This window comes from Bacillus rossius, chromosome 5 (assembly GCF_032445375.1).
Source record: "Bacillus rossius redtenbacheri isolate Brsri chromosome 5, Brsri_v3, whole genome shotgun sequence".
In the NCBI taxonomy this organism is placed as follows: Eukaryota; Metazoa; Arthropoda; class Insecta; order Phasmatodea; family Bacillidae; genus Bacillus; species Bacillus rossius.
Window position 1 is genome coordinate 53,947,649 of NC_086333.1, and position 72,089 is coordinate 54,019,737.

The following is a 72,089-nucleotide window of genomic DNA, read 5'->3' on the forward strand; positions in this document are numbered from 1 at the left end:
CAACGTATTTAATTCGTCGAACATTGTCGTACATTGACTTGTGTTTTAATTTTAAATGGAGAATGATTTATAAACTCCGCGAAAGGTAATGGAAAAACAGAATATTAAATTTATTTAATATTTAGTTACAGTTGTCACTGTTTAAGTATCGAACTGAGGGCAAGAATCCAGCGATTCAATGTGTAAATTAATGAGTGATTTTTTTGATGAATTTTGGATTTTTTCCCGAATTTCTAGCTAAATAATGACACGATTCCAAGATGGCAACCGTAACGAAACAAGCAACATTAATAGGATACAATATGTCAGTCGTAATGTAAAGTGTAACGATGACATCTTACTCAACCAAGATGGTGGGCGTAACGAAACATGCAACATTTATATAATCCAATATGGCGACCATAACGATATGTGCAACAGTGGTTTTTAAGATTTTTATTATTTAATTCGAAATATTAATTTTTTAATGATTTTTAAACATTTTCCCGAATTTCCTCCACAGAAGCCACCTACAGACCGATCTACCGCCACCAATACCAAGGTATATATATCGTCATGTCCACCATCTTATCTTCATCCGCTGGAGACCACCATCTTGTTTTCGTCTGCTAGAGTGTGCTGATACCATGTTAGTATAATTTTCTAGTCACCATACCTTTGTCCTCAACAGTTGGCAGTGAACTTTAACGGGTATCCTATACTACTTGCGTTTTAGCCATTTTAACTCTTCTATAAAATATATGGTTTAAAAACTTAATCCGAAATCAAAATTACTCTTCGGCCCACGAGGAGGGAATCCAAATCAGAGTTTCCAGTCCTCAGTTCGAGACCAGCAACTCCCATCGGGGAAGATGGCAGCCGCCATCGACCGGGAAACGAGAACCATGTGATGTTTGGAAGTTTCGTCAAGAATTATTGCCAAAAGTACTTGGTTATGATATTCCAGGTATTGTAAAAACTGTGAAAAGTTTTTTCGAGTGTGTCTATGTTTATAGTGGGTTTTGAAAGTGTCTTTTTACAATTGGTAAATTCCACACAAATCCAAATTAATTATTCTCTCTGTATATTAATTGATAATACACCTATTTTGATTATATTACACTGCTAAACTAAAAATCTGGAGGTTGTCCCTGTAGTAAGAGAGTCCTAAGTAAATTTGAAAAAGATTTCCATGATAATAGTGTCAATATTAACTTAATTGTATTTTCTGTTGCATTGAATACGTATGACTTTTGAACCTTGGGTATTTCATAGGAAACTTAATAAAATGGTCCAATCCATTTGAAGTTTTATCTAATAGCTTAAATTAGATTGTTCTTATTGAAACAAACCCAACAGGACTAAGACTGATACCAGGGTGAAAATGCTAATTTGTACTTCGAACAGGGATTTTGCAACGTATTGTTTAAAATAAGAGTTCTGTTCTTGGATTAATAATGTTATGTGTTAAATAGCTAATTATGCAAGGTCATTTAACATATTAAAATAACTTGAATTTTGTTAATACATTTATTTTAGCACCTTGTAAAACCCAGTTCATGTATGAGTTATTTTTAACAATTATAAAAAATTAATGTAAAGTTAATCATATTTTTTTAATTCTATGTTAGTAATCATACACCAATATTGAGATACATGTGTTAACAAAGTAATTAGTGTTTTATGTCTAATGAACACATTATTGAAAAAATAACAAAACAATTTGAACAATAAATTGTCACAACAATTAAAGAACCATAGGACAGCCCATCTATTGTTAATATGGTTTAAACTTTCTATATATTTAAAAAATAAACTCGTGAAACAATTTTAGTTTACTACATATTTACTTAATATTCCAAACAATCGCCACTCAGTTATAAGCACATTTAGTAACGCTGCATTAATTTTTTAAACCCCTGCATAGAAGTTCACCAGCTGTATATTATACCAGTAGGCAACGGAAGTTCTGTGTTCCTCGTCGGAAGCTTGATGACAAACTGTTCGCAGTTACCCAAAAAGCGGCCGCAGCAACATCTTCAGAGACAGTCCAGCAAGCAGCAGTCAGCAGCAACAGCAGTCAGTCTCTCGGATGGCCGAAGCGAGCAGGCGAGTCACGCGCCAGGAAGCGCGGCTACTAGCAGTGCAGACGAGTTAAGCGGGAAGCCCGCCCACAGGGGCAGTTATCGGAGTATCCCAGGGACCGCGAAGATCAAGCTGATGGCATCTTCGCGAGTCACACGCCCGGAAGGCGTGGCTACTCGCCGGATACTCCACGTGACAAGAAGAGCCAGGTCAGACGCGCGAGGACGCGCGATGTGATTATTTTCTTTTGTGTGCAAAAGGATCTCTACCTGCCAATGTGTAATGCCCCTGTAAGCGGGATTCCCGATTCGCTCATCTGCACTGCGAGTAGTCGCTCTTACAGACGCGTTAAATTCTATTTCTTTCAAAATTCCAAACAAAATAAATTCTAGTATGCGCTACTGGCTGATTATATTGTATATAAAAATATAATGTATTTAAATTGTATCTTATCCAAAGTATAAAAATTTGCATTTTTCACAATTATAATTAACATTAGATTTCAAGAAATATTTCGCTATTCCTAAAGAAATATAGTTGAGAATATACTTTTTTTACTTGTGACACAAAACCGAAACATTTTCACTAAAATATCCTAAAATGATCCTTGTAAAAAGTAAAATAAACACTTATTTATATTCTTAATCCATTTACGCGCATAATTTTAGTTTCTGAACTCATCCCATTTTTACTTATAAGTTTCACGAGCTTAACACTTCTCAGGATATCAGTACTTTTTTTTTTTGAAATTTTTAAAACACTCAGGAATATGAAAATAAAATTAATCTTGCTCAGTAGAAGTTATTAACGTTTGGTGGTTTCTCCTGAACAGGAAGAGAAGAGTTTATATGGCACTGGAACTGTTCTGGTAACACGGTTTCTGCACTTCAGTCTGAAACAATGCAAGGAAAACTAAGTTAAAGTAATTACGAGAAAGCAAGATGTGGTAAATTCCGTACTTTACAATTTTATATCTGTTCACTTTCCAGATAACCTAAGTTTTGTTTATTTACAATCATAATACGATGAACGAATATGTGCAACAAATTAGTTCGCATATTGTTGTCACAATATTGTAGCTATAAAGCATAACTAATAGTCATTAAAAGTTTGAAAATTGCAATAACATCATTTACTGTTAAAATTATATTAAAGAATGCTATTGACAGTTATATATACAATTATTTTATAAGATTACATACTTAAATGAAAACTTTACAGAGTAAAAAATTAAAATTTCATGTCTGTATTTGTCATGCTTTAAAGCAAAGGAATTGCTAGAACAACCTTTTTTATGTTCTTGGGTTTGTTGCAAGAATATGGGTTAAATTCGTTAATTTGTTTAATTACTTAACACAACATTCAAATTACTTAAACATAATATTCAGTTGTGAGTCATATCAAGACATATTGACTAAAATTAATACATATACTATATCTTCTAGATAATGAGTTTTTTTTATACGCTGATGAACAACAAAGTAGCAACTGTGAGCCAGTTGTAAATTATGTATGCATAAAAATATACAGATCCCATGAAGCTACTGATAGTTTTGACCATCCTCCAATCAAAACCGACTTCAGGGACCAATCACAGCTCGGATGCGATAGGCCCCTGTATATCTATAAATACCGCGTCAGAACACCAGGCCACACTGACTGACCCCTATAGTTATGGAGGTGTTTGTTGGGGCAGAAACACATGAAATAAAATTAAGCAGGGCAAAAGCCACATTCAGTATAGGTGCAAAATCTATCCCCTAGGCAGGAGGTAAAGGTCCAGTAGACCAGGTACTCCAAAACAAACTGCAAATGGTCTCTGGAAGGCACACAACAGAGTGTACTTTTGGAGACTCAAGCAAACAAGTAAAAAAAAGCCTCAGTTGAGAAAGGATTCTGCTGAGTCAGCACCGTGAAAGGGAGCTCCACATCGAAGTACAGCCTGTGTGCTCGCACACCCAGGTGCCACTAATACTCGATGACGTGAACACTGTCACTAATCCACCCATAAAAGTCAAAGACTATAAAATATCTGACTGGCGAGGCTTTCAGACGCACCTAATTGATCATTAGCCAGCAGTCGATGCTGCCAAACTTTCAAAAAATCAGAATCAGCAGTTACCGAACTCACAGTTAATATATAAACTGCAATAAACTCATGCATTCCAGGAAAGCAGTTTAAGTTTAAGCAGCACGACCTGCCGGCGTACATAAGGTATTTCATTACTCAGAAAAATATATTGAGGCGCGAATGCTCTAGATGTAGGCAGTGCGATATTAAAGCACGTATTAATGAGTTACAAATCATTAACTCAGAGTCATCGACATAAGGTGTGTGTAGCTGTTCTAGCCATAACTATTTTAATTGTTGTATATCACGAAATTATTTCCGTTAAATCTCTCTGCCTGTATGTGTTGATATAAATAATTCAAGAAGAACCATTCAATCTAAAAAATCTTTTATTCTTTTACATTGATAGTTAATGGAAACCCTTTTATCAACGATATCACTTGTATCACTATAAGGCAGACATTGTAAAAATGCATACTTATAGTACAAAGCCTTGCCTTGTAGTTTTACAAGTGATATCGTTGGCAACAGGGTTTCCAACAGGTTTTCACGCTGTAAAAAATAACTATTTACAGTGTATTTTGTCTTAATGTAAACCTTTCTTATTAAAGTTTTTTCTAAATAGATGAGATTTTTTTTAATTTACTACGAGTTGTTATTCATTCCCTCCCGTCCATACAAAAAAATTCAATTTGAACTAAGTTTTATTTATATTGCATCATCATTTGCTATTATTACTGCAATTGCTTTTATATCTGTATAAACCAATGTAAAGTACATTAGATGAATATGTTTTTTAAAATTTAACATATTATGTGGAAAGGTTTAAAAATCGTATAAATATAAAATATTTTTTACAATTTTAATTTTTGAAATATTCAATGTTTTAACTCAATAAGGCCAGATTTTAAAGTAATTAAAAGTTTCAAACAAGATTTTCTGACAGATATTCAAATGGTACAATCGTATTTGTCGTGGCTTAAGTATTTTTAAAGTAATTAGATTTAGATGCGGTAAGTTACTGATAAGTTATAAATAAACAAATTTATAAATATTGAGGTTTCTATGCGGGTGGTGGACACAAAATTTAGAGTCAGAGGCAAGCGTGAGTTACCCTGAATTAAACATCTAATTCATTACTATGACTTGACACAAACACAATATAAGGCTTAAAATGTTGTGAACTGTTCTCTTTCTTTACGAAAATTGAAAAAGAGTGATATTAAAATATCCAAATAAATTATTATGGCCTGAGTGAATACATAATGCTAATGGGATGCACCTCCAAATTACGCAATTTAGATAAAACATTAAGAATGAAAATACAATAATACTGAAAACGATATTTAACATACTGTTTTGATTTAATTTACAGTTGATAACCACTCACCATAATGCACTAACCCATGCTTCTAGCTCATGGCAAATAGAGTCTTTCAACCTTGGCGTAAGCGTTAACGTGAATACATAACCGTGATATAATTCTCATGCTAAAAGAAAACAAGAAAGACCAACTTAATTTTACAAAGTTTCGCAAAAATGTTTTGGAGAAAATTTGGATGATACTACCCGCGATGACAAACTGCCTTATGGTTTGTAACGGTAAATTAAATATGCAAAATCCTGTGTAAAAAGCGCACAAGTCTTTTCTTCTCACCGCTCTGGGGTTTTCAACAAGCCCGCGCGGAAACTTCGAACAACCAGCCTGCTCGCACATGCTCGCGTCGCAAGCTACTTATAGTCTGACCCAAACATAAGGGCCGCGCCCACTTCTCTTTAGAACTGCGTGTAATTGTCTGAACAAACAAATAACTTCCCAGAAATGCACGAGAAGTAGAGAAGGATTTGGTTCATCTATCGGCATGGCATTCTTGAATTATACCGCAATTATTTCTCAAAAAAATAATAATCCTATTAGTCGTGACGAGGTTGAGCTATAACTGATAGATAAAGATCGTAAACGCTAAATTTGGTATCCGCTTAAAAATGCCAAAATCTTCTGTCTCGATACCAGAAAAAGTTTCCACAGCAGCTTTTCTACTTCAATTGCGTAATGCAACAGCCCAGCCCAAATTGCGTTGATAAGAAATGTCTGGGGAAATGAATAATTATCCGAGAAATTACGCTTACGGGCCACTCAGTCCAACAACAGTCCAAACACCGCTAGTATTAACGTGACAAGCGCTTACGGGAACTACGAGCCCGATGTCTGGCTCAGTGTACCCAGGCACCTCTCTTACTCGTGCTATCGGCGCTGTAGTCTCTGCCAAACAGCCCGCTGCCACGGGTGGTTCACACAGTCCGGGTAGGCATATACAGTCCGGTGCACGAGAGCGGTCAGCACGACCTCCTCCGACCCAGCAGGCCGCAGCGATGCCGCGCGGTGGTCAGATCGTGTACCAACACAATCGACGAAAGATGCGGTACGACCCGTCACACAAACATAGTGCGCAAAACGCGTACCAGAAAAGTGTCTTTAGTCGTGTCCTTGTGTCCTGCTAAAAGTCTTAATAGAGGGTAACAAACAAATTGAGCAACTGATGTCCTTTATTACTTATAATTAACATAAAATTTGAAAAACATACAGCCGCGGGGCGTCTTACTATTACCTGAACAAAGGAATTTATGAAATTTTAATAAAAGCATTTTTCTGTTTGATTTTAAGCAGTAAATTGATTTCCAGAGTTGGTCTAATAGGAACTGAGACTATCTAAATACAACATTTAAAGTATCTTAAAATGTTTACAAAAGATTTCAGCCACTTTTGTCTAGTTACTTACATTTTTTTAAGTGACCGATGATTAAGCATACAAATCATTGAACGGGATGAGGTTGAAAAGTTGGTTTTGAACATCCTCCATAATGTTAACAATTTTGAGTCCAATGGGAGCAGACATTTGCTGGAAAACTGCTAAGAAGTGATCGTTTAAAAATTTGTTTACACTTTCACCTGAAATCAAAGAAATTTTATCGTTACAGGTTATTTTTTGGCCGTAGTAAAATATTTACCCACAAGTATTTATGGAGCTGAATAATAACTTACCCAGTTCCTTGTTTCCGTCGAACAAATCACTCAAATACATTTTACCGCCTGTGATGTCAAAAAACGTTTCACTATCATTATTTATAACGTAGACCTTCCCATCTGCCTTCTGAATCAAATCGTAATCCATTACATATTTAATTTTCAGGTCATCTGTAAAATAAAGTAAGATTTAGTGATAATCACAAATTGCAACTCATAGAATAACATTGCATGCGCTTTAAAAGTTTTAAATGTGCACTTAATTAATTATAAAATTTTCTTTGTTGTCATTTCTATAAATTATGACACTCAATTATTTTTCTTTCAGAATTTTACTTCCGTTTGTGTATGTTTGCAATAGCTACAATTAGCTTGAAAGAATCCGCAAACAGACAACTAGGATTGAAGAGGAAGGTTCGATTAATTAATTAATCGAAAATCATCCGTGCATATATACATACATACCAATGCAAAAAATTTCGTGTTTGCACATGTATACTTAAGTATTATTTTTGTGTTTGTTTGGGCTTAATGACTCGTCGAAACTAGGTCATAAGAGATGGGAAATCATAACACTGACCAAATATATTGGAAAGGAATTGGGCTGGCCTATAGAAGACGTGAGCAACCTGTAATAGTGTAGGGCTAGTTACAAAATTTAAGATTTTAAATAGGAAAATATGTACGTAGAATGTTATTTTGCTGTGTCATAGAAACACAAGTAGCCTTCAAGCCACTGAGTTATACAACATGAAACATTCATGCTTTCATTTTTATATACTAGAAAGGTATAGTTTACAAATAAATATTTTGCACAATTTAATTGCTAGTACAAAGTTTTGATGGTCTTATGTTCAAACCGAGATCTTTGTGAAAAATGGAATATTTAGTTTCTATATTTTTTATATTTATTTCAGTTTGTTCAAACATTCACTAAATATACAAGATAAACTCGTCCACACTTCCCTGTGGCTCAGTCTTAAATGAAATGAATAGGAAAGTAAACAAAAGCATTCTAGTGAATCTGGATTCACTGAGAAAACACATCATTTAATTTAATATCCGGCTTTGCATTGTGTGGCTATGCTGTGGAATGAAAGGAAAGGAAGAAAAATTTTTTAGAAATAATAATTTCCTTATTTTAAAACTAGTGGATGGACTATATTTCTTGTTTGTCCGTTTTCTACATAAATATAATGATCAGACTGTTTACCGACTCTTGAGTATGCGACGTATAATTATTGTCTGTGAGAGAAGAATTCGTTTTCTAAATTAAACCGCACACTTGCAAAGATTGTCTTTGCGGTTTATTGTTAGTCATAGCGAACGCAAGGCGTATTGGAAATTGAAGACGTTCAAACTCAAATGCCATGTCAGTCGGAATGAGTGGTATTCGTGGAAGTAGTACGTCGTCACCTTCATGAGGTCCAATCAGAAATGTTACTTTAATTAGATTGTTCATAATTTTTTTCCAACTACCAATTCCATGGCATTGCATAAGTTTGGCTGATTGATTTTTCGGAGTAATATAATTGGCAATAAAATTTTCAATTTCAGAATGTGTGAAGTTAATACAGAAACATCGAGTTAATTCAGAAATTCCGCTGGAAAATTCATTACTTCACTTTGGTTTATCACGGAGTCAATGGATTTGTATGTCACTGTTTCACCTGCGGTTCTGTTTCGAATGATATTGTTCGTATCGTACGCATCGATATTTTTAGCCGCTAGAATAGCCCTTCCACTGAACCATGCGTGATTTCGATAATTTGTTTCGATGCTTTGAAAAACCTAGTCTAATAATTCGTATTTTGAATACACGACATTTAAAAATAAGATAAGAGATTTTTCCTGTTTCCGGATTTGTATGTACAGTGCCGTTACAGACCTCGAGGGGGGAACGAAGGTCTCACCTCCAAAAATTATTATTTTTTAAATGATTCTTAAAACCTCATTTTGTACTTAAAACCAACTTTTTTATTTAAATCCTTAGAAAAAATTGCAAACTATGAAAGGTAACCACTAATTATTGTTGTATCCTAATTTATAATTTGATAGAGATGGCTACTCTTCAATATTGCATATTCAGTGGCCATAAATTGGGCCATATATTAGTAATTTTAAACTGGGTAATGACTTTGCTCTTGAACATGTAACCTCAATGTTTTGCAATTTATGTATAATACACATGTAAAGATTCAACATGGCTATCAGAAATAGTTCCTATAGGCCAAAATATTTTTAATGGTGGTATTATCAGTGAAAAGTTTTTGAATTTCACCATTTCTTCGCCATTGTTATTATAGGTACTTAAGTCCAATAAATCTAATGTTACACATTTACTTTTTAAGGAAATATGACCTAGTACCATGTCACGTTTACGACCTAAACTAAATTTAAATTACCGATGGTTGTGTTGCTGTATCCACGACCGACTATTAGGTGATTCAGCAAACTGCCGCTTATTTCGTATTCAGAATCGACGACCAACTGTGGGACAGAGAGATCTGCGTACATTCGCTTAAGTAGGATGTCGTGCCTGAAACCAGAACAACATAATTATCAGATATGTACAAAACTATCAGTAGTAGAATCTTAGTACACATTGGTTATACTTTCACTAGAAAGAAACATGGATTTTGTAAAATATTATCCGTATCCATTATCCTGTGCTTGAATAAGACCGAATGTAAGGCTTCTCGACTCAATGCAAATAATAATGAGCATATTTTAAGACTTAATGTCTGTAAATATATTAAAAAGGAAAAGTAGAGAGCAGAAATAAAGCATATAGTACGGTAAGGTAGTTATCTGACTAAGAAAATATAAAGAATGTCAAAAAGTAAGAGTATATGGCGAGATCAATCAAAAAAATCTGGTGACTGATGACTCAAAACAACCACATCCCAGTGAATTTAGGGATACTTAGAATTTTATTTTAGTCTGTATTTTAAGTTGACTTGTTTTTTTATCAAAACAGGGTACAGTTGATAAACTCAAAATGTTTTCCTTAGTTCGTAATACTTAACAAGAACCAACTTCAAACGAAATTAACACTCGTGAATGAAAATAAAGCTTTTTTATTAATACTTCTTACGTCAAGATATCAGTACAATAGTGACTATTTCATAACTAGACATACATACAATTGAATTTTTACCATTTTTAAATAAAATATTTGTTTTTGAAAAAAGAATTTTATTAATAATCTAAATAACATATTGGTGATTGTGTGCAATAATAACACACACATACGTTAATTCAAACTATTGCAGCCACTTTATGTCACTATGCTCTCTTAGAGGAGCAGAAAAAATAGTTTGAAAGGTTTATCGATAACCCCAACTGTAACGACAACGGGTGAAAAACAATTAGGTTGGAATGAAAAAAAAATAATACAATGATCAAAGACAGTACTAAACACGTTTAAAAGATTATAAACTTAAATACTATGTAAAAACGCTTGTTTCACGCTAATTTGATAGATAAAAACTAGAAAGTGGTCGTGGTAGCAATAGAATCACCGTTTAAAATTGTTGTAAGACTCAAAAATATTATCTTTATCCTATTTAGACTACAAAAATTAGGTCGCAGAACCAAAATGTTTTTTTACCTTCCTCGTAGACCAGAATTATGGGCTACATTTTTACATGTTAGAACTTCCTAAATAATTTAAAGTTGTTTGTATGAAACTTTTTTTTGCGTATGGGTAGAATAATTTGTTTAGTTTTACTCTTATAGGAGTTATTATGTATGTTATTGATTAGCTAACATCTTAGCTCTCAGTATACGGCATTTGGTAAGATTAATATCGTGAAAATGGAACCAAAGTGATGAACGGAAATGTCGAACAAAAGTGGTGGACCCACATGCAGTAACATAAGCCCGTGTATAGTCACTTTCTTAAACATTAGGGTACATACTAAACGTATTGGTGTGCAAAATGAAACTTTCTGATGGAGAAAATACCCTGGAAAATATTAAGTAAACTAAAATAGTCATAGTAAAAAGTAATCACAAGTTTAAAATACCTAAGAATAATTGCATTACAAACATTATAATATTATATTCTCGTCCTAATTGGTTTAATAGCACATCGGTAGAGCACACTCTTGTTAACTTTAAGGTGCAAGGTTAGAATGTAGTCTCTAGAATTTATTTAATAAAATTACAATATAATAATAAGGTATATCTAATAATAAAGTTGAATCAGCACAATACGGTTAAAGTTTGTTTGTAGGAAGTATTTACAGACTCATTTCAGACCTTCAAGCAAATACAAATGTATTTTAAAATGTTTTATTTAAGTATTTCAGTAATGCTATAGAAGTATAAATTCTAATATATGTAAAACTTTATAGTATTTAATGTTTAGTGAATTTTAAAAGATGGTCAGTATATAAATAATAGTATATGGCGTCTGCACGTCAAATTTAAGCGTAATATGAGCTAAATTATTTAAAAATGTGTCATTAATTCAGTCAGTTAAATTTCTTCATAATTATGCAAATAAATAAGGTGTTTAGATCAAATTGTACATTATAACCTCTGCAAACTCGTAAATTATTATTCTTTATTGAAAAATAAAGGTTAAAGGCAAAGTACTAAATCATGTTATAATTTTGATGGCGGTAACAGATTTTCGTCACTCTACTCAATTGTAATATTCAGTGATTGAAAACAGACATTAATACCCAATAACTGATACCGTTAACAATCTAAATAACCAGTTATTCAATCAAACCAAAAGCTGTATTGGAAAACAACTATTTCGTTCATCCCTAGCTGCTATCTGCGATTAATGGTGGCAAGCAACAATTAAGATTCAGGTAGCGTTCTCTAGCGGCGAGCGCAGAAAGTGTGTCTGTGATTCGCTTCCAGAAATAATAGTATCTGAAAAGCGAATATTATATTTATCAATTTATTATTCACGCTCGTCATTATTTTAACCAATTCTACGTTAATTTTTTTTTTTTTTTTTTTTTTTAGTTTTGTGTCATAGGTTTATTTGCAACATTAACAACATGAGGAGACATGAATTCGCTCGTTACCGAGGTTAGATGTTCACACATCACTAGCGAGCTCAGAAACACTCGCTCAAAATATTTTGTGGGAATTTTTACTAGTGTTAATAGCTCATTGGCCAATGCTTTTATTATCAATAATATTCCATAAAATCTATTAACGCTGGAGTTATTTAATAGAAAACAACTGAAAAAGTTTGCGAAAATTTGTGTATCCCTTATATGACGATATCTAAACACGTATACATAAAGTTTTAGAATGTTTAAGAATCTTTTACAATTTGTTCAACAAATTGCCAAAATAAATATGTAGGCCTACTTTGAAATCTACCTCGAATTTAGACTGTGTTGAAAGGGTTCCATTCAAACAATTTAAGTATTTTTGTTCGTCTTACTGCATCGTGAAACTATAAGTTGTGTTACCATTTTCAATTTTAATGATACAATTTTATCTATACGTAAGTGTAAAGTTTCTATAATTCCTTCGTGTTTTCTGTTAAATACTTCATAAAATATTCAATTTTATTTTGGGATATATTTATGAATCTACAGTATATTTACCCTATGATTTGAGTGAAGTTTTTATAGTGATGAGGGGAACTAAAATGAAGCTACAACATATAAACCACTTTTAAAAGTTCAGTATAAAGACTAGCCACGCTCACTGTGGAAAATGCTGCTAGCACAACACATGTGAAACTCTTGTGAATACGTGAGAAAAAAGTGAAAAAATTATGAGCTAAAAACAAAATAAATACAAAAAAAACCTTATGTGAGAATAGTGACAAAATCAAGTCCTCCAAACAACTGACCGATTTGGTGGTGTATCTATCGTATTCTCATGATTGTGAAAAAACTGCCATTCGTTAAAACTGTGATGTTAAACCCCTCGCGGTGTCAAAAGATTATTTATAATCTCGAAAGTCTGTAACCCCGTTTTCACGGACATATGACTTTCTTCTGTTTCTGTGTGAAGTTTCACTGAGTTACATACAAAAACGGATGATGAACTACGGGTTAAAAAGGACTCTGTCTTCACCAATTTCTCTTATTATTCGTGGTTTTTAATGTTTAATAATTCATTAATGGTTAAATTCACACTTTCGAATACCTTCTTCAGATTAATTTTGCGTCTTCTTATGCCAATTGCTAATATTTGCATTGACATTGTCCAGTCAACATGTACCCATGATTCTAATAGCTATAAATTTCCACAAAAAAAATTGATTATGGCTGTGTCATGGACACGGCCGTGTGTTGTACTTCAATACGTGTACGTAACAGCCTTGCAAGCAGAACCTCCGATTCCGGTGCACCTCTGTCACACTGTAGATGCTCGATCGGACCATCGCCGGTGGCGTTGGCTGCCACACAACTGGTTATTGTGTTAGCATGAAATGAATCCCAGTTTACTGTAATCTTGTAATGCTTATACAACGGTTGACCAAGTAAGAATTATAGCCAAGCTTTTACCAATGACTATTTGACCACGCCACTCAGATACGTAGATTTCTATATCATATTCTTGTTTATGTTAACGTTGAAGGCTTGACCATCGTCCAATTGACGCGGTAGCTGTTGCACCATTGTGCCCACGTCCACGGATAAAATTAATGACTTGTCCGATGATACCACACCGGCCGTCGTAACGCAACCGACGTGTCTGCATGAATGTCAGTCGCGGCGATACTAGACGTGCACTAATCGGATCTAATAAGGGCAAACCATGTCGCTTAGGTGGATACACAAATCCGTTCGAACGTGTTAACGTGGGCACTTTGTCCGATTCCGGTGATTTATTAAACGCACGGCACAGTTTAAAATCAGCCAATGCGTCTTCGGGGAAATTATTATTAAGCAGCTGTTAGTGTTTTTCTTTTGTTGGCTTCAATGAACGCAGAAACCATTAACGATCACACTCATCACACTTATGTCCGACAAACGTGGTAGTGAAACGTACAATAGCTGCTGCCCAATGTGTCTTCATAATCGACGATCGTACACAATCGATGCCTACACAGTCCGGCGTCGATATAGAATCGATTTCATCATCGATTTGAATAATTTCAACCACCTTACCTGCAGATTTACTGGCACCGTCGTTGATCCACTCGACCGCATTCATCCTTTTACGTCCCCGGCACTGCTTCACTCGGCCATATGTTATTTTAATGTTATCAATCGATTGCTTTGGGGAAGCCCTTTGTATTTTGATTTGGCTTTTTTATGCGTATAGACCGACATGATATAATCTGATTATATATATTTTTCAATTTATCACTATATATTCACTGTAATTATTTTAGACTAATATTTTATATATGCAATCGATAGATTTTGACGATATCTGACGATTGAATCTCAAACGAACGTCGTAGCTTCTCCAAGTCAAAAGTTATACTAAATGGAAATCTCGAAACGCAGCAAAATGGCGGCGCTTTCTCCTCCACCGGGCACGATGCGTCACAGTCCTCACTTAACGTAACGAATTATTTGATCTTTTAACTATCCTGTGGTGTAATTAAATTTTGGATGGAGATTATAGATATGTTTCTTCAGTACCAAAACATAACCCCCGATTTTGTTATCATTCGTTTTTTGAATTGCCTCCCAATTGAAAGCAATTTTAAAGACGTATTCACTTCAATAAGCAATAACATCCTTGCCATTTATGCTCAGAACATCGGCGTCTCTAGAAGTTTTCGGAACACTTCACTTCAGATATAGAAGAATAAACGCAAGCCGAAACGCAGAAGTTCAAAACTAGCGGATGCCTGCATTGCGTTTTTGCGTGTTGCGTACTTTAAAAAGTCATTGTTGAACTTTTTGCCTCTTACGTTCATGAGTTCCTTGCGTAGTTTATATACCAAAGGTCTCAGCCAGGCGATGTATTTACTTAAGAGTCACTTTAACTTCTTATTTTTCAAGGTAAATAAATCGCTGAACACAATTATGCATATGTTCTTTAAGAGGTGTTTGCAATAGAAAAGATTGTTTTTTTTATATCATACATATAAGATTTATGTCACTTGTGCATGAAACTAGTTTAGAGAAAAATATGGATACCTACTCCTTCTTGACGACTGTGTAGCTGCTGAACCCTCTGATGATCATGTTCTTGAGTGTCATCGCCACGAAGGCGTCTCCCAGACGAAGCTCCTTCACCACCAGAGGATCAAGTACAGGAATATTGTACTTGGGGTCACCTGCGGTCAATTAATACATTTGCAAACAAGTATTCGGTAATGTTCCTAGTATCATAGCGATTTGTGTTAAGCCATACAGTTTTACTAATCTGTATTTTTTTTTAATTTAGAAGAACATTTATTTCTACTCATCCAGATATATCCACAATCTTCGGGATAACTTTGAAAATTTACAGGTAATTATTTCTCATGATTTTTAAATGCTCTCACAAGTATCATATACATGTATCATCAACACTTTCAAATACTCGATAAGTTCTCAGAAAAACACACACTTGTTCCTTCTATGTGCTGGTTTTTACCTATTTACAACAGAACAACAAGAAGCGGAAATTAGTATTCAGTATTGTTTCTACGAATTTCCTGTAAATATAACGTTTTGATAAACTAAAAAAGGCTAGATGCCACATTATTATGGTAAATTTCCGAGTTATTTTCTGTGGTGTACATCACTCACAGCACAAGTAATTTTCCCTGCATTCAGTACCTGTTAGTATTCTGTGAATGAAATATGTGTTTACAGTTTCAGAATTTCAAAAAATAAATCGGGTATCTTTCCCCGTTTTTTTGTCGTTGAAAGCTGCGTTCACGCTGCCCCAAACACCACCGAGCTGATCTCACAGAATGTTATGCAGTCCGAAGAAGTGCCACCGCGATATATACTGGGCTTTCCTATTTCCCGGTAAGACACCAATGTAATATTTGAAAGACAAACTTAACCCATCTTCGAGCCGGAGGAATGCAGAACTTGGAACATACAACTCATCAACTGAAGAGGTAACAAGTAACACGAAGAATTGTTATAACTAGTTAGCAGTGTACGGTACCAGTGTTGTTGCTATAGTTGAGGAAACTCCGTAACAAATAAACCTAGGTACATTCAAGTAAGTTACATAGCAAATTTGTAAGAGGAAAGGGTTTTGTTGATACGACTCTATGCTAAACCACAGATGTCTGATCAAGAGGGCTTTCTGAAGTATAAAACTAATTATTAAGGAAACATCGAAAAATACGGCGGAATTATAAATATAGGTCAGCTGGCTTAGGGGCAGGCAGCATAATTATTCATACTCTATGCTACGTGAGTAACTAATAATATTCAAGGAATTAACAGAAACGTCATTCAGCGAGAAATATTTAGTATTTTATAGAAAACGTAATTTTCTGGCATTGACAATTTAAGTGGAACAGTTGGTCCATGTGCAGTTGCGAGTTTACTCACGCCACAGAAAAACAAAGCACGTCAGACGAGTCGGCAGCTGAGACCCGAGACCTGGAAGGTGTTCGTCTCGGTGCATGGTGGCAGTGAGTCGGTACGATCATCCCTGAACGAGAAATGGTTGCGGGCCAATACTCTACAATGTTTCCACGTCCCTGCAAGTACACCGCTATCTGCGTGGGCTGTAAGCTGGAAGTACAACAAGTTAAGGCAAGTGCACATTTTATTTACATTATCCTAAGGGGTTTTCGCCAGAAATTTACAGTGGTGTTATGATAAATAGAAGCACAAAAAAATTCAGTAATTCCTGCTCTTTATAAACACTTATTCGAATAATAAATTGATTTTCCCCTAATCTTTAATAAGTGATAGAATTGTCCTTACAGGAAATTGAAATTATAATGAATATTTAATGTTGTACTATTATTATAATATTTTTATGCGTATGATCTCAAAGTAACGTCATGTCAGTTAAATTTTGAAAATATTCTAATTTATTGTAATATTTTGAAAAATATTTTTATTAAGTTAAATTAAGTTTCGTTATAATAATATTTGAGGACCCTGAGAATTTTTTAATATTTTCTTTCTTAATCAGACAGCAGTCTATATTTAACAAGTGTTTTAATATTACAGTATTTTCTGTCATACATTTTATGAATGAAAAATACAAATTTCAACTAATGTTTCAGCAGTTCAAATCATTATTAGAATTGAAAAACAGCAAGATAAAGTTTATTGAACCAGAGAACACGTGCATTACTAATGTTTGCGAAGCATGTGTTATTCAAATGCTTAGCACTTTTCTCTCTTGGTAATCAAAAACTACGTTTGGTGTTACACCTCCAGAAGTACAGCACTGGGCATGATATTAAGAACAGTAAAATCATTTTAATCCATTAAAAAAGGTTCTATAAAATTGTGAATTATTTCGGAATTTACTTCTACATCCTACTTGCATTATTCGATGTGCTTTCATAGAGATGGAATAAGGCAAGGAATGATTAATTTATGTTTTGCTGTTAATGACTTTGCCAGAGTCTCCGTTGTATTAATGAGGACTGGGCTGGCTGTAGAAGACTCTGAAGAGCTGTTTAGCTAATTTCGTATTTAGTAAAATTATAATCGCTGTACTTATAACTAAGGATGTATGTAGTTCCTTGTGTTATCGTGGAATTCTCAAACACATTCACAACGTTGTTAAACTAAAACGATTGTTATATTTGTAAGTTGATTTTTTATCGTCATAAGGTACGCCATATTTAAGCAGATAAAAGATAATAATAAGGGTAAACATATAAATTTTAAACCCATAGGCTCGATCTTAAAACCAAATGTTGTAGATAAATGTTGAATAAGCTTTATTACACTGTGTTAGAAGTGCTGCCAGCAAATTTTTCAGGCTAATGAGAAGTCATTTCACACAAAATAAAACTCAAAGCCGGTCCATGAAATATTTTGCTGGTATAAGTCATTAAAATACATTGTAGTATTTTTAGATACCAACAGATTTACAAGATGAAGTGCTTTAAACGAACACCAGAAAAAATATCTTGTGAGCTAGGTGAAAACTTGTGATTCTTATATCTTATTTTATCGAAAATAACAGCTTCTTTTAAGTATGTTATTTGAACTTATTTATTTCCTTCAAAAAATAACTAATTTGGCTAGCAAAACTGTGACGTCAGATGTCAAAGGTAATTGACGCCATCCACAATCCTCACTGACTCCAGTTCCAGGTTGCCAATTTATATACTACTGCTAAAACTGGACAAGTATTCAGGGAAAGGTTTGACAATAACTTTAACTATTGGAGGTAATAGTGCAACACAAGACATAAATGGCTGGGAAAGAAACCGAACCCAATATTACTGCTAACATTATTTTCAAGTAATAAAGTTGTTTCCATTTAATCTACAAATATCTGTCATTTAAAATGAATGTTTCGGTTCCAATTACACAGAGGTGAGAAGCTGGTTTAACAAGATTTATTCCACACGCCAACGTGTTTTGTAACCAGTTTTGTAGCGTTCTCCAATGTAAATACGCCGACAGGACTTCGAATAAGTTTTTTTTTTGTGGGCACGAGACCAGCTTTGATACAGACTAGCTGTCGCGAAAATAAATAAAGACTGAGAAGTCACTCACATGTTGGGGATAGTCTCCTATTGGATATTCTCTTTTGAGGGTTGGGGATGTGTAGGTGATTTCTGTTTACGTACCAACCATAGTAAATAAAGACGTGAAACAAAAACATCAAATATTTTTTTAAGAAAAGTTTTTTTTAAAATACTTTTGATGCATTTATCCTCTATAATAATGTCAACAATGTATATTATCTGCTGTTTGTCAAAATCCACGAAACATTTAGTTTGTAGGTACGTTCGTGCAGAGTGACATTTTAGTTTGTTTTTTTTTTTTCCTTTGCAAATGGTAGCTTTTTTTAATAGTAGTCTTTCGTTTTAGATTTTTGTTGGTAGCTCGCTCCCAACATCTTTACCGGCCATTTTCGATTTTCGGAAAGAAAATTTCAATAAAAGGTTTTACGAAATTATACAACAGGTTAAGAGTATAAACATCTACCACAAAAACGAAATCAGGTGAAACAATGTGACCAACCAATTCAATTTTATATATATATATTTAAGTCCACAAAATTCAATAAGTTTTAAAACCATAATATATTTAAAGATACAAAAGAAAGGTTCTTAGGTTATCGAGCAACAATTATTATCTCTCGAATACAAACCCAGGAGCTATATTCCGAGGTTGGTCACAGCATAGCGACTAGGAGCCTTGCAGCACCTTGGCAGAGCCGGCCGCCTGGTTGCGAGGGTAGCGAGGTAGCTGTACGGCGCAGTCAGATGACGGGAGGTCGTCCACTCGCGGCGCGCGCACGTGTCACAGCGCGTCTCAGCCTCAGATTGCAGTGCGCGTTCATATGTTTTTTTTAGTTAATACGTTTTTTTTTTGTTACATTAAGTTATCTCCTTGGCGGCGCAAAACTAATTTAATCGATGCGAAAATACTTAGGTAATGCTGTTTTGTAATAAACCGTCATGTAATAAATAAAGAAGTAGGAGGTGCAAAAATTCATTGTATTACACACCACAACATTAGTGGCTACCTAAACATAGTGAATCTTCACTGGTTTGTTTGTCTGATAATAGCTTATACTTTACTTCTCCTAATCAATTAATGTAGTTATGTCAGCAATATATTATGAAAACTACTATCTAGCGAACGGGCCCATAACTACTTCAAATAACTAGGTCTCAGGAAGATGCCCTCCACCGCCTTCGCCGGTTAAGTTCCGAGCTCGGCTTTGTGCTTGTCTACTAGCGTTCTATCACCACCCCCCCCCCCCCCCCCAACCCTTTTTAACTCATGTACCAGAAATGTTGAAACACTCTGATATAGCGGAAGTGTACAACTAACCACGCGCATTGTCATCGCCTTGGATTTGTAGTAAAGCGAGCGTGCGATTGTTTAAGTAACAATAAGCTCTTCGTTTAGGGTTCTTCCATGGCCGAATTCGCTAACGCGTTATTTCCGCGTGGAGAGGTTCAAAGGTTCAGACTTAAACAATTTCCCTGGGCATGGTTACATTCACCAGCACAAAGTTTGTATCGAAAAGGTTTAAAGCATTCTCTACAATCTCAAAGTTTACCTTCGGCAAAATCTTTTGATTTAACCCGTGTTAAATAGAACCTTATATTTACTATATAAACTATTAGCGTGAATGAGTCTTAAAGATACTGGAATGATTTTCATGTGAATGTGATTGTGTTTGTTACCTGCAAGTTCTATATTTATAATATAACATTAATAATCACATTTATAATTCGCTGAACACAATATTATTGTTACATCCAATCACCTTATGCTTATAAAAAAAACTAGACTTGTAAATGTAAATATATTTACAATATGTTAACATTGCGTTGGTCTCAATTGTACACGTTTCCCCTACCTGTGCTTTACGACACTGCTACTTTTCACCGTTTCGCACTCGTTCATTCTCCTGTCGACGGTTATAAATGATCGTTAGAAATTATCATCAATTTTTGTAAGATCACTTCATGTTATTTGTGGTCACTGCGAAGCAATCCATGTGGTTTCAGGTAGTATACTATATACTAGTAACTTAAATTATGTTGTATTTACCTTTAACCACTTGAGGAATCGCTTCGTTGATTTTGCTCTTTCCACACTAGCCTAGTTTCGGGTCGTTTATAGCGCATGATTCCGTGCAGGAGGATGAAAAATAAAAGAATCCCGTATTACACACATTTATTTTCATCAAACGAGACTACGTATCCAAGATGCAACGAAATTCAAAACTCGTAAAATTCTAAGGATCTTAGAAAAATTAAAACATACAAATTTAGCAAAAACCTTAGATTGGAAAATAATAACTGAGGTAATATGCATGGCATTACTTGCACTACACGTTTAAAACATTAGGCCTATCTCTTAACGAGGAAGTTAGTAGCGATTATTTTTAGCCAATTTTTAAGCGATAATTTATTGTACACTCTTAAATTTTGAGCCTAAATGACAGGAAATGTTATATAAAAGTAAACCCTCGAATCAAATGGATACAGAATGTCTTATTAAAGTAGCAACAAATACAATTGAATGATTGGAAAACGATTCGTAGCTCTTGGATAATTTTTTTAATTAATGTATTAGCTTAGTTTTAAATTTTCTAATTTTTTATACCCAAAATCTATTCATGTGCTTGATTCGATTCGGTGATAATATATTTTATCTTAAAACACGATTCACCCTATCGACGCCGCTAATATTTGAATTACATAAAATGGTAAAACTGTGGTTGGTAGTTTAGGTATGTTTTATTATTAGTAGACAATATATTTTCTAATGCTTGATTAGCTTTGGAGATATAATTATAAACTGTAAAATTATATTTAAGTTCTTCTTTTTCTCCCCTTAGAGATTCAATTTCACAAAATTGTAAAATTGTGGCTGATTGTTTGGCTACGTTTTTTAATAGTAACCAATATATTTTCTTATGCTTGCTTAGCTTCGGAGATATAATTAATCATTTTAAGACCATATTTACCCGTTTTTCACACCATAAGGGTGTAAATCTTTAATTAAATGTAGCCTAGTTTTTAAGTTAGCTAAATACCTTACTAATAAAACAATTATAAAAATCCGGTAGTAGTTTTAGAGTGACACCGGAACAAACAGACAAAAAAATTAAAAAACTATATTTTTGAGTACTAAATAATGTTAATTAATACGATGCCTAAAATGTATTAATTTATTTAAAATAATGAGATAATTTTTTAACAAAAAATTATTTGACACTGCCCTCCGTCTCATACGCCACGTTAAAATTTTTGTAATGTTTATCTTCATTTCATTTTCAAGTGACATTTCTAAAATTTCAGCTGAGTTCCTTATTTTCGTTTGTTTTATTAGCCATATTCAACAGTAATGAACTTACTGTAATACCACGCGTGTAAGAATTTGCGCAAGCGATGACAATTACGAACACTTGCACACCATTTTACACACACGATATTTCAATAAGTGGATATATTTTAAAAAATATTAGTAACAAAAAGCAAATGCAAAGAACATATTGAGTTAAAATTATGAAAAGACTTTGAATAAAATGAAGTACCAAAAAAAAAGGAAACAACCTGGCGTGTGAGCCCTAGCATTAAAGCGATGGCAACCCCTAGTCAAAAGTAGACTCAGAACCATTTCATCACCAGCTCATAAATAATTGAGCCATGTGGGAAACATCATGAGCACGCTACATGAGCCTGATCCGTTAGGTCACGGCTATCGAAGACTTCCCAAGTTATTGTTAAATTTTTAGAGGTGATTCTTTGGAGACTCCGCCTTTAAATTTCAACTACTATTATTAATACTTCGTTGTTTTCCTTCGGGGCAATGGGAGACACTACAAAATTAAGGGGTTGTCTTTGTTTATCATAAACAAGTATACACTAATAAAAATGTTTCCAACTTAACAATAAGCCTAAAAATTTATATATTAATTTTGTGAAATTCTTCATCTTTGCTCGTAGAGTAAAATAATTACTTTTCTTAGAATAATTGCAAAAAAGTGCAGAACAATTTATTACGTAATTATTTTTAACAAATAAACTTCAAAAATTTCTTGGTTTCTCGAGAAAAAAAGAAATTATTAACATTTGTGCACGGTGCGTGTCTACCTACAGCACTAAGAGGCGTACAGCGTTTTGTAAATAAATCCGTTACTAAAAACGGCTACACAAGTGTCAACACTATTGTATTAACATTAAACTTAAGAATGGATCTGTGGTATTACTAGTACGATACTAAGTATATTTTATAATAACCTATATTTCCCTATTGAAAAACGGTGATGATAAATAATACTTACTATGTGATCTCAAGAGAAAATAAATTAAGTGACTCTCGTTAAGTTGCACAAAATTAATTGATGAAGTCTATCTATAAATATTTTTTTTTCTTTTAAAGTGAACATTTTACAAATTTCACAAGACTTTTTTAATTGTTTAGTAGACTGATTTGTATGAATGATTAAAAATGAAGCTGTTGTCTTATAACTGTATTTATTTCATTCTTATCTCAACTTGTCTGTGTTGCGAGTATAATCAGTCATAAAACCAGATTTCAGTAAGAACGTATTTGGATTTTGACAACCACGCATCTTCATTCAGAAAAAAAAACTATTTTTTTTTCAGTATAGTTACCCCACAGTTAAAAGCTTTAAAATACTTATAGCGTGAAGAAGTTTCGGAGGTACGCAATCTTTTACTTGACATTATTTTTAAAAACTATTTCACAAAAAATGATGAAGACAAATCTTGCGGCAATATACAGTTTATATAAACTTATGTGTTAGTGAAAGTAAATTAACCACAAAAGTGGTTAGGGTTGAAAATATTTCATATCTTACGTAAGTTTAAATATTTCATGGCATCAACTACCTATAAAAAGATAGTGTAAACAAGAATAACTTTTACTAGTATTGAGTAAACGTACGCAGTGAAATAGTTAATTATATTTTGTATAATACGACAGGCCTATATTTTCCATCGTAAAGATGTTGAAATTTAGGTTGACAAAATAAGTATCGTACACAGTTCATTCGGCTTTCATGATGACTGATTTTATGGCTGTTTATTGACCTACAGTAAAGAGAAATAAGTAAATAAACCACCTTGTCTATTTTTATCCAGAGTGTAAGTTTCCTGAAATGTGATTAATAGTGAAGCGATGTCCCAGTCTTACACTGTTAAAGATGTTTTAAGAGCTTAGAATACATTTTTTTAAGACTCAAATAACAAAGTCAATCGCTGGAACCAAAATTGGCAGTGTGAAAATTCTCGTTTCGGCAATGTTGAATGGTTTTAAATAAACGTTGACCTGAAAAGCGAAAGGTCTTTACACTTACTTTTCTTTTCGCTTTAGAAAGTAGAGTATTTTTCTTTAAAAAATTTCGGACTGTCAAAAACCATTTACAACGCGTTTAGTCAAAGTAAAAAAAGGAACTCCAACCGCTGCTGTAAAAGTTAAGTAAAAATAATTTAAGGTACTGCTTGGTAAAACGACGTTAAAACTCAATAATATTTTTCCAACAAAACTATTCCAAGTTACACTAAAATTTTATTTTTGTAACATCAATTAACACGTTATGAATATTTTTAAACTTTTAAATTGCACATTTAACTTTTAAAAAAAGCAAATAAGATATATTTTCTATGCATTCTATTTTTTTTCTTCCAATAAATGAATAAAATATGTCATATTTGAATGGTAAAATTCCTCAATAGAATGCACAGGTTAGGTTTTTGTTTTCATTGCATGTTTATGAACGTTAACAAAAAAAATGTTTTATTAATAAATGTACTGTATATAAAAATTGTATATAATAAATATGATATAATTGTATATATTTTATATAAAAATGTATTGTAATATACATTTGAATAAGAGGCCTGTCGTTCAGGCTTATTCCGGGTGCTAACTCGTGTAACAGTAACGAGCAAGTAATGGACGTGCGGGCGCACTGCAGGAGGAATGTCCGCCGACTTACGTGGCTCGAGGGAGGCGCCCCCTAGGGCACAGGTCCCGACCAGCAGCAAGACGAGGGCTGTGATGTGCTCCATGTTCGACGACCAAGTGTGCCCGGATACCGCCGGTGCTCCCCTTTATAAGACGTCCCGCCGCGCGCACACGAGCCTGCATGAAGGTGAAAGGCTTGCAACAATGTGCAACCAAGATCCTGCAGAAACCAGGGCGTAAATGTTCGTAAGGGGGGGGGGGAAGGGGGGGTTCTTTTTTTTTCTCCTTGTTCTCCCTCTACGCAGAGACATTGGATGAATTTAATGATCCTTTGACGTGAGCCACTTGATTGGTTACCTCACTCCAGTTCCAGTTAGTTTGTACGCACCAGTTCGAACTACTTCCCCCCCCCCCTTCGACAAACAGATTCATCATTAAGGCCGTATTACCTGCCAGAAAGTCATTCGTGCCCTAGTCTACAGCGTGAGCAGACGCAAACTCTCTCCGCTCCGCGAGTATGCCGGACACCTAGAAGAGGCCAAGCCAAGACCACCAAGTGTCCACGTATAACTTTAACATACCGCATTTTTATTGCCAGCCCAGAAAACCGATTTTATGCGACGGTGATTTAGAAAAAAAATAGAAACATAAGCTTGCTTGTAAAAGTGTTTATTTAAGAATTTAATCGTGAAAATTTCCATATAAATACAGTTACAAAAAAAGGCTGCCTTGATTCTTTTAGATGGTTAAAAATATTGTCATATTATTGCGATCTAAAAAAACATAAAATCCCGTTTTTAAATTGTTTTCATTCGAATTTAATATTGTATGGCAAACAGTATAAAATACACGTTTCAGTTCATATATGATTCTTAAGAATTCTTATTATTCTTCTTGAATATTTCCAGATGCGCAAGATTTTTCAATTTGTGAGAAGACACAAACTCAAAAGTAATGGGTACGCAGTAAATTATATATTTATTGGGAACTAGATGCCAAAATATTTTTTTTTTCTAGAAAAGCATACTTTTGTTCACTACAAACTTATTTTTGAGATTTCCACCCCGCGAAACCGCGTAACAGTTCTTTTCTAGCATCACATTTATTTTAAATCATTGCAACATGAATTATATGCATTCTATTTAAGTGTGTTCAAATTTAAAATGTTTAGCTTTTACTATTACAAAAAAATCCTCAGGAACTAGATTCCAAACACGAATTTGAAAATCACACAATATTTTTTCAGTGTACATGCATTAAAATTTATACACTTTGGAATACTTTCCAGCTTAAATTGTTTGTCATTGTAAGCAAACCGTAAAGATTCCTTACACATTTCGCAAGTAATTTTAAGACAGTTTATTGATAGGTGCCTAAACAACTAACATTCCAACACTTACAAAAACGTTTTCTTGCAAATTCAGCAAACAAAATTAGTTAATTTAAATGTTTACTACCTGCTCAAAACGTATTAGTGTGCAAATGTTTGGGTGCTCGTACACTAATCTCATTTCTTTCATAAAATGTTCGATGTCTACGATTCTGTTTCTTGCTAATGTAGGGTAACACGAAGGAACGTTTTCAACTAATAGATCTGGAAGACTTTCCTCATCATATATGGTTAATGTATCGTTGTCTTCCTTTTTGTCGTAAAACGACGCACGAGATTCACTTTCCGAAGAAGATGTATTGCCATTGTTTGATAGCCGTTCAACTCCAGACATGATTTGTATTTACTCCAAATTTTTTCAGCGAAAAAAATAATAGTTTTTTATATTAAATGTTCTATGTGAGACATATGAGTGTTTCCATACATATACTTTAAAGTTAACAGCACAGGTACATGAAATCAGGTCAACGAACTACAGGATAAACAAATAATGGAAGGCGGGCAATATTAATGACATTATGCCACACTGAATAAGCTAGACAAATGTGAAATAATGACTTTGAAAATGTGTTTGAAATATTATTATACAATTTAAGGCCGTCTAATACGTGTTACTTTTGAGGAAAAAAAATATTAGTTTGTGAAAATGTGTGTGTTGAAGTTTTTTGGAGGCGCGTTAAAAAAATCACTTGGTAATATGGCTTGACAATAAGAAAGTATTCACAGCACGAACTTGATGCTATAGTATTTTTATACTTCTATATACATTATTTTATATTACTAATAATTTTATTCACGCTATGATTGAGTGAAAAAAAAAATTTAAATTACTAACTTACATGTATTGCTTAAAAGCTAGTAAAAAGCGACCATTAAATGCTTGTTTGTAATTCTCAACTAGAAAGATATTTCGAATATGTACCTACAACCAAACCGATATTGAGGTGACATCGTAAACAGAATAACAGCTACAATCACAGATGGTAGTACATAAATTATATAAATTGTTTCGACTCGTTTTCAAAATACTGTAACGATGTGATCTTTTTCGATTGGATCGGACAATTAGATATTTATGACACAGATTTGATGGTTGAAGACTAATAAATGCACCCACTGTAAGCATTGGCATAGCTAAATCAGTGTTAGAAAAGCTGGCCAAAAATTCAAGGAAAAAACTGGATAAAGATAGGGGATGAAAGATATTTATGGGGTCCGATACCCACCTGACTAGCGAATTTCGTTACAGGTATCAGCAAAGTTTTTGGCCTCAAGATTCAATACGCACAGGTTTGCTAAATACATTTAGATTTTTATTTAAGTTAAAATACTTCAAACTATTTTCAAAGTCTCAGAATTTGTTTTTCTAGTACAAATAGGAAAGTAGTGTCACAAACAATATATAGAAAATAATGAAAGAAAAAAAATGGAAATTCGTTAATCGTATGTTAGAATCCAGGAAACAAAAAGAAAATTTACCGCGATGAAAACTACCATTTATAACCATGTTGTTAGCAGAAGTTAAATCAAGTTGTTTCTGCTGACGTTTATGTTATCTAGCTGCATTACTAGGGTTTATAAGCTGCATTGCTTATGGGAGGGGCTTACTTATAAACTTAAACATATGTCCACAAGAAAACTAAATCTGGCCGGTATTCGAACCTGCTACCTCTTGCACTATAAGCGATTACACAATGATAGCCAGCTTCAAAACCATTATTAAATTGCATTTATTAAAGATAAAACTCAACATACATAATTACAATAAACAACAAAGTAAAACCAACTGAAAGTTTGTTAAATCTGTATGGGGAAATACGCTCTCAGCTCTAAGTTTCAAGCAACACAGTGCAATACTCAAATTTCAAAATAAAAAATAAAAAATAAAAATAAATTAAATACAGTTCAAATCAGGGAAGTCTAAATTAACAGAGTTTTTCAAATTATACTGCGACAAAACTCAAGGAAATAAGATAGAAATGTATTACATCAAATATTAAACTGTATTGTTTCACGTAAAATTAAATAGGTATTATTCTATTTCGATTAAACTCAGCTCATTGTCAATATTACTTTATTTTATTATTTTACTTCATATCTCGTTCGCAGCTTTCGTGTATTTGTTTCGTTTCCGTTGACGAGAATCCTGAGGTTTGACCGAAATTTGTTTACGCATTAATGCTTTTATATTAAAAAATACCCTAAGAGCAAATTTAATTCATAAAATAAAATTGAATTTTATTCCAAAAACTTCATTTCACCTTACTTCTTTTTACTAATGCTCACTCTGTCCCTTGAACCTTGACAAGTGTTTATTTTGTGTGATTAATCTTCAAGGTCAGACAGCAGCTTACTGCTGCATAATTAGACGGGGGGGGGGGGGGGGGCAATTCTGCGCGGGCTAACAGCAGGGGGTGCCAGTGGGGTGCGTACAACACAGGCACATCTACTGTACAGTCCAAGGTACGAGTGTTTTAATAAAAAGACATATAACAAAAAGTATTGCAAAACTGGATATTTTTTTGGGTGTTGCAAATCTCTTAAAAAATGAAATCTGATTTTATTTTACAGATTAAGTTTCAAACTAGCAATTAACAAAATCTGAAATTTTTTCCATTGAGGTATTAATGGTAGCTTTTATCAAAACAATAATGTATAATTCAAGCGACACTAATGGTGTGTGGATTCATTTTATAGTTATTTATACCACAACTTTATGAAAAAATAAAATGGTTGATATTTAGCAAATTATAATGTTCAACAATTTTCATCTCACTATATGTTCGACATAAATGTTTATCCTTCCATGAAGTTTAAAGTTATGTTCGAAACAATACAAGCTTGATGATTAGGTATAATTTGTTGAGGAAGGTGAATAAGTCTTTACGCACAAGGCTAAAAAAAATGACCCTTCAAGTCTTCAGGCCAAGCAAGCCTATTGATTAAATATACATATGAACAGCTGAGTGGGAAAAGGTTAATATTCCATATATACATGTTTTGAGAAAAATAGGAAAAACTGTTTGGTACGAAAACTACAGTTTGGATCAAAAACTTCACTATTGAGCAACTGTAAGTGTAAGTCAAAAAAGTAATAAGAAATAATGTTTGTAACCCAAATGCATAAGAAATAATGCATTAAAGACAAGATATTAATGCACTAAACATAATAAATTTATATTTGCACACATTTGAGGAAATTAATAGTCATATATAATATTTTGACAGCTGTGATGCATGAAGAAAAACTTTCTTCAAGGTAAATTAATATTTTATTATAATGTATTACACTTAACGAAACACTGGCACACATAATAAAGAGAAACGAACACTATTTACAAAGAAAATGCACCTGGAAACTACTTAAGGCAAAATAGCATTGCACGGAACGATATACATTGATATTTTGTAAACACTATGGCTGAAAAGTAATACTTTTAAAACAAACATGCACACTTCTTTATTACATGCAAAAAGGTATTGCACTTTAGCCAAAAAGTAATAATAATATTAAACAGAACATAATATGAAACAGCATGGTATATTAAACAGCACACATGCAAAACTCTAAGAAAAGGTATTTCTGCACAGAACACAAAGGTTTCGAATTTGTACACAGTAGGTAGCTGATTTCTCTCGAAAAGCTTGTTTGGACGTTGGACGACCTTATTTGAGATGGCATGCAAACTTAGGTAGGCCTTACGACCAACGTCAACCCGTGTGGTTCCTTTCATTGCAAAGTACTTAAAGGATGATGTGTTTTGTTTGGAGTTTTCTGACAATGGACGATGTCTACCAACATCGTATCTCTCCATCAATCCTAAAAGGTACCTACGTGTCTTGTTCATTTTTGGGACCTCCGCTATAAACAGTCGCTATTATGTTGCTTTTTTCTTCAACACTGAAGCCAACCATACATTGCTTACACAAACCACAGTCTGGGCCTGTCATTTTAGCCTCCACTAACAAACATTCACTCGTTTCAAACTCTTCACCCTTTATTCTTGGTATTTTCTGTTTTTCTTTTGAATGCATTTCTTTGTTTACCTTACCTCATTTTCTATTAGGCTCGAGACATTCTTCCTCTGAATCTGACATTTCGCACAGTATTCACAAAATATTAGTGTATTATCTTACTAACTGTATCAAAGCTGGCAATAAAGTTCACAACACTAACCTAACCTCTAAAAAGAACAACATACCTACATGTACACAACACACAAAACAATAGAATAACCGATGTAGTTACAGCCATAGAGGTCATAAAATTCATGGATGACATATATACACCAGCAGTGCAAATAGCATAAAGCAGTGCAATCATTTTTTTACAAATTGTAAAAACCTTTCGTATTGTAACATTGTATTATGTACACAATAAAACACAACCTGTATTTTGAAAGCAGAGTGCCATATTTTACCATTTTATAATTAAACATGCACTGAAGTTGCATAGATGTATATTCCAATTTCCAGCACAATATTGGGTGGAAGAAAGATAACATTTATATTGGGTGGAAGAAGGATACCATTCCTGGAATTTTATCCTTCTTCATCTCAATGAAATATTCAGCATCATTTTCAACAATGGCCTACCAGTGCAATATTATCCTTCTTACACGAAATGGATAAAGTACAATAAATACTACAAAATGGCTATCTCAGGTTCATTTCGCCATTTTGTGGAATGTTATCCTTTTTCCACTCAGCTGTTCATATGTGTTATAATTAAGTTTTCTCATAACTCCATCTGTTAAAACTTAGATATAGAACTCATTTGGGTGTCTGGGGGCGCAGCCCCCAATGAACGAAAGCGAGTGTGCATATACATATATATAAAGAAGAAACGTCAATGAACATAGGTGATGTCATAATATGCTTCCGTTATCACAAGAAAGTGTCCTGGCCTTGCTCAAAAAGATACACTGGCTCCCTGTAATGTGTGCTGACATATCAGAAATACAAGTAACTATTTATGCATAGTGATTTGTTATGTATTTTGTTCACACGGTCACCGGTAATCGTAGTACATTTCCTTGTACACGACCAAAACTCTAGCGATAGACAGAAGCGTATCAGTAAGTAATTTTGTTTAAGTTTATATCTATTCTTATGTCCTGCATATGTACCCAAAGTACTGACGTCATGTGAGATGCATTCTATATAACACCTGGTTTTTATCGTTACACGGTATTGTAAATGACGATACTGTTGGTGGAGTAGATGTAACACCAAACACATGTGCCAGTTCAATTTTTCTGATTCGATAGTACTTCATATGTTGGTTTTCTTCTATTTCACCTGCAGTTGCAACTAACGCTATGTAGAAACACAAACTCGAGCAAATCATGTTAAAGATTTATTTTCTCATAGTATTTACAGAATGAAATATTAGTATCCAAAGAACATTTTTTTTAAATGATTATGAAGAACAGTACATATTAAAATTAATTATCAATTTGTATGCTTAAAAAAAATCTTGTATTATGTTTACATATTGGGGTAAAAGAAAAAATTCTGTAAAATTAACTTTGGTTAAATGTGAGATTATAAATTACATCTTTCGAGGAAAAACACTTCTTTAAACAAACATATATTAAGGTAAGTGGAGTTTTTAACTTGTTACTCCGTGAACATCATCTTCTAGCTGACAATACACACACAGCCAGAATTAGAAATCTTCTTTTTTATTCATAGATGCATAACTCTGAAAAAAAGATAAAACATGTTTTTAAGCTTTACATTATTGTCTATTTTTATAAGAGATAGTCTGAGCATTAACGTATTTTGTTGGCATCCTCACATTATGAAAGGGTGGAAAATGTTTCATTGATATATATTAAAAAAAACAGCTTATACAGGCCTACCTACATAAATTCTGAAAACTGAAACACATTCATTATTGTAGTGAACCATAACAGGCATCTTGTTTTTAGTTATAAACTTATGTAACAGAATTATTACGCAAAGTAAAGTACTACGCATGATGTCAGTTATGTGAACAGAGTAAACATTTTGCTACAGCGTGCACAAAATGCGTCTTTCTGAAAATTTAGTTTCATCAGCTCCACTTAAAGAGGATGTGATTTCGTATAAAGTTCTAATTAATTTTAGGCAAAATCAAGTAAGTCATATAAACCAGTGCACGATATTAGATATTGTTGTGATAATGGTTTCATAAAAATAAAATATAAATAATTTATAAATCATCGTAGATGACACAAACAAGTACTAATGCGTAGGAAATCAAAATGCTCGTTATGTAATATTTTCATAAATTATTTTTAATTTTTTATATGTAACAACTTAGCACTTGATATACAGCATATGGTAGGAGGAATTTCGTGAATGGAACGGAATTAGATTTAAACGGAAATGTGTAAGCAAGGTGCTGCCATCTGTGGTAGTCTCAGAAATCTCTAAAAGATGGCGAACATGCGTGATTCATCCGTATATATTGCTATCGCGAACATCGCAGATTTTATGCCACGCATTGGTATTAAGATCTTTATAAAAGAAGAATTATACCTTAATACATTAGGTTAATATTTATAGTCATAAATCTTGGCATTAAATAGTTATGCCTTAGTTAACATTGAAATGTATAGATAGCGCAGATTTTGTCATACTGTAGAGACACACGAAATTGTTAGCTTACATACATTCCACGCCATGTTGAATAAAATAATTTTTACTGTTAAACCTTAAATTTTTAATCAGCTTAATAAGGTTAAAGTTTTTGTATGAAAATTTACTTACTGATTTCCGTCATATAGGCAGAAACCAATAAACAAACATATACTTACTTACTTAGTGTTATATTATAGGATTTAAAATGTTTCAGGTTTATATTATTGTATTGCCGTATAAATATAACTTCTAACGTGAGTACGAAAGTACAAACTCAATTGTTTAAATAGTTCAATTATAACACATAATTTAATATTTATTTTGAAATTATTAATGAACAAAATGGTTTACTTGCCGGTGAAGTGGGGAACTACTTCTACCCCCCCCCCCTTTTTTTTTATTGACCAACCCTGTTGAATCTTCACTCATATAATTTTTGTTGTGTAACATCTTAGCTCTCGGTATACGGCATTTGGTGGAAGTAATTTCGTGTATGGGACGGAAGTCAAGTAACATAAATGTGTTACCACGGTGCTGCCATCTGTGGCAGACGGGGAAAAAAAGTTTAAACATAAAAAGAAAACTTTATAATATTAATTGTTTGAAGAAAAAAATGTGCTTGAAGCGCAGAGTTAAAAGATAAGAGCAAAAGTAGTAAATGTAAGGAAAATTACAAATTAAGTTACTCGGTTTTAGCTCAATTTATCCTGAATATATTTAATAGCTTGTACATGGAATTTTAACTTTTAAATGCTGAACTACCGGTGCACCAGATAAAAAAATTTCTAAGCTATAAGTACGTTCATATTAATCTTACAATAAGAATACTAGAAGCCAACAAAGTTTAATACGCTATTAACATTAAAAAAAGCCAACAAAATTTAAAATATTCAAAAACTAACTGGGCCTACTAAATAAATACAAATTTTAATTAAGTGAATTGTTTAAAGACAATATAAATTTGACACGCAGAATTGAAATAAGATGAAAAATTATTCAAACGACAGGAAATTTCTGACCTAAGCCATTTTCATTAAATTGCTGAATAAATTACTCCAAACACAGCATAATTACAGTTGCTGGAGTGAGAGAAGGAAACATCGCCGAAAATTCCATTACTTCCTTGGAAACATCATGCGACCAAGTGCAAAAACATTTACATGGATGCCAATAATTAACACATTTAATTGAAATGCTTTCAATTGACAATCAAGTCTTAAATCTTGAATCCACATGCAGTCTGGAACATTCTCTAGTTCATTTCTAGGCTCGTAGAAAAATGTGTGGCGCAAGTTAGCCAAATCACTAGTGGGTGGCGGCTCGTTTTAACTCACCAACCTGGCCACACGAAAACTGGCTATAGCACGACATAGACATGGGCGATTGGGAGAAAGTCAAATCTGACGTCCAAATAAATTTAGTACAATTCAGTTAATCACAGCAGCGAGCTAAACTGACGTAAAGTTTGTCCCTGCACCCGCAGAGACGGGAAAACTCACACCAATTATGCAATTGTAAGTTCGTTACCTCAAAGTTATTGTTATCTGGCTATAGATGTTCTGGCAGTGCACGCTCAGAGCGAAAGGTAGCAAGCATACAGCGAGACGCGGTCTAGTCGTTGCATTTGCAACTGCTTCCCGGTACAGTTGCTTGCAAAATTCCTAGCAACTACAGAATTCACCAAAAAATGGTTTACTCACCACAAACTCACGAGTGCACGTCTTACTTAAAAACGTCTTACTTAAAACATAAAGCACGGCAGTAGTTAAAAACTATAACTCATAGCCGTGCTTGAAACTACTTGCGTAAAAACTTCAATAACTGATCACTGTTCATGAACGGCGGCTTGCAAAAATTTAATGCACTTTACAGGCTCAAAGCTTGGCCTAAAGATTTTTTATTCCTGACGCTTACTTATATTGCCTTTGACCACTCCCAGGGAAATACTAGGTGCCGTCAGCCAATGTGTTTCGGATGCTTGTCGTAGAACGTAGCGCTTCGAGCGCTGGTGGCGCCGCACAGCGTCAGGTAGAACAAACCACGCATGCGCGATAGTTTCCGTACGCCAACACACAGGTGTGCTTCAGGAATGCTCGAAGGTTGATACACTCAGACGCAAAAATAAAATAGTAGCAAAAACCAAATATTTTTTAGAACACAAAATATGAACGTAAAAATTTGAGAAAAATGAAAAAGACTATTTTAGTAAAAAAAAAAAAAAAATACTGAGGTGAAAGGCCCACCTCAATCTTTTCAAGTCATTTTACACTTTAAAATTTCACTCTGAATATCGAATGATTCGATAATCGACGTAGCTGCCCCAAAAACGAATTCTAGCTGCGGATGCGAAAACTGCGTGTGTTTTGCGTCAATAAATGTAGTTAAAAACACAATTTGCATATATATTTATTAACTTCGTCATTATTTTAAAGAATTCTACTTTAAATTCCGTGTCCGAGTTTCGTATTATAAGTGCATTTGCAACATGAAAACACAATAATTTGCTCGTTACCGAGGTTAGATGTTACACATCTCTGGCAAATACTGGTATATAAATAGACGCGTGTTTCTGTATATTTCACCTTGGACCCACAACTACCCAACGGAGTGCTCTTGTGTCTCCCATCGTGCACTATGGTGGTCGCGTGTCGGTATCTGTTGATGTGGGAGATAATTGTGTTTGAAAATGATCCACCTCGGGCAATTTTATACTTTCTGACCAATGTGTTCTACAAAATGTTCGGAATTTCTCCGTGCGTGTGTGCGTTTGTGTGTGTGTGTGTGTGTGCGTGTGTGTGTGTACGAGTTGACCACCGGCCACCGAAACAGCTACCAACGACCACCCGTCATTGAATGTGCTGCAGTGAGTGAGAACGTACCAGAATATTCTCGAATGTACAAGAATGCACACGGGCCGTTAATGAAGTGCACAAAATGCACCACAGAGAAACCCAAACGAAGCGGGGTGTCCTTAGCCAGTATAGAAGATATATTTTAGTTTTAAAGCCTGGCTCGGAGATGCTCGAGGAGGACTCTGAGGAGCTGACCTGGTGCGCGACTCGTCGCAGGTCCTCGGCCAAGGCGGGTCCTGTCTGCTCCACCATCCTGCGGAACACGCTGTTACGATCCTGCAGAAGGACGTGCGGGTGGCCGAACTCCTGCGGGGAAAAAAAAAAATTCATTCATGGGGGTTTTTTTTTTTTTTCATTTCGCAAATACATTTATAAAACGAAACTCGGACACAGATTCAACGTAGAATTAAAAAAAAAAAAAAAAGAGCTGAGAATGATAAATATAAGTAAATTATGTTTTCAACTACATTTATTTATGCTAATCATACGTAGATTCCGCACCCACTGCTATAATGACTTGATTTGAAAAAATTGAAATTTTAAGGAATATAATAAACGGCTCCATTAATAGCGAAAAGCCTTGAAAAAATACTAAACCCCAGAATGGGGCCTGATTTTCGAAAATAATTTTATTAATACTATTACTGCCGATCTCGTTAAAATTTACTAAACAGTTAGTACTATAGTAGTGTATAGATGGGGCTCCGGAAACTGGCGCTGGCGCGTGGATTGTCATAGTTGGTCCGCCATCTTGGATTGACCGTGGCCTTGACCTTTGACCTTGACCCCAGCGGCCATATTGGATCCGCCATATTATATCCGTCATCTTTAAATTGAGCACCCCACTCATTATGATGAAATTTTCGTCTCTGTCACCATATCGATTTTTTTCTGTTCCGCTGAAGGCCGCCATCTCGGATGCCGACGACTTTGTTTCTGTTGTTTGTTACTAGATAGCGTCAGAGTCCCTCTTGATTTTTTTTCTGTTCCACTGGAGGCCGCCATCTTGGATACCGTCGAATTCGTTTCTGCTGTTTGTTCCTAGAGAGCGCCAGCGTCGCTCTGTCTCATTACATAAGGTCGATGATCCATTACCTACCATAGCTATTATAGTCCTTATCGACATATTAAATTTAATTTTTTTATGCAACATACATTGGATGCGCTGTGATTCGAACCATCGCAGCTGTGATCTATAGTTTGGAAAACATACGCCTTTAACCGCACGGTCATCGAGACATTTACCAGACTGAGAATTAAATAAGGTATATATAAAAATAACATGCATATTCGTACTTGTAATTTTTTTTAATTTTAAGTAATAATAGCTCTACCTGTTCGAGACAGAACCACCATCTTGTATGAAGACGTAACTGTTGCAATTATCGTTACGGTCGCCATCTTGAAAATACGTAATTTTTATATCAGACAAACGGGAAAATTTTTAAAAATCACTAAAAAAATTAACTAATCGAATTTAACAATAAATGTTTGATAATATATTACTTATAAACAACTGTTGCACATATCGTTACGGTCGCAATCTTGGATTATATAATTATTTAATGTTTCGTTACGCCCGCCATCTTGGTTGAGTACGATGTCATATTTACACTTTACATTACGACAGACATATTGGATCCTATTAATGTAGCATGTTTCGTAACGGCCGCCATCTTGGAATCGTGTAAGTATTTAGCTAGAAATTCGGAAAAAATTCCAAAAATCTCACATTACTTTACATATTGAATCGATACTTGGTTCGATGTCTGAACGAAGATGAAAATAAATTTAATTTAAATACCCGAAAAATGACAGGTTCGAGAAAATAAAAACACCGTAAGGTCTTTTACAAACATGATATTTATTACATAATTTCTATTCTACTACAGGATCAATTGCGAAAGCCAGCAATCTTATAATCATTTAGCCCTGCATAGGCGCGAAATGACTAATTCTTAGCTCCAATCAGTTTATACTAGACAGAGACCAACCAGAACCTTTACTAACATAGTACTCCTCTTCTTGACAGAGTTTCAGGATACCGTTTTTAACCGTTTGCTTCACATCGTCAGAACTGTAAATTTTAACAGCCGATGTCTTGAGAGGACTTCTTCTCTGGGTCCTCGAACGCATACGATTTACCATATCAACAGTACCTCCACAAGTTATAATTTAAAGGTCCGTACGTTGTTACTTCATCAGTAAGCTGATTGATTATGTTATACCTGATATCCTAAAGAAAAAGAAAAATGACTTTAGCTCCAAATCTTCAATCGGCTCCTAATGCTCCAACAGCTCCAAAAGCTCCAAAAGGCTCAAAATTCTCCAACAGCTCCTAAAGCTCCAAAAGGCTCCAAATGCTCCAACAGCTCCAAATGCTTCAAATACTTCAACAGCTCCAAATGCTCATACAGCTACAAAAGGCTTTAACAGCTCCAAAAGGCTACAAATGCTCCAAAAGGCTCCAAATGCTCCAACAGCTCCAAATGCTCCAACAGCTGCAAATGCTCCAACAGCTCCAAATGCTCCAACAGCTGCAAATGCTCCAACAGCTCCAAATGCTCCAACAGCTCCAAAAGGCTCCAAATTCTCCAACAGCTCCAAAAGGCTCCAAATCCTCCAACAGCTCCAAAAGGCTCCAAATGCTCCAATTGCACCAAATGCTCCAACAGCTCCAAAAGGCTTCAAATGCTCCAACAGCTCCAACAGCCCCAAAATGTTCCAACAGCTGCGAAAGGCTCCAAAAGGCTCCAAATGCTCCAACAGCTCCAAATTTTCCAAATTCTCCAACAGCTCCAAATTTTCCAAATGCTCCAAATGCTCCAAATGACACCAAATGCTCCTAAAGGCTCCAAATGCTCCAAATACTCCAAATGCGCCCAAAGCTCCATCTTTATTTGGCTCCAACTGATTTCAATTACTTTTTTATCGTAGTTGACATGATTATGTGCATGTCTTTATTAGTATACATTTTGGTTGGCATTGGTAAAGTTTTTTACACCTTTAAGTTATAAGTTTTATTTAGAAATCAGATTTCGAGAAATGGTAGATACCATCATAAAATAAATATTAAATTTCTTCAAGTTTATACACATACATTTAATTTAAGCCATTATTGTATGTAGCCAGCTTCCCTCAGTTCTTTGAATATGAAGGATATTTCTTTGATGCACGAATAGTTTCCTGCACAAATCTAACCATGTAGAAGTCTTAGCCTGTCAACCAATGTGTTAGGATCCTCCCATGAGGTATAATCAATCTCTTCTGCTACGTTCATCTTCCTTGTATGTTTATAATAAATATTATTATCTCTGGTGAGTAGTGTGTAAATGTGGCTACTGGCACAGGATTCAGGATGTGGATTGCGATTGTCGGTCCGCTATCTTGGATTGTGACGTCACGGCGGCCATCTTGGACTCAAAAATTCCTCAAAATGCCTCAAAAATGACTCAAAATGACTCAAAAATTCCCGTTTTGAGGAAATATTTCTCGTTTTATTTCCCAAAAATTCGAAAATTACGATTTCGTAAAACCTCAAAAGTCTTTTGCCTTAGAAAGAACACAAATTCCTAAAAACGGCTTAAGCATCCATGTCTACAGCCTCCGATAAGCCATTTCTAGGAATAAGGATACCATTACCGCCATTTTGAATTATGACATCATCGTTGCAATTTCCGTTACGGCCACCATATAGAAAATCTTTATTTATTTTCCGATTTTAATGAAAAATAATTTAAATTTATAAAAAAATTCTTTAAATAAAATTTTAATAAAAAATATTTAAAAACATATATTTACGGCACGGAGCTCGGAGTCCTCGGTACGAACCCAGTGAGGGCAAAAAAAATAAAAATGGCGACCAATCCTTCCCTCACTGTGGCTGCACAATCCAAGATGGCGGACCGACAATCACAATCCACATCCTGAATCCTGTGCCAGTAGCCCCATTTACACACTACTCTGGTGTCTTCCATTTTAACACCAACCACAAGGTCACTTTCGTCATCGAGCCAGTGATTATCACAAGCTTGATCAGGATAATTTATTTTATTACGTCGTTTCCATCGTTTTGGTCTCAAGCCGCCATCACAGCCTTCGATCTTGACTGCTTTAGGTGCTTCAGCATAGTACTAAATCATGTCAGGCTTAGATGTGTCAGCACAGTCATCGATAAATTCAGCTTCAGAAGTGCCACCAGTCTTCAATAATGTCAGCATTACAATCTTGATCAGGATAATTAATTTTATTACGACGTTTCCACCGTTTTGGTCTCAGGCCGCCATCACAGTCTTCGATCTTGACTGCTTTAGGTGCTTCAACACAGTACTCAATCACGTCAGCCTTAGATGTGTCAGCACAGTCATAGATTATGTCAGTCTCAGATGTGTCACCACAATCTTCAATCATGCCAGCTTCAGATAATTCATCACAGTCTTCGGTCTCGTCAGCTTCAGGTGGTTCTCCATCTTTTGCATTTTCATCGTGACGACTAGATATTGGTGTAAATATCTTTTCATTTCTAATGATGTTGCTACTTTCTTCGTTTGTTTTAAAATTTAAATTGTTGTATGGATCTATATCAGTTTTTTAGCATTAGCTTTTTTACATTCTTCGTAATAATTATTGTCGTCTAATATTCCGCCTTCGTTCCTCTTCCGCGATGTTGGAGCACAGTCTTCGTTATCTTTATTCATCTTTGTTGTATAGTTCTTGCAATGTCTATCCAATTAATATTTTCTACCAAAGGATTTCTGACACTGACTGCAATGAAATGGTTTTTGACAAGGACCCAAATTACACTCGCTTCTCTCATGTCGTTTAGTATTCTTTCTCAAGGTAAACACCTTGTTGCAATATTTACAATTATGACGTTTTGATACAGCTACAGACAACGGACCAGGGTACATGTTAGCTTCTGCGACTAATAGCAGATGCAAACAAAGAGTTTTAAATTAAATCCATTACTTAAATAGAATTTTTTAATATTTCGTCAGCGAGAGTTAAGTTAGCTCATGCAAAGGTACTAGTTGTAAGTAATAGTTCTGCTTTTCAACAATAGATGACGCCACGTGATGCTTGCAGGTAAATAATATTTATTTTATGCGGGATGCGGGATGCTCACTAACGATCGCAAAAGAAGGATGGCTTCGCTAGACTTCAAGGAAAAGGAAGTTTGTTCTTCCAGTTAGTGTTTCTCAGATTTCTTAGATCATATTATTATTTGACTGAGTAATGATATTTTTTTATAATTCCACCTGATAAAAATATTGCAAGTGTTGATTTAGTAGCAGAAATTCACTAATTAAATGTAACCTTAAATAAAATGACATATCTCATTAAGAGTAAAACTCCTTCATGGAGAGATCGGTTTCTCATAAATAACCAGAAGCACTAGAAGAAACCACAGGAATGATCGCAAGCACACGGAAAAAACCATCAAAATATTGACAACAATAATCAGGAGCACACGGAGAAAACCATCATAATATTATCAAGAATAATCGGGAGCACACGGAGAAAATCGTCACACGTTTTTATTTTATATCATAAAATTACAAAAAAAATTTAAAAAATAATAAAGAAAATTATCTAAGATACAAAAACAAATTCTGCTACCTTGTGAACTTCTCATTGTTGAGCAAAGATAGATTTCTAGTCCAAGCCAGCAGAATCTGTTTTTGTATTTTAGATATTTTTTTTTGTAATTTTATGATAGAAAAGAAAAATGTGTGGCGGTTTTCTCATCGGCATCTAAGATGGCGGCCTCCAGCGGAACAGAAAAAAATCGATATGGCTACAGAGACGAAAATTTCATCATAATGAGTGGGGCGATCGATTTAAAGATGACGGATCTAATATGGCGGATCCAATATGGCCGCCGGGGTCAAGGTCAAGGTCAAAGGTCAAGGTCACGGTCATCCAAAATGGCCGCCGTGACGTCACAATCCAAGATGGTGGACCGACAATCACAATCTACGCGCCAGCACCAGTTTCCTGAGCCCCATCTCTACAATACTTACTATAAAGTTTCCCTTTGGCTTTGTGAACTTTGGTTCGCACCATCTGCCACAGATGTTAGCACCGTGGCTACAGATTTCCATTTCATGCAACTTACGATCCATTCACAAAATTAATCCTATCAATGGTTGTGTACTTAGAGATAAGATGTTACACATCGAAATATTTACCCTTAAAATGTTGAGAAAAATGACTAAAAATAAGATTATCGACTAAGCAAGCGAGGTCTCTGTAACAAATAGTGATCGGTGTTGCATGTACGTATGTATGTATATATGTATGTGACTTTATCCGACGAAAACTACTATAGATAATGAAATTTTTATGTTCGTGTATGAGCATAAACAGTCCACAGGTTTTTGATTTATTTAAAAAAATACACATGTAGCTTTCAAAATCAAATACATTGCTTTTATTTTTGGCTTGTTATTGAAAGAGGATAGTGTCCATAGAGATCATGATACTGCATGCCTCAGAGTTAACTAAAGAATACTAGTAATTAGCTTAAAAAAAGTCACTATAAACTGAACATCGTGAGGTGTCAGTTCAGGGTGAACTACTATAGTTTGAAAATAATTTCATGGACACTAGTCACTGATGGTTTGCACTGGTTGTCATAAAAAAAACTCAACAGCCTCCATAAACACACGGTGAACAAGACAAATCAGCTGATGTCAAATTCACTGACACCACAAGAAATTCAGAAGAAATTCAGACACAAAAAAAATTCAGCCAAGAAGAACAAATACAAATAAAAAAAGACCAGTCAAAACTTGTTGCTGTGTTCCACGTCCAAACATAACAAATACTAAGCAATCACAAAAATTAGCCAAGAGTTTGGCACAAAAAGCACATTTGCGCACCACACATTGAAAGGCTTTAAATGAGTTAAATGTTCTTTCCTGGTCTGGTGGGAGTTGTCTTTTGGTTCCAGTGCTGCAGTCATGACTCCAAGGAATTTGTTAATCTTATAGGGCCCAGCTAAGGAAAACTCCAATTTTCCTGTTTGAAAATCAACCTTGCTAAGGATGAACTGCCTACAAAGTAATAGGTTCACCTCATTAAAAGGGTTGTCCTTTCTATCCCTGTTGTACTGTCTGGCTATTTTGGGTCTGGTCTTTTCCAGTTTTTGAGAGCTTCCTCCCAATTTTTTTGTACCTGACGAGAGCTATGTAGTTGAGAAAGCGAACTCGAAATGCCCCAAACATTTAATAATGGGTGTTCTAATTCTCTTCCCAAAAACAACTCAGCGGGGGTGAACCTAGTGGTAACATGCCAAGTCATGTTAAATGCCAGATTTAAAACAAACTCTAAGGATTCATCCCATGTTTTATGATTTTGCTCATGGTAAATAGTTAACACAGTTTTGATACTCTTGTTAACTCTCTTCGCGCATTTCTGAGCAAGATGTTAAGTACTGGTGGCTGTCTAATGCTCAACATGTGTATTGGAACATTTTGCTGATGAAATATTTGGCGTTGTCAGAAACTAAGCTGGCTGGCCCCCAAAAGAGTTACCACACCTACTGTGATACAGCCTTAACTATTTGTTCTGACTTCATGTTTCTGAGAGGCTTGAAAATGTTAAATTTGGTAAAGCCATCCACCAATTCTAACAAAAATTTCCCCCTCCCTGCATGACCGGGGCAGGGACCCAAAATGTCAATGAATACCCGTTCCCAGGGTCGGATGGGCAGTTCTACATCATATTTCCCCACCTTGGTTTTGGTGGCCTGTTTGGCTCTCTGGCACTCTTCACATTTCCGCACACATTTCTCTACATCGGCCATTAGGTATAAAGTACTCGCTAACTTTTGTACAGTTTTCTCTATACCCTCCATTTCCTTCTATGAGCCCATTGTGGTAGTACCTTGGGTAGTGCTCGCGCAAGTTAAGCATTTACCTCTCTCCCTCGGACAAAAGTATAACAATCCTCGATGTATCTGAAAATCTTTGACCATCCCCCTTCCCCTGTTTCTATTTTTTAGCTTCAGTTCCTGTGTGTCGGGATCCTGACTCACCTTCTCCTTCAATTTTACGAACAACTTCGGTTCCACAAACATCGGATTAAATTCCAATTCCTCTCCCGGCCAGATATTCTCAGGCACCACGGGATGGAACTCCCGTTCATCAAACATGTGCGAGAGCACGTCGCCGACTACATTTTCCTTGTCTTTAACATGCACAATGTCAAAGTTGAAACAGGTAAGTCGCATTATCCACCAGCAAATTTTTCCGAGCTGACACGGATGTGCAAACAGCCAGGTCAGTGCTTGAATGTCCGTCCAAAGATCAAAACGGGCGTGTTCCAGGAAGTTGTCAAAACACTCTACTGCGAAGATGCGCACTAGTGCTTCCTTCTCATAACAGCTGTACTATTGTTCATGTTGGTTCAGAGTCCTGCTGGCACACATGATGGGCTGTAGCCCCTCACCCATTCGGTAGGAAAACGGCCCCCCGAGCCAAACTGGAAGTGTCCACCTGCACTACAAATTTGCCCTCAAAGTCAGGAAGAGCCAAAACAGGAGGGTTGTCTATGGCCTTTTTTTAATCTTTCAAAGTATTGCTCTCCGCCTCCCCCACTCAAATTCCACACCCTTTTTCCTTAACCAGTTTATCAGGGCACCCAAATCAGTGTACTTATAAATGAACTTACTAAAGTAGCCCAGCATCCCAAGAAATCTCATGATGCTCTTGGGATTTTTGGGGCGGAAAAATTGACAATGGCCGAGATATTTTCGTCATCCATTCACAATTTTCCCTTTCTCATGATGATTCCATGAAATTTGATTTCCTGTCGGACCCAAAATAACTTCTCTGGATTCACCATCAAGCCAGCATCCCTCAGTTTTTTCAATACTAGTCATATGTGTGCGAGATGTTCTTCAAAGGAGTTGAAGTAAATGCAAATTTCATCTAAAAAATTAATGGCAAAGTTAAATTTATATTCCTGAAGAATGTCACACAGAATTAAAAATGCACTTTTTCCAAAATTTTAAAAATTATTTTGAAAATAATTTTTTTTCTAGAAATTATTGTGTTACATATCACATGAAAGGCCATACCAAATGCTGCAAAATTGCACCTGTCTCACCTTTCTAACTTAATTTGGAGAAGAGGTATGGTAATTTTAAAATAAGCCTGTCGTGCGATTTTGAATGTTTTTTTTGAAAATTTACAAAGCAATATTTTCAAATCGGATGGATAAATCATTCTTAAATTTTATATTTTTGTTACTCTGTATGGAGGTAACATCTGTGCAAAATTTTATCAAAACCTGAGATGGTGAGGTAAAATGGGTATGTTGATTTGACATGGAATGACCCCGGCGTTTTCTTTTTTACCAGAAACGCCGGATCCACATTGGGAGACTTAGACATTTCAATGACTTCACGTTTGAGTTTGGAAATAATGTTTCTAAATATTTGCAGCTTAGGCGGACGGCATTAGTAGGGCGGGTACTTGATGGGCTTGTTATCCAACAATTCAATCTTGTAGGGCATTAAGGAACATGCACCTATCCTGTGCTGTGAGTAATCACGTCCTCAAATTCTCGAATGAGGTCTTGTACATCTTTTTTCCCCCCTTTTCACTGAACTCTTCGGGTAGTACTTGTAATCCCCCGCAAGTGACAGGTCCCTTTCTGTTAATTTTTTTTAAAAATCAATAGGATGCGCTTTCTCAAATCCAAAGTACAACACTTGATGGTGGCATTCGATGCACGCTCGAATGTCGACTAAAATGTTCCACCCCAAATTAGTTTCTCAACCATATTGGACAAGACACAAAAGGCGTGCGACCAGGAGAATTTCTCTGTTTTAAAATGCAAGTTGACACACATGCTGGCATGCTGTCGTTTACCAGCAGCCATGCCTACTTCGAATCTCCTTTCGACGCTCAACTTGTTTTTAAATCCGGTTTGCTCTTTGGCCAGGCTACTCAAAAAATCCTGAGCTATGAAACTACTACCAGTATCCGTGTCAAAGCAAGTTTTTTAGGAGCTAATTTTCATGTTCATCGGTTACAAAAACCTTTCAATTCAAACATCTCAGTGGCTGGCTTCTCTTGGAGTTTCATAGTTCTCAAGGCAAAGGTACGGAAAGCTTCTTTTCAAGGTTGCCTAACGGTGCTGACAATAGCTACCGGGATATTTTAACCAGCATTTTATGGGAGGGTTGGAGAAGGGCGGCTGCATGACTGGGCTAGTTAACCTAGTACGGCCAGAGACCGCTAGGGGCGCACACTGACGATACCCAGCGATTGAAGCGATCGCTGCGATGGAGCTTGCTACTATGACAGTTCTTCTTTAACCTGGGTTTCGCGACTTGTATACGTCATGTATATTCAATGATCAGACTGAGATCTGATGCGCGGTCTCGCTCGCTTGTATACCTGCGATCGGATCCGCGACTAGCCCCTGAGGCTGAGAGCACGAGTTGAAGCAAACCTGGATGAGCTTGAACAAGACCGGTCAAGCTGAAGCTGTACCCGCCGCTGCTTCGACCAACTTTATGCTGTTTGGTGGTGTCCAGAACAGAATTGGAAACATATTTTCAACAATATTTTCCTTTTAACATTATATTTCAAGATTGATTAAATAAATAAAAAATAGTATAATTTTTAATAAATGATATTCTACAGGAAGCAAGTTAGCTAAATAAACCAAGAATTTCGTTACATATTAGTTCACAATAGGAATTTTAGATCATAGACCACTACAGACCTAAATCATTAAATATGTTTCATATTGAGGCTTATGATATAATGGTAGCCAAGTCTAGTAAAATTAATATAAAAATACATATATAAATTAGGTGGAATATGTACTCTTGGCTGTGTAGTCTGAATTTTTTAGTTGTTTTAAAAAAGTGCAGAACGAATATTTATCGTTTATTAAAGAATATTACCACTAGTATAAATATATAAAGGACTGCGAATCCTGACTCGGTAGCCAAGTCCAAATGTCGTGGGTTAAAATCCACCCTCCTCAGAAATATATATTTGACTTACTTAAAAATTTTAAGGAACCACCATAAGAACTAACATAAAACTATTTTTTACAGTAGAAGAAGCAAATATCGAGAAAAAAACATGCAAATATTACAATCGACGACGGTAGTGCGCATCGCTGGCGACACTAGTCAACTAGCGCACCACTGTGCAGGACTTTTTTTTTCCTAACCTAACTAAAACTAAGTGTATTTTGGAGGGGTCCGGGTTAGGGAGGGACCTAGGTGCGTCTCAGGCCGAAGCCTATACGCCTAGTCATGCTGGTATTAGCCATGAAAGGAGAGGGTCGCATTCATCATGTGCTAGGAGGGGATTGGCCAGCCATGGCAACGATTGGCGCCATGACTATCTCCCCTCACTCTTAAATCTAGACTAAAACTAGAGGTAGGTTGGGCCTAGGTAAAATCTGCATAGACACAAGGAAAACCCTGGGCACATTCATGCGGGATGCAATTTGGCATGCATTACGTGTAGGAATTTACAGGAGACAGAGGATGGTCTGGATGAAGCGTTGGTCAGAGTAGAAAAGAATCTACCATGCGGGGGTTGGGCACTTGGACTCGTGGTCCGCTTTGCTTTTTATCCAGGACTGGATTTAGTGACCAGGGACGCAAGCGCCCCTGGTGGTGAGTGGTTACACTGACCACTCACTCCGCCGCCAGTCAGCACCTAAAAAACTAAGAAACTAAGACAGAAAAAAGATAAATGACTTACAAACTTGGCATTTTGTTACAAAATATGCATACACCCAACTCAGGGATGGACGTACAGTGCTTAAGATAAAACTAAAATAATAACTATACATATTTATTTTTATTTTTTTTATTTTAGAAATATGTATTTTTGATGACTATTACTTAGTAGCTAGGACTTATTACTAATTTACAAATCTCTAATATCTACTACTATACTATCTACTAGTTAAATATAGAGGAACTGTCGGCGTATAAAGTTACAGGTGAATTAAGTAAAGACCTATTCACATTTTGGTATTTGTTGCAAGCTTGCAATTAAAATCCCATGTTTTTCATATACACAACCGGCACTGGAGGTGAAGCCTGCCAGGCGGGACATGCCCATCGTACATAGGGAGTCATCCCTAACACAACCGGCAGTGAACTCCCGGGAGCCAAACCTACACCTGCGTGCTTCGGACCATTTTGAATTAGCAGACTATATTTTAAGATTTTAAGAACATTGAACTATATTAGTTTTATAATTATTATTAATATGAATTTATGTTACCCAATTCAAAATCCCATGTATTTCAGAAACACAACCGGCACTGGAGGTGAAGCCTGCCAGGCGGGCCATGCCCATCGTACATAGGGAGTCAGCCCTAACACAACAGGCAGTGAACTCCCGGGAGCCAAACCTACACCTGCGTGCTTCGGACCATCTTGAATTAGCAAATTATTTCATTTTAATGTTGTCTATAATTTTAAAGTTTCAACTCGCGGGAGAATAATTAAAAAAAAAACTGCGTTCGCTGTTTGGCCGATCGCTCAGCCAGCCACAGCACACCACGGAGGTCTGTGAGCCAAGATTGAATTTGGCATTTTATATTTCCCATGCAACTCTGGATCTTGTTAGCCTAGTGATGAAATATATGGGTTTCTGATTATGGCACATTTATCATAGAATTTTTGCGCAGTTCGGAAATAATAATGTTTTAAAAGTTTGAGTTTGAGCTCTGGGCAATACACAGGCGCATCTGTCGCAATAGGAATACTCTTATTCTGAATTCTCTGTAGCTTGATTAAGTGAGATTCCGCTGCTGTTCCCCTCACCGGCGCTGCGTACGTGATTATTGGTTTTATTAGCGCGTTATAAATTATTCCGTTTTTAACAAAGCTACCTAATCGTCTGCTCATGACGGGGTAGAGGGCCATGAGCCTAGTGAAAGCTGTTTTTCTTTTCGCCTCTATGTGATCGTGCCATAGTAGTTTCCTATCCATGTGCACGCCTAAGTATTTAACAAAATTTTTGTGAGGAATTTGCTCATTGAAAAGTGTTTTTCGTGGCCTATCTTCGAGTGGCGGGATGTTTACGCGTAAAAACTATAGCTTCTGATTTAGTAGGGTTTACCTTAATTCGCCATTTTGTGCACCACTGTTCTATTGAATTTAACGTGGTTTGCAATCTATCTGCTGCGAGTTCTAGAATACAAGATCTGCTAAACAATCCCGTATCGTCCGCGTAGCAGCCAAACTGAACTGATCGGTGTGCGGGCTTAGCAGGATTGCGGAGGAAAAATACCAATGTTACCGAAGATGGTCGACGAAGTCCCGATAATAGGCATCGAGAAGCGAACACGCCCGAACATGGCCGATTCCTCACGATTGGCAAACCACCACAAGAATCCACCACGAAGTCGTAGTCTTATAAGAATAACATTGCGCCCGTTTGCCCTATTATATCATACGATTGTATGTAGTATGATATTTTTGTGTACAAATACTTAAATTTTTGTAGTTATATGAGTGGGAAAGATATGACAGTGATGAGTTTTACTTAGTATGCCAGATTTTAATTTATTTTTTATTTGTTCATAAAAAAATTAACTGAATGAACGTATTAGTATTGATGATATTTCTCATGTTAACTGGGCTTAGAGAATGAACTAGCATTTCATAGGTGAAATTTTTTTTATATATGTGACATTTAAAATGTTTATATTCTGGGCACTGTTCACTGTTGTAAAATTAGTTGAAAAAATCGTTGAGGTATGCAGACAATACACAGAAAATACTTTCAGTAAAATAATTCACAAACATATAAATATGGTCTATGGAGATAGAGTACAATTTAACAATATACACCGTATTTGTGGGTGTGTGTGTGTCTATATATATATATATATATATATATGTATGTGGTCTCAGTAGTAAGCAGTCAGGGAAAAGTTTCACAAAATGAATATTGAAAACAGTAATTACTTAATGGCATTTATTTTATATCCAATTGCTTATATTCCGGAATGATTTGCGAAATAAAAAAATAAGCTAGGTGAATATTCTATTCTGCAACCAACACAATAAATAATATCTCACGTAAGTAAGAATGAGAAAATTTACTCACATTTTTGCTATTATCGTTAATGGCAGTTTAAAAGTGTTTACGAATAAGTGTAAAGACTAAATAAAATAAAGCTTTACTTGTGATCATTTATTCTGTCTTACATATTGCAAATGGTTGTATTGTTTTTTTTTTTGACGTGACAACGTCTAATAAATCGATGAACGCTGGCTGCACGCACGAAAAATTGTCCCACTACGGATGTCCCACTACGGATGTCCCACTACGGATGTGTCCTGTTTTTCCTTTTTTTTCCTAGCCCAAATTATTCTAAGTGTGTAAGGGGAGGGTCCAGGTTAGGGGAGGACCTAAGTGTGTCTCAGGCCGAAGCCTATACACTCTATTATGCGGGTTTTTAACCATGCAGGACAAGGGTGCGTGCATCGTGTGCTATTGGGGTTTACTGGCCAGCCATGGCTGCGATTGGCGCCATGACTGACGCCCCATTGGTCGCCTAGCTTAAAAGCTAGCTAATGTGGCCCAGGTAAAACCTGCATAGACACAGGGATAACCCTGGGCCGGTTCATGCGGGAATCAAATAACATCCATTAAGCAAGCAGGTAACTACTGGACAAGAGGGAAGAAGGGTCCAGGTAAAAAGATTTGGAGGGGCTGAAAAATCAACCATGCTGGAGTTGGGTGCTTGGGCCTTGCGGCCCGCCTGGGTTATTATTAACCAGGGGCGCATGCGCCCCCCAGGGGCGGGCGACTTCACTCGTCAGCCCAGCCCAGCTGCCCAGGCAGCCACAGTTAAAACAGAAGTGGGCAGACGAGCCAGTCAACCGGCTCGAACTGCGGGCGCACGGAGCGAAAGGCCGCCTGACATTGCGCCATCTTCATCTTCCTTCTTCCAGTCAACAGCCAACTACCTTTCAAGCCAGGGTGGGGGTAAGTCATTCAGGCGAATGAAGTATCTTGCGAGTCGGACCCTCTTGTCCTCCAAATTCCCGGGACGGTTGAAGGTCGCGCCGCCCACTGGCTCCAACAGGGCCCCAACTTGAAGGCGCCGGCCGCCATATCTTCCTTCAGAGTTCCGATGCTGTTCAGTTCCGTTGCGCGCGCGGCAGTCCACACCTCCGCAAGTTCCAGCCCGCAGTTCGTCTACACTTCGCATCCAGGGCACATCGAGCTCCCCTGCGGTGCTTTCGCCGACGGAACTGCTTCCTGCCACGCGCCGAGCTACATTCAGGCTACCTTTCACCCCGATAGCCGTGATAACGACTCCACAGGCCGGCCATTGGTCCGCGGACTGCTATTGGTTATTCACAGCCACCCCAGCGAGATTGCAACTTTCGAGCTGGGATCCCATATCCGCCACCCGCGGGACGCGGTCGGTAGCAGTTGGCACTGCTAGGCCGCCTCCCGTACGCCCACAAATCCCCCACGCACTGCCAGCCTTTTGTTACCCAATAGGGTGCAGGGAACTCCCAGCCAAAAGCCCGCGAGAGAGATGCGCGTGCCCCGAGAGACGACCGCCGACCTGTGTCCTGATTTTTTTTTTTTCCTAACCTAACTAAAACTAAGTGTATTTTGTTTGGGAGGGTCTGGGTTAGGGAAGAATCTAGGTGCGTCCCAGGCCGAAGCCTTTACGCCTATTCATGCTGGGTTTAAGCCATGCAGACAAGGGAGCATGCATCGTGTGCTTGTTCGGGGATTGGCCAGCCATGGCTGCGATTGGCGCCATGACTAACTCCCCCTCTTAATACTAGACTATAACTAGATAAGTTGGGCCCAGGTAAAACCTCCATAGACAGAGGGAAAACCCTGGGCACTTTCATCAGGTTGGTTACAGGAACAGAAGGATGGTTCAGGAAGAAGAGTTGGTCAGAGTAGAAAGAGTCTACCATGCGGGGGTTGGGCGCTTGGACGGTTGTGTCCGCTTGTGGTGTTTAGGGGCCCTGGTTTTTTTGGGGGCGACTTAAGTCGTTTCCCCCCAGCTGCCAGCCAGCTGAAACTTAAGAATATTTTGTATTCTAAATCTAAATGACATGTGTTGTAGCGCATGTGTGGGCATTAAATGTGTTAAATTGCGTTAACTATCCGCGAGCTGAGACAAGGGCCTTACTCCGGAGAAATTATAGCTTCAGGTCGCCTGTCGTCTGTCAATGACTGTCGGCACTTAGAGAAATTAGTTCGTCCATCATTGCTTATTCCATTATCACAGCATCTACGCATCCAGAGCTACGAATAATTAATTTAAACAGTGTATCCGCGAGTTGGCGCGTCAGGAATCACTCAGGAATAGGACACAGCACTTATCGCCTGTCGCCAGTAAGGGCAGTCGGTCGGTCATGAAACTATCAAATTCCTTCATCGCGAGCCCTTTAGCCCCAACTTCTATGTCCTGTTTACGCATGCGTGGCATCTTTCTGGTATGTTGCGGACGGTACAGAGAACTCGGCCGGCACGTGGCGGCGTACTGCTCAGGTTTCACCCCGTCATGCTGCAGGGATAGGCGGGTCACGCCGGTTGGATCAAGCCTGCGCATGTCGCCACACACGGCTTGGGGCAGACGACAACATAGCGGGGTTCGAGGTTATTGTTGTGCACCGCGCCACGGGAGTATATTCGCAAGGAAATGGCGTTCTTACAAGTACGTATTATTTTAATTACTAGTGTAAATCAGTATATTTAAACAGTGTTGTATGAGTTTTGTTTTAGCTGTGTAACTGAATATTTATTGCTGGTATGATACTTCTCACGCTTTAGTTTGTCTTTGGTAATTATTTATCATGAGTTATTATTTGATCAAATAAATCACACGCCGTATTATAGTTATGAGCCCACGAGCGTGTAAATATTTCTAGTCCAAACAGAGAATATGCTAGTTAAAAGAAATTCAAACAAATATCGTGCGTGGAATATTATTAATTTATAACATCTAAAACAATAATTTCCAATATGGCCTCGTCGCTGTGCGATTAGCATCGCTGACTGCCAATCCACAGGACGACGGTTCTAATCCCGGCCGAAGCGAAAAAATTTTTTGTACTTGTAAAAATAAATACGATGCGCCCGACACTTCAAAAGTAATAAATATATTTGAATTAATGAATGCAAATAAAAGTAAATTTATTAATTAAATTGCACATTTCATTTCACTCCTTCTTTGTTTCCATACAAAATAGTGATAATTCAATAAAAATGATTCAATTTTATTCATAAAAGTATTCAGAGGTAGATTTTATCATACAAAAGATAGAAAAATTTAAAAAAAATTCTTCCTTAAAGAATATAATATTTTTAATGCCTAAATGGTTTGGTTGCAAAAACCTTTTACGGCTTAGTCTCAGACCGAATATGATATTACATTTTCTTCTGGATCAATCATTTCATCAATGTTTTGTTATGACGTTGTCACGTTAAACTATCGTCCGTAAACCGACTTTACAGACAACCAATTTTTTTGTTTGTATAATCGTATAAGTTGCATCATACTATCATCAGCAAAAAATCTCACATCGTCTATCTCTACCTTGCCATTTATCAGAAGAAATGACGGGACATTACAAGTAATTTTACTTTCTAATTTGGTCACTGGTTGTTCATGTGCTGCACAACCTTCACTAAGGAAACATATTGACTTGTCTGTTGCATTTATTCATTACGTTTTATTAAGTTTACGACTTTCTTTTAAATTTGCATAGTCAAAGCGCGATAGGTTTTTCACTACACTTGACCAATAAATATACGCAAGACATTTACATACGCATAAAATCACCTTGAAACAAGATATATTAAAGAAAATGATCATAAATATATTGTCACTTATTATTCGGACAGAACAAAAATTTCACAAACGCTGGTTTTCTTAGAAAACACAATCAATTCATTTCAATTCTATTATTTATCCAAGTGCCACCTTATATGAGTGTCATTGTGACAACTTCAAAGAACTACATTATTTGTGATACGCGGCATGCAAAAGAGTGAAGCGGGAACAGGAGAGAACAACACAAAGGAAGCTCTCTCAGACTCGGCAGCTTTTACTACGCCTCTCAACTGCGAGACATCACAAGTGCTATTTGTCCAGAAACCCGGACTGCTCTGGAGAGATGTTGGCGTACTATTGTGGAACCAAGTGACTTGCACATCAATAACATCTCTAATTACCGTGTTGCATTTATTATCTACACTCTATTTAAGATAAGATGCATTTTAATGCATTTTCAAGTTAAATCGTGCACCGCTCTCTGAAAAGCTTTATTGCATAAAATGGGTAATAATATAGACCCATAACTAAAAAAAAATAAATAAAGAGTCATAAAAATTTAAATTTTTAAGTATCAGTGATACACAGTGATATACACCCTAGACTAAATGCGACGATACCTCCAAGATTATAGTGGACTCCGAACTACTTGACAAGACTCGGTGCTAACAAATTTCTGCCTTGCCGAAGATAAGCCTCGAACCAAAGCAGGATCGGCCTCCTCGTTGGACTATGCTTGCTTTTTCTTTTACGTTTTAGAACAAGAGTAAGATAACAATAAAACTGTTTTTATTTTATAAAGATATATCAACAAACGCTGAATCGATTCATAGCTATTTTGTGCTTATAGGTTTCATGATGTGTGTGATGTGAATGGCGCAATTCGTTTTCTGAGGAGTTAATTTAAACGTAATATTTTATTACATCATAGCATTAATTAAATACATATTTGAATAAATGCCTGTCTTTTAAATATTGCAATTTATAAAAATACTAGCTGCAGTACCCAGCGTTGCCCGGGCTGAACACAGGGTGAAGGGGAACTGTTTAGAGATCAGATGTAGTTAGTAATTGTCTTCTTAATTTGAATGTCAAGTGTGCAAAATAATTAATATCACTTTCAGATCCTGACAGACGTTGTTCTGCCAGTTTATAGTTATTTACCTGTTCTGTATGTAATCTAGACTCTATAAAGCAATATAGAAAAAAAACTGAAAAATAAGGGATTACTAATATTGAAAAGATTCCATTATCTAGCTAATGCTCGGCATGCATTGCAATGCCTCATTCAGTTTTGTTTTGTAATATGTTTGAAGTAGTTACACATATACAAATAATCTATCCATGTCTCTAAACATATATTTATCTCTATCTACATCTATAGTCCTATATATCTATGTATCTCTCTATCTGTATTTATCTCTTTATATCTACATATATACCTCACACTATCTCTATGTATTCTATATGAGGGTACTGATTGCTTCGATGTTAATATCACACGGGTGTTTTTTACTTGTATTGGAAAATTAAGAATGATAAGGCATCTAGTGCGTGGCAACTTCTAGCGCCTGCGGCATTGTCAACACACACTTCGTACGTGTACTGCATATTGTAAATAACCCCCTCCAACGCATTTGATTCTAAATTGGACTTTTAGTAAGGATACTTAATATTATTGATAATATAATATAGACTATAGCCTTCCTCGATAAATGTACTATCCAACATTGAAAGAATTTTTCAAATCGGACCAGTGGTTCCTGAGATTAGCGCGTTCAAACAAACAAACTCTTCAGCTTTATAATATTAGTATAGATATAGATAGGCACAAAAATTAACCCTAAATTAATGTTTCCCTTAATATTTGTTTTAGATAAACAGAATGTCGTTTCCCGGCATAAGTGGCTACAAACTCGCCCAAAATTTATATAATATATTTTACTTGAGCCTAGTTTCAATTTTATTGTATCTTGTGTTTCAAGCATATATGTTACGCTTCCGTTTCTTCAAACTGATTTTAAATTTGCAAAGATAATAATTGACATTAAATTCCTGGAAGAGTGTGAATGGCATTCGGAATCTTGAGCAACTCTTATGTTTTCGTTACATTACAGTCTGCACAGAACAAACATGTGAGCTAACTGGGGTTCCCAATTCCAATAATCAGTTTGTTTAGGCTTGCAGCAGAACATTTTGTTTTTAATATACGCGTGTACTTGCTTTTTTGAAAAATGCTCAAGATATCCGAGTTGTGTCTGTTTATGACAAACATTTATGAATACAGAGTGTGCGAATGAGTAGTTTTGTTGCCGTATTTTGTTTTTAAAATGTATTTTTAGAAGAGTGAAAAATGGCTAAAACACTAGTTTTCAGTATAATTTTAGCGCACGAAACACCCAGTACACATTCTTGAAAACACTCGAGGGACTTTCATTGCACCTTTATCTTCATTTCTCCGCCATATAGTATTATGGTCACAGCTCAAATCTCGTAGTTTGTCCATACACGACGAGAAGAATGCGCGCCAGTTCATATCCTTGCGCATAGAGACGATACCGCGTTAGAAGTACCGGCGTGGGTCACACTTATCATTCCGCATCACTAACAGGCCTTCTGGAAAATCTTTAGTGGAACGTAGACACGATCTTTTATTAAGACCCAAAAGAAAAAAAATTACACGGCGTTATGTCAGGTGAACGTGGAGGCCAGCGAAAAAGAGCTCTGTCGTCTCGACCATCACGACCAATCCAACGGTCAGGGACTTCGACTTTCAACCGCTCTCGTACAAAGAGATTCCAATGGGTAGGGCCGAAATTACAGATTCACTCTTATCAAACTGCAGAACACCAAATGTTTTACTCTCATGAGTCGCAATTTTGCGCAGGTGGCGCTGCGAGCGAGAAGTCTACAAAGCAGTACTCGTGCATGCGCTTATCTAAAATTGTTTGAGTCACTCTTTAATTGTGACCTTGAACCAACACTCTTCAATGCTTACAGTTGGTGCTATTAAAATTCCTATCTAGGACATACTTTTATGGACATGCTGTATATTGGAGACAAATATTTGGCAGTGTGACAGGGCCTAATTTAAGCATACTTTCCATCGACACATACCACTTTCCAGCCGTTCTCCAAGACCAGCACCTTGTTCGAGTCCATGATGGTGTTGAGGCGGTGCGCGATGGTTAGCACGGTGCAGTTGGCGAACCTGGAGCGGATGGTCGCCTGGATCAGCGAGTCAGTGCTGCAAACCCCAGACACTCCGTAAATAATTTTCACATTCCATTCAAGAAGAACGCTGGTTACAAATCATCCAAGTATCTTAGTGAATGTACGGACTCTGAGTCCACTTGCTTTGGACATGAATCCAAAAGAATATTCTTGGTGTATTAAAAAAATTTGGTTGAGTGTACAACAAGAACAAGCTTATTTCGTCCACGTGTGTGTTTACCTTTGTTAAGAACGTAACGTACAACTCGGAAGACGTAATATGGCGTATCTACGAAGATTAAGTAATGTTTAATTACGAAGAAACCTTCGTTCATTTGAGTTAAATTATTTGTTAAAATTTACAGTAATTTCTAACAATACAAAAGTCTGGGCACGCAGTTAGCTGAGTGGCAAAGGACACAGTTGACCACGCAGTTCCGTTAGGCAGTTGACACAGGCCCTACCTTGAGTAACCATCTTACCCGTTATCATAGCCAGCGTTTAGAGTAATTACATCGGTTTGATTCCTGAGTCAAGTCCAATGTCAAGTCAGGAATATAAATATTACTTTAATAGAAGTCAAGGAGGTTAAAGTTGTAAAAATGTGAGTATATGAACAACAAATTTAAAAAGGAACTCACTTGATGGTTACGCGCCAATTCTATAAATGTTTATTCAAAACATTTCAATTTCCCTGTTAAAAACGCAATAAAAAAACTGTGGTAAGATATGAAAGAAAGCATGTTTCGTGGTTTTTGTTTGACGTGCACTACTGCGGTACTGCTTTGTCCTGATATTCAACTCAATTCTTGATCATGTGTCACAGAAACTGAACTGCTTTACTTGCATTACTACTGTTCAAAAGGGTGCTCACTCTAACTCTCCGCTCTTAATCTGGCACTATTTGTTCATCTCTAGTGAGCTCGTACACTCGGATGTACAATTGGCACTGGCTTTCTTGCGGGAAAAAACACAAAACTATCAAGACAAATAACTACAAAAAATACAAAAAGACTTAATAATTTTCTGCATGAATAAATTAAAAGTGTACATATTAACTACAGAAACTAGATTTCTTTTTAAATTTAATTCAAATCCAATATGGCATACGCCCAAGTATTGTTCTTTTTTTACGTCTGCCTGTGAGTAAAATATATCTGATGATTTGAGGGACACGTAATCATTTTTTTCCCCTCTGAAAGAGTTGTTATTTAAGTGACATTAACCTTATATTCATAATTTCTTCGAAGTTTACTTGTGCTAAACAATTTCTTACCAGTTAAAAGCAATTAAAATAGTTCGTATGATTAAAGAAATGTAAAGTTACATACCAATAATATATAGATTACTTGGAAATAATATTTCACAGGAAACATTTATGACAAAAATGTAGATAGTAGATCCTGCTTAATCATGTGGACAGTAAAAAAAAATTAACAAGCCACAGAATTTTTTAGGAGAAACGCATAGCAAGCAACCAACCTTTAGTCAAGTGAGAATATAACTTTTCTCACTGAGTCTAAACAAATAAATAGAGAAAAAGAAAAATGAGGGAGATAAACAGATACAAATGCATTTTAAACATGATCGCAGTGTTTCGTGGGTATATCAAATCTTCAAATTATTCAAATATTCTCTTGAGTTTAAAGTTTCGTTCACGAGGTCATTAAAGATAAACAAAATCAGCTACAGATCAAGGAAACTGGTATTATCAGGATTGACGAACTGGAATCCTAAACCAAGTCCCCTGTAAACGCTGAATTGCGCCACCTCCCCACATCAATACATTTTCCTTAATAAACAACGCACCGAGAGTCGATGCTAGCCGTGGCCTCGTCCAGCACCAGGATCTTGCTTCTCCTTAGGACAGCGCGAGCGAGGCATATCAGCTGCTTCTGGCCCACGCTGAAGTTCCTGCCACCGTCTTCGACCTCTGTGTCCAGCCCTCTACACCCCGGGAACATGGCCTTCAAGTCCACCTGCAAGCGCCAATGTCAACATGTTGTATCCACAAAGTTGTACCAGGATCTTGTTCTTCCTAATGATTGTGTGAACAAAGTATCACAGACGCTTCTGGTCCATGCTGAAGCGACTGCCAACATCTTCCACCCCTAAGTTCAGCCTGCTGCACTCCAGAAACATGGAATTTATTTCCACCTACGAACGCCAACGTCAACATGTTGTACGCATATAGATGTACCAGGATCTTGCTCCTCTTAAGGATTGTGCGAGAAGAGCTTCTCAGCTGTTTCTGGACCGTGGTGAAGCTTCCGCCAACATCTTCCCCCTATGTATCCAGCCCGCTGCACCAGGGATACATGCACTGCATATCTACCTGCAAGTGCCTATGTCAACAGGTTGATAGTATATACATGCATTTGTATCTTGCTAATGAGGACATTGTGAGTGAAGCATAACAACTATTATTGATCCGCATTGAAACTTCTGCCCTTGAATATGCTAATTCATCGTGTTTGAGAAATCTCATTAACCTATTAGTTGGTTGAGGCTCGAAGCCTCTCACCTTAAAACTAGTTGGCACTCACCTTAACCACTCACCTCGCCACGGGAGCCTTCAATCAGCCAGATAAACCATGATTCAACCCTGCTAGCTCTCCTGGCTAGTAATGGAGATGTATCTCCTTTTAACTTAGTCCAACCATTAATTGAACATATATTATGTATAGAGGCATAACATGATCATTAATGGCATATATATATACCCTTTTATTTTTTCTACGTGTCACTCTTAGTTTTTCTCCCTTACCACCACACCGTCCCGTATATGGTGAGGATGGTACAATCACAGGAGACGTGAGTATGCACAGATGTTTTTAAGATGAGAAGTGATAAAATTACACCACGAAATTATAGGGACACTACTAGTAATCTTGTTGACCAGACACAAATCCATAGATGAGAATTTCAGTCTTTTGGCAATTTAGCCTTGCCACCACATGGGGCACACGTGGGCGAGAGAAATGTATATTACACTTAATCGCATTTGGGAAGGCAGTTGGAGACCCAGGTATAACGAGAGGCTGGCGAGACCAATCCCAGCATCGGTACCACCGGGACCTGCCGCCCCATACTCACTCAGGTAACTAGTAAGTTAAATCAGGCCAAACCCTTGCCTGAGCATTCACTGGTGCTTGCCCAGATTTCGCCACACCTCACTAGGACTCTTCAGTACATCCAGAGATCCGTGGTCCAAAATTAGGCCCTTAAAGAAGACTAGGTTAGTAACCATACTGTATCCTTGCTCACTGTGTCCGCTCATTTTAGGAAAGCGAATCCCTCCATGTGTGGTGAAAGCACAGTATCTACCACTACCGATGGCAAAACTTACACCAATCTTATGCATGGCCGACAGAAAAATTATCACTTTCACCTGCACTACTTACAACTTCCGATGATGCTGGCAGGTGTCCGAAACCTTCCCTACTGCTAATACCTCATCGGGTGCTCCTGGGGCGTGTATTCACTTCGGATAACCTCGGATTACCACCGACCTCTATCGCCCGAAGGTCCTGGAGTTATCAGCCCCCCCACCCACGATAACACTGTTGAGTGACCAATCATCGTTTTTAAACACTTTTCCTTTAATTCTTCCTAATAAATTAAAGTTTTTGGGGCTTGGTAACATGAGGGATCGCGGGTCCTAACTCCCAGCATGGTTTCAGCAACTGTCTGCTGTTTTCCCCGCACACCTAGCCATTATGCAACTACTGTTGCCACGAGGATGCAGATTTTTCCTACATGTGTATATAGCTAGAGTCTTTATTCGCACCGTACGCCCCTCCTGTGGATCTTTTTTGGATTCTGTCTCGGATACTATAGAACCAGCAATGGTTCCGACACATCAGGGCCAGGGTAGGAGTCACGTTCACACTCTCAGTATATAGAGAGTGAGTAATTTGAATTAGTCTTCGGGCGTGATCAATCACTATCATTGCTGTATTGTGGGTGTCATATAATGACGATGAAAGGGTAAAAAAAAAACTTCAACTTTATCACTGCAGTCCACCTCTTGAATGCTGATTACTTAGAAAGCAAAAAATTTTGATTTAAGACTGAATCAAGCTTGTCGTGAAAATTCTAAACTTCTAAAAGTTTGCAGCGAGCTTATTGTGGCAATTCTGTAAGCTGACAAAAAGCTTGACTCAAGCTAACTAATTCGGCTGCAGTTTCATCACGACAAAACAAGTTGAAAACTTCGATACGACTCATGGTCATGCGATGTTGCAGTGAAGCAACACAGTGTTGCGGGGAATGCACGCACAGGGCCAGGGAAGGAGTCATGTTCACTCTCAGTATGTAGAGAGTGAGTCTGGATTTGACCAAAAAAAAAACCTCGGCTGCAGTTTCATCGTGACAAAACAAGTTGGAAACTTCGATACGACTCATGGGATGTCGCAGTGAAGCGGGGAATGCACGCACCTCGCCGAGCGCCGCCCACAGGCGGTAGTCGGGCAGCTCGCGCGCCGGGTCCAGGTTGGAACGCAGCGTGCCGGACACCAGCACCGGGTCCTGCGGGATGACGGACACGGCCCGGCGCAGATTGCGCAGGCGCACAGTCGCCGTGTCCACGCCGTCCACCAGCACGAGGCCCTCCACGCGCGCGGCGGTCCTCAGCAGCGCCGCCAGCAGCGAGGACTTGCCGGCGCCCGTCCGCCCCACCACGCCGACCTGCGGCGAGCTAATGGTTTGCTCCGTGTTCCACGGACCCAACTGGGTGTTTCTCATTGGCCCAGAGTCATCCAGGTGAGTTTTCCAGCTGATGGACCCTACCCCCCCCCCCCCCAAAAACCAGCTGATGGTTTGCTCCGTATTCCACGGACCCAGGGGCGCAACAACAAGGGGGGGGGCAAGGGTATTTTGCCCCCCCCCCCCTCTGAAACCTTGAAGTGGGGGCAAACGGGGGCAAAGAAAGTGCTGTGTAATCAATGTTTAGATAATAAAACTGCTTAAATAGCACCATTTTCCACCTTGAAATACAAATTTTCATTGGTGAGGACCCCCGGACCCCCCGCTTCAATAGGGAGGATCGATGATTCTTTATAAAAAAAAGTATATTGCTCCCCCCCCCCCTTTTGGAAATTTAGTTGTTGCGCCCCTGCACGGACCCCCCCCAAAAACATTGCACGAAGTCAAGTGGAAACTATCTTTCGAAGAACAGTAATTCAAGGATGTGACTGTTTTTAATCACGTCAATTCTAATTCGTACATACTATTCGTCTTCGGGCGTGATCAATCACCATCATTGCTGTATTGTGGGTGTCATATAATGACGATGAAAGGGTAAAAAATAACTTCAACTGTATCACTGCATTTCACCTCTTGAATGCCTATTACTTAGAAAGCAAAAAAAAAAAAGAGTTTGATTCAAGATTGAATCAAGCTTGTCATGAAAAATTCTACAAGTTTGCAGCAAGCTTATTGTGGAAATTCTGTAAGCTGACAAAAGCTTGATTCAAGCTAACTAATTTACATGTGAAATGCTTGCAGCCAGCCTGCATCATTAACTTGCTGCAAGCTTGTAGACATCATGCTGAGTCATGTCAGCAAGAAGTTACTTATAACAAGAATGTTAGCTTGCAGTGAATTTGCATCATACTTCCAGAAAACTTGTACTCAGTTGCTGGTTCTAAGTTTGCTGTAGGCTTGCTATATGACACTTATCCTGAGATTTTCAATAGCCAATGAGCTGCGACATCAGGAGAGGGTAAGTAAGCAAACCGCCAACTGGCATGGTTATAAAGTAGTGGTCTAGTACTCTAATTAATAGTAAAAACAGATTCAGTTACTGTACAATGTGACACATTGTATGTCTGGGTTGCATGTGTCTGCATATAGACACATTACCCTTGCATATAGACTCTTATCAAATTACACACTTAAGCTACTAGTACCCTAAACCTCGCTATTGCTGATTGCATCTACCTCTTCAACTGTATATTATGTGATCTACTGCCTCTCTGAGTATGGTATTAGGGCGAGAATTCCAGGGCACCAGTAGACGTGGATTTACGCGTGCGTCAACTTACGGGTCACCTCTGGGACGTGACGTCACCACATGACTTGTAGGCAATATTGTGTTGACTAGATTTACCACGGGGTGTTAAATCTCCCCAGGACGCTAATAACACTATGAAATGAGAGTCTGAGCTCTGGTGCGAATTGTTTATCGGTTGCGCACGCTCACATAAATTACGCAAGTCCGTAACTCTTTCTTGAACGTAAGTCGGTGCTTGTTGCGCGTTGCGAGACGGAAGACGGAAGGCAAATGGGCTTAGTAGCGGCCGCGAAAACCCCTGCGTTCCCTGCGTTACGACAGTTCACGGCACCGAGCATTGAATCGTACGGGACAGGTTACTCGAACACATTAGCACGAATTTGTATTATATTATTTGTATTAAAATACATAATTTCTAAAAGATCTCCAAAATAGGTTTATTAATATGAAACTCAAATGATTATTTGCAAAATACATTGTAATTAAGTCTATTGAGCATTTTTTTTGACGTGACGTCTAATGAATCGATGAACGCCGGCTTCACACACGAAAAAGATGACTCATTGACCCGTTACGCACATTGTTCCGTTGCGCTTTGTCCCGTTACGCTATTGTACGCTTGCACCGCATCTATCTCTCTTCCACTCGATTGGAACAACCATCGATTTGACTTTTTCGAGGCACATTAAACTTAAACACTCCCATTCGTTTCCTACTTTTCCCATCATCGTCCTATCCTTAACAGAATAACACAGATTGGAAGAAGTTAAATAGCAAACATGTATAAACATTATAGTTAAAATAATCTGTTCGTTAAATTAATAAACTTATTTGAATAAATGAGTGCAAATAAAAGTAAATTTATCAGTTAAATTGTAGATTTCATTTCACTCCTTCTTTGTATAAAAAATATAGTTAAAATAATCTGTTCGTTAAAGTAATAAACATATTTGAATTAATGAGTGCAAATAAAAGTAAATTCATCAATTAAATTGTAGATTTCATTTCACTCCTTTGTATCCATACAAAATAGTGATAATTCAATAAAAATTATTCAATTTTATTCATAAAAGTTTGCAATAATTTAATTAATGTTTTGTTAAGACGTCACGTTAAACTATCCCACATCGGTCACAAGATAAACGACAGTTTTACATGCGTAACGTGCTTGGAAAAACTTAATTTTACAGTGTCTCATCAAAATTAATTGTATTTTTTGTCGCACTTTATCCCCCACTTACCTTTTCATTAGGAAGTATTTCTAGAGAGAACCTCTTGAGGGCGTAGTGAGGACTGTCTTCGCTGTATTTCAAGTACACGTTGCGGAACTCGATCCTTCCTTTTTCAGGCCAACGTTTCAGGTTCACGTCACCTTAATCAATACTTCATATGCTTAAACAAGAGTTAAAACTACAATAATGTACACTTTAATTCTAAAAATAAAAATTTATGTACTGAAGATGGCTACCGTGACGTCACAATCCAATATGGCAGACACAAACGCCACACCCAGAACCCAACCGTCAAAGGAACAAATATATACTACTGATATTGATGCGTTTTCTCCATCATTTAGAGAAATTTTTCCGCAAGGTTTAGTGAATAATACATTCATCTTAAATATATTTACAGTATAGAAATCTCAATGTTTTGTAATCAATTCGTAAAATGGCGTTTTTAGTGCGCTTACATGACTTATGCTTACATACCTATACATGACTGACTGATACATCAAAATAATTTACTACAGAATTTTACGTCTTAAAGAGGCCTACAGAAGTGTCCGTGATAGCATATGTCTACCTTCTAAGTATGACCCAGAGTAACCCATTTTATTTATCAAAATGGTTTTTAAAATAATGAAATATTTGCGAAGATATTTTGAGTGACATAGTATTAACCCTAAAACAATTAAAATTGTTAGTTACTTTAGACATTTAATTGAGATCAAAATTGACTTTTACACCATGTCATATTCGATCATTCCAACCATCCTTTTAGCGCAATATTACTTATTAGGTTCCTAATATTTTGGACGATACATATATATAGAACATAATTTTCGTGTCTAACTTCAGTCTTCGCTCTTTTTGTATATTTTTGTCATTATATGAAAACATTCAGTATTCGTTAAATAAATTGAATTTGAAGTCCAGATAAGAGAAAAATAGGTGGAAGTTGAGAATTTAGATATCAGATTTTTACAGTATTTCTTAAAAGAAAACTTGCTTTGTTAAAAAATCTTTATTCATTGTGCGAATTCCGAGTCTAGCAATATTTTTTCCTTCCTTTTTGATGTGCAACATCTTAGCTTTCAGTTACGGCATTACGTATTTTCGTGAATAAAACGGAAGTCGATTGGAACTTTAAAAAGTGTCCCTAATCACGGTGCTGCCATCTGTGTTAGTCTCAGAAATCTCTAAAAGATGGAGGAACCACGTGATTAATCTGTTTGTATTATATTTGGCGAACATCAGGGTATTTAATAAGCGTATTTATGTGCCAAGCTAATCTTTATAATAGTAGAACTATGCTTTAATACTTTAACTTATAATTTATAGTCTTAAAACGAAATAGTGACAACTTAAAAAAACACGCATTACAATTTTGACAATCTTTAATAAGCATTGGAATGTAGAGAAAGCACAGATTCGTCATACTGTAAACAACTAGAAATTGTTATACTACTTATATTCCATGCCATGTTGAATAAAATAATTTTGTGACGAAATTTTTACTGTTAAATATTAAATGTTGAATCAGTTCAATAATGTTAAGGTTTATTTGCAGGAAGTATTTACAGAGTGATTTCTATCGTTTTAACAAAAAAAATTGCATGCGTTTACTTAATGTTTAATATGTGTTTTAAAACATTTCATGTTAATTTTGTTTCAATGCAGCTATTGGACAGAAAATTTTAGTTTGTAAAATACTTTTAAATAAGCACCGCTTTCGTAATGCTTTAGAGAACCAACCAAATGTTATATATCTTTGACGCCATTTTTTTCTTAACACAATTATCATAACACAAGGTTTCAATATTTTGAAAGGTGCAATTATATCTTGTTATGACTATTCAAATTTACAAAAAGTATTCCAGAATAGTTTTACTACCACAAAGGTTACTTTGGCACACCAATATGGCACACCAATATGCTTATAACATCCTCTAATGATCGTTAAACATGCACGGGTGCCATGTTGCCACACGTGGGTCCTCAATCATGACAACTTTGACTCGTGGCTACAGGAGTTTCTGCATACATGCGCATTGGACTTTCAATCTATTAAATTTATGTTGTGTAATGGGCGCTTAATTCATTGCTTTGCAGGTACATAATATACTTTCACCCTCAACCCGCCCAAGAAGTATAACCTGAAAAACGCAGACGATGATAAATATCGTTAGGCGCAGGTATTTTTCGCGAAAAGATCTGCACACCTATTAAGACTGCAACAAGGTATACCCCCACCTGTGGTTTCTTCCCTGTAATTGGCGGCCGTCTGCGAGAGAAGTCGTTGCCTTATTTGGCCGAGACATTCAAGACGCGTTTGCTTCCGCACTGAATTACTGTGATTGGTGTTGTTACAATATAAATGTATCTGGGAGAAACCCATCCAATCACGAAACACAGATGATGTTGCAGTGTTTTAATTTTCAGCTAGTCTCAAAATCTTTTCGCGGAATCTGCATGGCCCTAATTATCGTCTAGGGGGGAAATGTCACTGGTTCAGCGTTGACGCATTTACATGCGACACGTTCGGTACTCCTGTTGTTCAGAGCCCTGAGATAGCAGTGGTACCATCTTGTTAAACAAAATTATGTTTAGGTTTTAAAAATATATAAAAAATTTAAACGCTATTTCTTAAAATTAATACTTTTCGTACATGTATCACACTTGGCATTACTTTGAAGTAGTCTACGTTAAATTTCGTCTCCGAGTTTCGTATTATAAGTTTATTTGCAACAATTGTAGTTAGATTTCTACACATCACTGGTGACTACGGAAAGGCTCGCTCCCAATTTTCTTTTTCATTAATTTAACTGCGTTTAATTTCCAATGTTTTTGGCTGATAGCTAGGTAGGTTATGCGCGTTAGTTCTCCGCATTAATATTCAAATTTATTTTGTGTTTGAGTTGTTTGTGTATGTAATTTTTTATGTTGTATTTGTATAGCGCCGGCCAATTTTGGACAATGTCTGTCGTCCGGCGCTTTACAAGTGACTATATCGGCAAGATAAAACATACGTAACTGGACATCAGAGAAAATTCGATGTCAACGCAACGTATTTTGGCGGAGTCTGCAATTGGAAAAAAAGGTCGCAATGTTTTTTTGTTTTTTTTTTCCCCTCGTGTATGTAAGTAAAGAAATGAAAATTACCGGCGGGGAGGTCGCCGGGAGCTTCCTCCTGCTCGAGGCGCGTGTACTCCAGGATCCTGTCGACCGAGGTCGCCGCCGCCTCCAGCTCGGACGCCTGGCACAGCCCCACCACGGTGACGGGCACCAGGCCCAGCAGCTGGCTGATGGCCATGCCGACCCTGCCGGCGTCGCTGCCTGCCCGGACACACACACACGAGCCATAGAGCACGGTGTTCATCAGCCCCGTGCATTTCTAGCGATACGATTTCGAGACACTGGCCGTGTGTTTATCTTTGAAAGATTTGTGCAATGGGAGAGCATGACTTGATGTAAGTTTTTGGACATACGCCATTGCTAAGAACTTTTTTCTGTTGAAGAAAAACTAAAAAATAAAAATAAATAAAATAAAGAAATAAAAATAAAAATACATACCCAAAAAAACACAAATTAAGAAAAAAAATTGCTGTTGTCAACAAGGATATAAACACCACAAAATATTCCGTAACAGGAATATGGTCAACAAAGAAAGAAAAAACAACGAAAAATGTACTAAGAGAACGAAAAAAAAAAACACAAATGATGACGACACAGAAATATTGAACCCAATAATCTTTGTTTGTTGACCATATTCCTGTTACGGAATATTTTGTGGTGTTTATAGCCTTGTTGACAACAGCAATGTTTTGCTTAATTTTGTGTTTTTTTTTTGTCTATTTTGGGTATTTTTTTATTTTTTTTATTTTTTTTAGTTTTTCTTCAACAGTAAAAGTTCTTAGCAATGGCGTATGTCCAAAAACTTACATCAAGACTAGCTGTGTGGTAAAACCAGAAGGTGGCTCTGTCTGCATGCTTACATAGTACACAGAGAAAAAGGTTTATTTGAATCAAACAATAATATGTTTATATATGGCGAAACAATTATTTACTTGCTGTAACAAAATATTTTGTTAGCTCAACCAAACTTGGTACGTAATAAAAATGATTTTTTTACACCTAACCAAATATACAGTTGAGTTGAAAAAAAAAACATTTTGTTGGGTCAACAGAATCTTTCCTACTACAAAATATTTGTTTGAATTTAACAAGTTATATTTATTTCGCCGTATACGAACAAATATTTTGTTGAGTCAAACAATCTTTTCTCTCAGTGTAAGCGGGTGGAGACCTATTCCCCCCTCCTTAGACAATGGTTGGACGTCCAAAACATTTGGCTGAAGTGTAGTGTTTGCATTGTGGAAACTTTATTTTTTTATACAAGCGACTGTGTTTAACGACGTAAATTCTAATTCAAACTTACTGACCATTATTGTGCGTGGTCAAGCACCATTTCTGCAACGTTTAGGGGCGGAGCTATACGGCGATGGCAACGTATAGGTAATTGTGGCTTCGTCTACTTCGCAGCATGCCGTCTCCTGTTGATTCCCAACTCACGGATAAAACAATGATTCTGTCTGTGTTTCGTGATTGGTTTAGTTTCCCTCGGGAACGTGTCTACTTGAGACACGCCAACCAAAGCGTGTCCTGAGTAGACTGGCTAAACAGGGCAATGGCTTTACTTGCAGTCGAGAGGCTAATCACATAGAAGAAACCATTGGCGTGGGCATACATTAAATTTTTTTTTGCAGTCAAATGAGCATTCAGATCTTTCTGCGAAAAAAAAAATACGGGCCCCTTGTGATAATTTAGACTGTTTCGAACCTTATGCTCGTTGCTCCAAAAAATTGTCTTACGCTGTGTAAGGCCTAGGCTACATTCACGATAGCTATAAAACAGCCATTAAGGGGGTGCCTCCCATTTCAGGTCATGATTGTATATTTATATTAATCACTGATTAACTTTTAGACTTTTTCAATTGTTTAACTTTCACGAAATAAAAAATATATATAGCGCATACTTGTTGCATAATTAGCTGCCAAAGTTACATTTTTAACGTTTTTGGGTTGTACAAATAAGGAGAATTTAATTTATTGCTGAACTGAAACTTTTTATGTTTAACTGGAATTCCTCTGGCTACTTCATGATATGGCTTGCAATTCTATCACAAAAACTCATCTTATATTTCTTGGCTGTCAAAATCGTAACAAATTTGAGAATTTTGAAATGCCAGGTAAAATTAATTAATATTTTCTGAAAGAAATTCAAACAATTTTTTGAAGTTGCCAGTGGCATTGCAGTTAAACCTGAAAAGTTTCAGTTCTGCAATAAATTAAATTCACCTTATTTGTACAACCCAAAAAAGTTAAAAATGTATCTTTGGCAGCTAATTGTGCAAAACGTATGCGCTGTATATATTTTTCATTTCGTGAAAGTTAAAAAATTTAAAAATTCTACAAGTTTATCTGTAATTACTGTAAATATAAAATCTTGACCTGAAATGGGAGGCACTCCCTTAAACAGCATGCAGAACGCAGAGTTTGAAGATACATTCGCACGCAACACAGCTGTGTGAAACGTTCCAAATTTTCTCCCCTTCATTTAATTCTGTCGAAATTTCCTGTTACCAAAATTATTTTTTTAACCTTTTCTTATATGAAAAATTTGTTTACCTAAATTAATTAATTTAAAAATGAGCAGTTTGATTTTTAACGTCTATAAATGCTGTTGTATTCTTCTGTAGGCCTAAATACAACTCCCAAGTCAGTAAATTTTTCATCAATAAAATTGAATGGGAAACGTAACATGCAAATGTGGAACAAGTTTAAGACAAAACTGTATCTGTATGGGAAATTCATCATACAAATGTATTGGACTAAAACTTACATTGCATGAATAGGAGCGTTAACAAAAATATTGTTAAATTGTACGATTTTATAAATGCGTAAACAATTGGCGGTTTCATTTTATATTTTATTTATATTTTTCTATATTTTTTTACAATTTCATCTTTGGTACAACATATGTGGAAGGCGTAGGTTTGGACTATGTCCAGTGTGTGTTCCTCGCCTCATGAGTGGATGCTTTAAGGTCCATGACCTCTTAAAGAGTCAACTCTATCGTCAAATTATACTCGGAAATTCATACAAGACGCTGTTGCTCCCTAGAAAAGGTTAATGGATAACTCCTGAAAAATTCGCGAAGAAATCTGAACACTTTTCAGACTGCGGTTTCTTTCTTGTAATTAATTGCCGTTTGCAAGAGAACCATTGCCCTTTTTCACCAGCCATTCGGGATGCGTTTGCTTCCGCACTGAAAAGCCTTGGTTTGTGTGCCAACAGTTGACGTGTACCTTAAAGCAAACCAAACGATCACAAAACACAGACGACTCTAAAGTGTTTTACTACACTGCTATATTTTTGAAATCTTTTCACAAACAAAATATGTGGCCTTATTTATAAAAAAACTAGTTTAAATTATTGAAGTAGAAAAAAACTTTTTTTGTTCCAGTGCGGTTGATTTATCGGGTTCGTGGAAATAATTAAATTGTTTTGGAGTTTCCTTTGCAATCGAATTTCAATAGCGCACCCTCAAAAATGCAGTTTGACCAATAGAACAGTCATTTTCTCGCAAGAAGATTAAAGCAATTTTAATTTAGTGTGTCATAAACATGCATACGTGATTCATTTGAGACACGCTTACAATAATATGAAGTTTCCTTGGAACAAAGTTTTTTTTTTTCTGTACATAAAGTGAAAGGTACTAGTTTCAACACAAAACTCCTGTGCCTTAAATAGGGATGATTATTTATTGCGATAACGTTTACGGTCAAGATGATCTACAAAAAAAATCTGTAACACCTTCGTAATATTTTTATTGGAATAAACATTTTGGACCGGACAAGTTGAATTCGGACCAACCACAGACGTTTTAAATGTACATTGGCTAATTCAAGAGCCATGCAAAGTTATTTTGAAGGACAGAGCAAGAATGGTGATATATACTAAAGTTATAAAGAGTATTGAAGTCTAATGGTCAAATATTTGCCCACAATAAATCCCCATCCATAGCCATTACGTATTTTCCGTCATCAAATATTTCGTGGTATCCAAATTCTTGTCTTGGCAAGCCAAAAAAAAAAATTAAGTGTAAAGGTCAATAGCAGAGCTACAGGGAACGTGCTGAGATATTTTTAATTGTGGCTGTGTGTGTTTAATCATTATTTAAATCATAAATGTAGTTACCTTCAAAAATTAAGAAGATGCAGGTTGCTGCGGCAATGAAAAGAAAGCCGAAAATATCAAGGGCGAACCCGTAAGCCGAATTGATGCATATGAAGAGTTCATTCGCAGCTGTGTGTAAATCCTGGCGGAAATAAATCAAATAGAGGTTAGTAACCTGGTTCTTGCTCACCACGTCAGTTATCATAATGGGTACGAACAATCCGTTTTTTTTTTTTCACATCCACACACTAAACGGCACTTTAGCAAAACTTTGCAAACTTTTCTTTTTTTCTGATTCAAAAAATCTGTTTAACTTTGAGATGACGTAATAGTTTAGAAGTGTCTGAGAACTATTTGATAGTGGTAGCAGGGAATATAAACTTACATTGTAATTCTATTCATACCTCAATATTCCACATGCAAATAATTCACATTTGAAACTACTATAAACAAATTATAATTATTAAAAAATATTAAATATTTAAAAATTATCTTTATTTAATTGTTTTTGCTATTATATTTGTAAAATTTATTTTATACAGGAAAGAATATGTTGATTATAGATAAACTTTATATGCTAAAAATATTCAAGTAAATGAAGAAAAGTAGATATATTTTAAATGTCTCTCCTGTCCGGAATTTAATCGAAAATTTGGTGAAGTGGGAAAAAGTAAAAATCACACGCCAGTCTTGTAATTATTGATCTAATTACATTTTTAGTAGTTTTTGCGTTCATTAATTTGATAATGTTCTCCCCCGTGGTCTAGTGGACCGACCTGTATAGCGTAGTCGGGAGCACATTGGATTACGGTGCGAGGAATTCTGGGTTCGAGTCCCGGGTAAACGTTAAAATTAGTTATTGATTTGTGTCAAAGTCAATAAATCTGTCACACTAAACTGTAGAACTACAATAAATAATACGCAAAAAAAAAAAGGAGGATGGTTGGTTGACTGGTTGGTGATGAATGTCATCAACCAGCCAAATATTTTTAAAAAGTAGCTAGTACATTTGGCTGGAGGGCCAAGGAGCCCGGGTTCGATTC

The 72,089-nt window shown here is 36.4% G+C and overlaps 1 protein-coding gene across 1 annotated transcript; it reads right to left on the minus strand.

Moving 5' to 3' along the window:
* Window positions 1-1,507: 1,507 nt before the first annotated feature.
* Window positions 1,508-24,803, minus strand: LOC134531811 (circadian clock-controlled protein daywake-like). Its single transcript, XM_063367760.1, has 6 exons — window positions 24,699-24,803; window positions 15,255-15,390; window positions 9,566-9,699; window positions 7,179-7,331; window positions 6,916-7,085; window positions 1,508-2,956 (listed from the first exon to the last, which is right to left on the minus strand). The coding sequence occupies exons 1-5, from the start codon at window positions 24,769-24,771 to the stop codon at window positions 6,937-6,939; spliced, it is 645 nt and encodes a 214-aa protein (XP_063223830.1). The 5' UTR covers window positions 24,772-24,803; the 3' UTR covers window positions 1,508-2,956; window positions 6,916-6,936.
* Window positions 24,804-72,089: the final 47,286 nt, after the last annotated feature.

Excerpts from the sequence above, each read along its gene's own strand:
- LOC134531811 (XM_063367760.1), bottom strand. The coding sequence starts at position 24,771 with ATGGAGCACATCACAGCCCTCGTCTTGCTGCTGGTCGGGACCTGTGCC. Across the intron at positions 15,391-24,698 it reads GGGCGCCTCCCTCGAGCCAC|GTGACCCCAAGTACAATATT; the intron begins GTAAGTCGGCGG and ends AATTGACCGCAG. Across the intron at positions 7,086-7,178 it reads CGACGGAAACAAGGAACTGG|GTGAAAGTGTAAACAAATTT; the intron begins GTAAGTTATTAT and ends CTTTGATTTCAG.